Genomic DNA, 70,275 nt, shown 5'->3' on the forward strand with positions numbered 1-70,275 from the left:
TTATCATTATGTAATACAAAATGAAACGATTTTACCAGAATCTACGCCGTGAAACAGGAACACGGCCCTTCAAGTGTGACAGGTTAGTAGCCTCGCTCCTGACATGGACTTGAGTGTAAAAAGCAGACAGCGAAACTTGTCAACGCTGATTGCTTGTGGAGCTGTTAATATGAGTCAGTCGCCCAGGCTCTCACTGAGAGGCTGACAGGACTACCTAAAACTCCAGTCCCAATGCGAAGAGTACTACCCTCCATAAGAGACTACTCCGATCTTCGGCACTTCTCTGCCGTCCTCCTGTGATGAAAGGCAAAGAATGACTGGGGGGATGAGGAAAGTGGGGGAGGTATTTAAGCCTTTGGCTGGGGTGTCTTTGCCTCCTCCTGGTGGCCAGGTTCTTAATTCCCAACAGTAATGAATGAAGCAGTGTACTCTCCTCCCCTTTAGATGGAAAGGTCTTTAGGGAGCGTTTAAAGGAGGAAAGGTTAGGGGAAGGTCTGACAGCTTGAGCAAGTGCGTTCCAGAGGGTTGGTGCCGCACAAGAGAACTCCTGTAGTCTAGCATGTTAGGAGGTGATGGTAGAAGATGCAAGGAGCAGGTCATTGTTGGATCTTAGGGGCGGGCTGGAGTATATTTGTTGATGAGTGAGGGGGCTACGTTAGTAAGGGCTTTGTAGGTCAGGGTGAGAATTTTGAATTTAATTCTGCTTTGAATGAGGAGCCAGTGAAGGGACTCGCAGAGAGGTGCAGCGGATAAAGAGCGTCGGGAGAGGTGAATTAGCCTAGCAGAGGCTTTTAGGATGGATTGAAGAGGGGAGAGGCGGGAGAGAGGGAGGCCAGTTAGTAGATTGTTACAGTAGTCAAGCCGGGAAATTACTAGGGAATGGATTAGCTGTTTAATAGTTTCAGCACTCAGAAACGGACGAATTTTGGAGATATTGCATAGGTGGTTGCGACAGGATGAAGAGAGCAATTGTATGTAGGGTATGAATGACAGATTGGAGTCAAGCGTAACTCCTAGGCAGCGGACTTGGGGTGATGGGGAGATAGTGGTGTCACCAACAGTGATTGAAAATTTAGAAACCGGGGTAGAATTAGAGGGAGATTAGAAGGAGCTCAGTCTTGGACATGTTGATTTTTAGGTGGTGAGAGGCCATCCAAGAAGAAATGCCAGATAAGCAGACACTGATGTGATAAAGGACAGAAGGAGAGAGTGCAGGGGTAGATGGATTATGTTTACTGTCTGTTTTGAAAATGTTATGAGTTGTATTTTTTTTTTACATATTTATAAATGTAATAAACATGCTGTAGCCGACTAATTACCCAAAAATGTGTCCTGTGTATTATTGGTGTGGGGGTGGAATACTTGGTTTAGGGCTGGAAAAATTGATGACTTGAAGGGTAAAGCTCAAACATATCTTATTGAATGTACCGGGAGCTATTAGTACTTTTCTTTCCCTTATACAACAACAAATGTTCACACCATTTTGCATTCTGGAGACTTTTTCTGTAGTCAATGTGCCTCAAATACATTTACTTTGAAATGAGCGCCGCTTGTACTGACAAAAGGCTGCAGACACTGTATTATGTATCAGACCTCACAACTGTCCCTATTTGTGAGGGACAGTCCCTAATTCTGAGCTCTGTCACGTTGTGCCTCTGAGACAGACATATGTCCCAATTTGGTTAATTTCATGCAGCCCCGCCCACATACCAACCAGACATGCCCACCACACTTGACTCCTCCCACAAAACAACCTCCTACGTCCAAGCCACAAATGTTGGGAGGTATGCATTGGTCATTATGTTAGCAAAATGCACGTTGTATCACCTCTGCTAAAGCCTGTTAGGTACTGCTATGTAGCAGGGTTAGTCTGCACAGGTCTCAGAATTGGAAAACGCACAATTTTCAAAATAAAATTTCAGAAAAAGGGGAAAAGAAATAAAAATATAAAGGTTTTTTTTTTACACATTTTTAAATTACATTCTCAATCCATTAAAGAGAAAATGTACTCAGGAAAGCAGCTGATAAGAGGTAATTGCACTCAAAGCTGCTGCAGAAGCACCATTTCAAATGGGCTGGTCTTTCTTTCCCATCCCCCTCAGGGAGGTTGATTTCTGTTGCTGCCTCCTGTTTACATAACTTTTCTATAGGGAATACTGTAGTGTTTTTATTTTCAGTATAGGTGGGGATTTCAACAGGCAAAATCAACTATTTCAAATCTCAAAATGAAGGTAAAAGAGCATTTAGTAAACATGTTATTACATTCCAGCAGGTAAAATGAATCTCCTGTTAAAGAGGAGGGAATTTTACAGTAACGTAACAGGTTTTGGCTCCTTTTGAATAGATTGTATACAATGTTTACTTGGGTTTTGCCATCATCCTATTATTGTTTGTTTCTTTTTATTTTTTTGCTTTTGTGATCTTTATTTCTCTCTGTTTAAAAGCTACAAAACCACAGAGTGACTCAGTTTTATAAAAGCATCAAAGCCCTTTTGGTTTCAGTTACAAAATGTTTTATTTTTTTGTGCACAGCAGGACCAGGCAACACAGTAGATTTGCATAATCAACAAATGCAAGATAACAAGACAATGCAATAGCACTTAGTCTGAACTTCAAATGAGTAGTAGATTTTTTTTCTGACAATTTCAAAAGTGTTGTCTATTTCCACTCCCACTGTACCATGTGACAGCCATCAGCCAATCAAAAATTCATACACGTACCATGTGACAGCCATCAGCCAATCAAAAATGCATGCACGTACCATGTGACAACCATCAGCTAATCACAAATGCATACACGTACCATGTGACAGCCATCAGCCAATCAAAAATGCATACACGCTTATTCTGTGAATTCCTGCACATGCTCAGAAGGAGCTGATAACTCAAAAAGTGTAAATATAAAAAGACTGTGCACTTTTTTTTAATGGAAGTAAATTGGAAAGTTGTTTAAAATTGCTGCTCTATCTGAATAATGAAAGTTTAATTTTGACTTGAGTGTCCCTTTAGGTAGCATTAGGCTCAATGGTCATCATGCATTTGTCTTCTCGTTAGGACATTTTCTGTTTGATTTGTTTGTAAACCACATATTGAAAGTGACACAAAACCTCCAAAAATGTATTCTGTGATTCAGACAGACGATATAATTTAAAAAAAGTTTCCAATTTACTTCTATTATCAAATTTGCTTTGTTCTCATGATATTCTGTGTTGAAGAGATACGTAGGTAGCATCTGGAGCACTATACGGCATTAAATAGCATTGCCATATAGTGCTCTTGCAAATGGATAACATTCTTGTAAAACTGCTGCCATATAATGCTCCGGACACATGCATGCTCCTAAGCTTATTTCCCTGTTTTTCAACAAAAGATATCAAGGAACAAAGACAATGTGATAATAGAATGAAATTAGAAAGTTGTTTAATATTGCACGCTATATCTGAATCATGAAACAAGATTTTGGGTTTCATGTCCCTTTAAAAACGTGTTTAACATATAATTAAACTGCACACTAAAAAAGTCTGTCTGTCTTTGGATTCACTGATCCATCTTTTTGTGTAACTACTGAAATATCCTTACAGTGATATTCCCAGGATAATCTTTGCTTTTGAATACATCATTATGTCTAGATTGTGTTTACTGTTTAATATCCCTTTAACCCCTTGAAGAAAGCGACGTACCCCTTTATGTTGCAAGGTGTGCAGACATAGCGCTCTTTCCTGTGGCAAGACCTGCGTTATTACACCCTAAGATGCCCAACAGGCAGCTGATTTACAAAGTATGTTGGCTGTCGTTAAAGGGTTAATGTTACTCTGTATCCTATGTGTAAAGACCCCCTCTAGTGCTAAGATATGGTATTGCAACTATCCACATAATGCATCGGTGTGAGCTAACTTCCTTACACATGGGGCTTGCTGATCAATATATTCATGATTCAGGTAGAGAATACAACTTTAAACAACTTTCCAATTGACTTCTATGATTAAATGTGCTTCATTCTCTTGGTATCCTTTGTTGAAGGAGCAACAACTGTGAACTAGCTGAACACATCTGGTGAGCTAATTACAAGAGGCCACCAATTAGCAGCTAGCTTCCCATAGCGCACTGCTGCTCCTGAGCCTACCTAGGTATGCTTTTTAACAGAGGATACCAAGAGAACAAAGCAAATGAGATAATATAAGTAAATTGGAAAGTTGTATAATATTGCATATTAATCGGAATCATGAAATATTAATTTTGAGTTGACTGTCCCTTTATGGGCTGCATATATTTTTCAGAGGGCTCATTTGAGTTTGGCCACCAACCAGAAGTCACCAAGGCACAAGTTTTTTTAGTGCTGCTTTTTCCTGGGACCACAAAAACTAGTGCAGAGGGCCGCAAGTTGGCCTTCCCTGCTATGTATGATTTACTGAATCAAGCTAATTATTCATCTTTTTGCAAACAGTTTAACCAAAAAATAAAAAATTCTTCCCAACGATCCATTTTACCTGCTGAAGTGTATTAAGTTGTTTACAAAGTAGGCCATTTATTTTTATTTTGGCATTTGAAATAGCTGATTTAGCGTGTGGTATCCCAACCTATAGTGAAAGCAATTGACAAGCTATGAAATTACACTTCCAGTGGGGTGTAGAAGAGACAACTAATAAAATGTAAATTCTCCAGTGTTCTCGCTAAGTATTGAGCTTTGGTTTACAGGCAAGATAAGGAAGCAAGTGTGTGTACACAAAGTGATAAAATAATCAGATCTGATTTTACCTGCAAGCTCAACGCATTTTAATAGGCTGTGGTTTCAAAGCACAAAACCAGCAATTTCATATACAGAAATAAACCTGAAAATGCAATTTGTCATAATTTTATACTCTGAAATAACAAGTAATCTAAAATACATTAAAAGAAAAACAATTTTACAGTATACTGTCCTTTTAAAGGGACAGTCTACACCTTAAGTCATCTTAAAGTCTTACCTTTTAAAATAAAGCTGCAAATAGCCTCCTGCACTCCTTTCTATATCATGCAGCAGGAAAAAGTTATTTGAAAATGAATATTGTTTCTGGCCACTTTGAAATGGCTGCCAAGCTCCGCCCTCTGATGACATCACAATCTGGGCTGCATTTAGGCATCTGCTGAATAACATTGACAGTCAGTTGAATCCATCTAGTGAGTCTTTTGTGATTGGACACCATATGTAGCCCAGAGTGTGATGTCATCAGTGGGCAGAGCACGGCAGCCATTTCAAAGTGACCAGAAACAATATTCATTTTAAAATAACTTTTTGTTACCATTCCTGCTGCATGATATAGAAATGGTGCAAGAGCCTATTTGCATCTTAAAGTGATGGTAAATCCTAGCGTTTGTGATTTACCATTGGAGCAAATAAAGGGGACTTTCAGTCATGAAGTATAAAATACTTCATGCTGAAAGCGCCTTTATTTGTTTGCAGTGTTTGCCGCTCTGAGCTGCTAAGGCAGGACGCTATTTGGCTGAGAGGTGATGTTTCTACCTCTTAGCTAATAGCCGTGCAGGAAATCCTGCTTGGTGCCGCATATTGCTGGATTTCACGCACGCCATCACTTTAATCTGAAGTAAGACTTTAAGCTGACTGAGGTGTAGACTGTCCCTTTAATGACTAAATGCCCTCACTATATCTCAGGACAAGTATGGGTAGAAAAAAAACCTTTCTTTTCTTTAATTCTAGCCCTCTGAAACTGCTCATGCTTTCGGTAGAGAAATAAAACCAGTTTAAAGTCAATGGGAATATTATGAAGGACAGGAAATTCTCTGTCACTGCATTAAACTGCAGAGGTAAATAGCTTCTGATTGCCTTTAGCAGTATAAACAATTTAACATCAAGCGATCAAACTCACTGTGTTGTGAGACTTAGTAAATTGTTATAATAGCTATACCCACACCCAGTTATTCACAAAAAGGTGACTACAATGTATTCCTACTGTGTTTTCAGTACTCAATACTATTAATCATTGATAATTTTATGATTCAGATAGAGTTCAGAAATAGCAATTCACTACATTTCCCATAATGCTCAGCCTGCTGAAAGGCTTGCAGAGCATCATAGGAAATATATTTCCAAAACCTCTGGAGGTCTACAGTTGATGACCCCTACACTAGAATGATCTATCTGAAAGCATAAGGATGAGCCAATTACAAGAGGCATATATCTGTGCAGCCACCAATCAGCAGCTAGATCCCAGCAGCGGATTGCTGGTCATGAGCATACCTACATATACTCTTAAAAAAGGATAAAAAGATAATGAAGAAGTTGTTTAAAATTGCATGCTCTCTCTGAATCATGAAGATTGAATTTTAACTTTACTGCCCCTTTAAAATTACATGTTCTAACTCAGTGTTCATAAACTCCAATCCTCTTATACCAGATTTTCATATCTTAAAGGGACGTAAAACCCCAAATATTTCATTCTTGATTAGAATTGCCACCTCAGCCATGTTTTCCTGGACACTTATAAGTTACACATGCTGCAGGGTGTGCACGGAGGAACATGTATTGTGTTTCTGGACAGCACTATTCATGTTCCTCCCTGCACACCCTGCAGCATGTGTAACTTATAAGTGTCCAAGAAAACATGGCTGAGGTGGCAACCATATTCATGATGCAAATAGAACATACAATTTTAAGCACATTTCCAATGTATTTCAATTATCATATTGTCTTTGTTTTCTTGTTATCCTTTGTTGAAAAGCAGGGAGGTAAGTTCAGGAGCGTGCTCGTGTCTGCAGTACTATATGGCAGCAGTTTTGCCACAATGTTATACATTAGCAAGAGCACTAGATGGCAGCACTATTTCCTGTCATGTAGTACTAATGTTATCCATTTACAAGAGCACTAGGTGGCAGCACTATTTCCTGTCATGTAGTACTAATGTTATACATTAGCAAGAGCACTAGATGGCAGCACTATTCCCTGTCATGTAGTACTAATGTTATACATTAGCAAGAGCACTAGAGGGCAGCACTATTTCCTGTCATGTAGTAATAATGTTATACATTAGCAGGAGCACTAGATGGCAGCACTATTTCCTGTCATGTAGTACTAATGTTATACATTAACAAGAGCACTAGATGGCAGCACTATTTCCTGTCATGTATTACTAATGTTATACATTAGCAAGAGCACTAGATGGAAGCACTATTTCCTGTCATGTAGTACTAATGTTATACATTAGCAAGAGCACTAGAGGGCAGCACTTATTCCTGTTATGTAGTACTAATGTTGTACATTAGCAAGAGCACTAGATGGCAGCACTATTTCCTGTTATGTAGTACTAATGTTATACATTAGCAAGAGCACTAGATGGCAGCACTATTTACTGTTATGTAGTGCTAATGTTATACATTAGCAAGAGCACTAGATGACAGCACTGTTTCCTGTCATGTAGTACTAATTTTATACATTAACAAGAGCACTAGAGGGCAGCACTATTTCCTGTCATGTAGTACTAATGTTATACATTAGAAAGATCACTAGATGGCAGCACTATTTCCTGTCATGTAGTGCTAATATTATACATTAGCAAGAGCACTAGATGGCAGCACTATTTACTGTTATGTAGTACTAATGTTATCCATTTACAAGAGCACTAGATGGCAGCACTATTTCCTGTCATGTAGTACTAATGTTATACATTAGAAAGATCACTAGATGGCAGCACTATTTCCTGTCATGTAGTGCTAATATTATACATTAGCAAGAGCACTAGATGGCAGCACTATTTACTGTTATGTAGTACTAATGTTATCCATTTACAAGAGCACTAGATGGCAGCACTATTTCCTGTCATGTAGTACTAATGTTATACATTAACAAGATCACTAGATGGCAGCACTATTTCCTGTCATGTAGTGCTAATATTATACATTAGCAAGAGCACTAGATGGCAGCACTATTTCCTGTCATGTAGTACTAATGTTATACATTAGCAAGAGCACTAGATGGCAGCACTATTTCCTATCATGTAGTTCTAATGTTATACATTAGCAAGAGCACTAGATGGCAGCACTATTTCCTGTCATGTAGTACTAATGTTATACATTAGCAAGAGCACTAGATGGCAGCACTATTTCCTGTCATGTAGTACTAATGTTATACATTAGCAAGAGCACTAGAGGGCAGCACTATTTCCTGTCATGTAGTACGAATGTTATACATTAACAAGATCACTAGATGGCAGCACTATTTCCTGTCATGTAGTACTAATGTTATACATTAGCAAGAGCACTAGATGGCAGCACTATTTCCTGTCATGTGGTACTAATGTTATACATTAACAAGAGCACTAGATGGCAGCACTATTTCCTGTCATGTAGTACTAATGTTATACATTAGCAAGAGCACTAGAGGGCAGCACTATTTCCTGTCATGTAGAACTAATGTTATACATTAGCAAGAGCACTAGATGGCAGCACTATTTCCTGTCATGTAGTACTAATGTTATCCATTTACAAGAGCACTAGATGGCAGCACTATTTCCTGTCATGTAGTACTAATGTTATACATTAACAAGATCACTAGATGGCAGCACTATTTCCTGTCATGTAGTACTAATGTTATACATTAGCAAGAGCACTAGATGGCAGCACTATTTCCTGTCATGTAGTGCTAATATTATACATTAGCAAGAGCACTAGATGGCAGCACTATTTCCTGTCATGTAGTACTAATGTTATACATTAGCAAGAGCACTAGATGGCAGCACTATTTCCTGTCATGTAGTACTGTTATACATTAGCAAGAGCACTAGATGGCAGCACTATTTCCTGTCATATAGTGCCCCAGATATGTGCACGGTACCTATCTAGATATCTCTACAACAAAGAATAACAAGAGAACAAAGCACATTTTATTATAGAAATAAATTGGAAACTTTTTTTAAAATTGTATTCTCTGTCTGAATCATAAAAGAAAAAATATTTGGGTTTCATTTCCCTTTAACTAGTGCACAAGTAGAATAATCAGCTGATCAGTAACCATGGTTATTAACCTGCTCTCACTATTCCGCTAATTATTCCACCTGTGCTCTAGTTCAGACATCATGAAAATATGGCCTGAAAGCGGCACCTGAGGAATGGAGTTGAGAAACACTACTCTAGTGATACAAAGCAAGTCATTTTCCCACTATAACGGTCCCTTAATAAACAAAAGTGGACCCAGGACAACACAACCTAACACTTTTCCATTAAAGGAACAGTGTACTGTGATGTTTTCTTCCGTTCATAATAATCAATTTTACCTGCTGGAGTGTTTTACATTGTTTACAAATAGATCCTTTACATTTATTGTGTCATATGAAAATAAAATGTATGCTTACCTGATAAATTTCTTTCTTTCTGGGCATGGAGAGTCCACAACATCATTCCAATTACTAGTGGGATATTCAACTCCTGTCCAGCAGGAGGAGGCAAAGAGCACCCCAAGTGGGTCCATTGGACGCAGGCAGCACTTGACAAGGGGCAACGCATCAGTGGCTGAATCAGTCACTGTCAGACCTAGACCACTCCTGTCCTGTCTCCGTGGAGGAAGTCACAGGCTCCCAGCAGCATAACCTCATCATGCACAAAGACACAGTACTAGTAAGAGGCAACATTCACAGTGGGACAAGTGCATCTCTTACCTAACTTCCTGACCACTTATTGTATAATTATACATTAGCATTGGTTGCATGCAGATAAACAGGCAGGTTTAGTATGGTCAGCAGCCAGGCCAATAAGCTGGTATGCTAATCAGTAGTGTTACTACTGGGGGGGGGGGGGGCTTCATTGCATTCTCTGACCCAGGAAGCACAATATCTTGAGCCGGCCCTGTTTATCAGGTAAGCATACATTTTGTTTTCTTTTCTATGGCATGGAGAGTCCACAAAGTCATTCTAATTACTAGTGCGAACCAATACCCAAGCTAGAGGACACGGAATGAACAGGAAGGGAGAACAAGGCAGGAGGACCTAAACCGAAGGCACCACCACTTGAAGAACCTTTCTCCCAAAAGATGCCTCAGCCGAGGCAAACGTATCAAATTTGTAGAATTTGGAAAAAGTATGCAAAGAGGACCATGTTGCTGCCTTGCAAATCTGTTCCACATAAGCTTTATTTTTTAAACCCCAAGAAGAGGAGACAGCCCTAGTGGAATGAGCCGTAATTCTATTAGGAGGCTGCTGTCCAGCAGTCTCATAAGCAAAATGAATCATACTTCTTAACCAGAGGGAAAGAGTAGTAGTGGCCTACTGATCCTTACGCTTTCCAGAGAAAACAACAAACAGGGCAGAAGAGTGCCGAAAATATTTAGTAGCTTGTAAGTAAAATTTTAGAGCACGCACAACATCCAAGTTATGCAAAAGACGTTCCTTATGAGAAGAAGGATTAGGACAAAAAGAAGGAACAACAATTTCCTGATTAATGTTTCGATCCGACACCACCATAGGGAGAAACCCCAATTTAGTACAAAGGACTGCCTTATCTGCATGGAAAATAAGGTACGGGAAATCACACTGCAGTGCTGAAAGCTCAAAAACTCTGTGAGCAGAAGAAATAGCCAGAAGAAACAAAACCTTCCAAGATAACAATTTTATATCAACCACATGCATCGGCTCAAACGGAGCCTGCTGCAAAACTTTACAAACTAGATTAAGGCTCCAAGGAGGAGCAACAGGTTTAAACACAGGCCTGATTCTGACCAGGGCCTGAACAAAAGCTTGAACATCTGGTAATTCTGCCAGACGTTTGTGCAAAAGGATAGACAGAGAAGAAATCTGAGTACTGACTGACAAACCTTTCTCCAGGCCATCCTGAAGAAAAGATAAAATTTGTGGAATCCTCACCCGACTCCAAAAAAAACATTTAGCTTCACACCAAAAAAGGTATTTACGCAATATCTTATGGTAAATCCTACGAGTAACAGGTTTATGAGCCTGAAGGATAGTATCAATGACTGCCTCCGAAAAAACACGTCTAGACAGGACTCTGCGATAAATCTGAATGGTCTCCATTCCATTGACGGAGCATGCAAAGCTGCAGCGGTTGCAGATGGAACCGAGCAAAAGGAATAATGTCCATGGAAGCCACCATCAGACCAATCACCTCCATGCATTGAGCCACTGATGGATGAAAGGCAGACTGGAGGGAAAGGCAAGAAGCAAGAAGTTTGGATTCTCTGACGTCCGTCAGGAAAATCTTCATGGACAGGGAATCTATGATTGTCCCTAGGAAACACAATCTTGTAGTTGGAACTAGAGAACTCTTTTCCAGATTCACCTTTCACCTGTGGGAACATTTTTTTGCTAGTTGAAAAGATGACGTCTTAACCAAGATGTCGTCTAGATAAGGCGCCACAGCAATTCCCTGGGATCTGATCACTGCCAATAGGGCTCCAGAACCATTGTGAATATTCTGGGAGCTGTGGCAAGACCAAACGGAATGGCAATAAACTGGAAATGCATGTCCAGAAAGGCAAACCTTAGAAACTGGTAACATTCAGGTCTATGGTCGTCATGAACTGACCTTTCTTAACCAATGGAAAAATGGAACAAATAGTTTCCATCTTTAAGGATGGAACCCTGAGGAATTTGTTAAGACAGTTAAGATCTAGGATGGGACAAAAAGTTCCCTCCTTTTTGGGAACCACAAATAGATTTGAATAGAATCCTAGATCTTGTTCCTCTAGAGGGACTGGTACAATCATTCCCAGGTAGGATAGGTCCTTTACGCAATTTTAAAAAGGCCTTCCTCTTTACCTGGTTTGAGGATAGTCTTCACAGGAGAAATCTGCCCCTTGGAGGGCAAGACTTGAATCCTATTTTGTAACCCTGGGATACTATGTCCACAGCCCATGAATCTGGGACATCGCATATCCAAGCCTGTCGAAAAAAAGAAAGCCTGCCCCCCATCTGATCCAAAATCGGATCGGGGGCGGACCCTTCATGCTGATTTAAAGTTAGTGGAAGGCTTTTTGTTTTGTTTTCCCTTGTTCCAAGGCTGGCTAGATTTCCAAATGGACCTGGATTGGTCTGGTTTGGAAGAGGAAGAGGAGGACTTCTGTCCTTTAAAGTTGTGAAAGGAACGAATATTAGAAGTCTGTCGACCCTTAGGTCTATTCTTCTTGTGCTGAGGTAGGAAAGATCCTTTTCCACCCATAATCTCTGAAATGATTTCCGCCAGACCAGGCCCAAACAAAGTTTTACCCTTATAAGGTAAAGCCAACAGCTTGGCCTTTGAAGAAACATCAGCCGACCAAGATTTTAACCACAAAGCTCTACGAGCTAGGACAGTAAAAATAGACAACTTAGCTCCCAGTCTAATTACCTGCATGTTGGCATCGCAGATAAAAGTATTAGTTAATTTAAGAGCCTTGATCCTATCTTGGATCTCCTCTGATTTCAAATCAGACAGGGCATCGCACCAGAAAGATGCTGCTCCCGCAACCGTAGCAATACTTGCCGCAGGTTGCCACTGAAGTCCTTGATGGATGTACATCTTTTTTAAGTAAGCCTCCAGCTTCTAATCCATAGGATCCTTAAAAGAACTACTATCCTCTATATGAATAGTAGTTATTTTAGCTAGAGTAGAAATGGCTCCTTCTAATTTAGGTACAGTGCGCCACGAGTCACGAATGGAGTCAGCAACAGGAAACATCTTTTTAAAAACAGGGGAAGGTGAAAAGGGAACTCCTGGCTTATCCCATTCCTGAGCTATAATATCAGACATTTTGTCTGGAACAGGAAAAGAGGGAGGATAATAAACTCTGTTAAGTTTATAAGACTTTTTAGGGTTGACAGCAACCGAAGGTTCAGAGTCATCCAAAGTAGCTATCACCTCCTTCAGTAGTAAACGGAGATGTTTAAGCTTAAATCTGAAATTAACTTCTTCAGATTCACAAGATTTATCTTGCATAGTATCAGATTCTGAGATTTCACCTTCAAAAGCTACTGGAGTATTCTCCTCATCAGACATCTGAGAAAGGTTGACCAGCGCAGTTTTCGAGTCAGAAACTATGCTAACAGAAAAATGTTTAGATTTCCTCTAACGCTTACCCGAAGATGGGAAAGCTGACAAAGCCGCCAATACTGCAGAAGTAATCTGAGCGGCAAAATCCCCAGGTAAATAAACACCCCAAGGAGGTTAAGAGGACACAGAAGGCACAGTATGAGAAACCATTAAGGCTTGGGACGTTTGAGGAGAAAGATGAGGCATGTCGCGCACAGCAGTATCCTGACACTTGGCTCAGAAGGGAGTAATTTGTCTTTAAATTTTAAAGTTTTAGCTAAGCATGAGGAACAAAATTGCATTGGCAGGAAAATTTGAGCCTCTAAACATAGTAAGCATTTTTCCACAGACATAGACTGATCTAATTCTGAATTCTGAATTTAGCTTTAAAGGGACAGTCTACACCAGAATTTTTATGGTTTAAAAAGATAGATAATCCCTTTATTACCCATTCCCTATTTTTGCACAACCAACACAGTTATATAAATACACTTTTTACCTCTGTGATTACCTTGTATCTAAGCCTCTGCAAACTGCCCCCTTATTTCAGTTCTTTTGGCAGATATCCATTTTACCCAATCAGAGCTGGCTTACCTGAACTCCATGTGCGTAAACACAGTGTTATCTATATGACACACATGAACTAAAACCCTCTAGTGGTACAAAACTGTCAAAATGCCCTGAGAGAAGAGGCGGCCTTCAAGGGCTTAGAAATTAGCATATGAACCTCCTAGGTTTAGCTTTCAACTAAGAATACCAAGAGAACAAAGCAAAATTGGTGATAAAAGTAAATTGGAAAATGGTTTTAAATTACATGCCCTATCTGAATCATGAAAGTTTATTTTGGACTAGACTGTCCCTTTAACCAAATTAGTGCAAAAAATAAAAAGAACCTAAGAAGCAACCTCAGATTGCCTGAGGCTCCTACCGGACAGAATTGACACCCCACTAGTAGTCGAAAGTGAGACTCTCTGGCAGAGATCCTCTCCTCTAGACCAACAATCCGTTTGCCGACCAAAGGATAAGCTGCAAAGCCGACAAAGACCCGCTAGGCAGAACAGCCTCACTAAGCTCCGTTCCGATAAAGCAGAAGTGCAGACGTCATGTGAGTGGGTCAAAAAAATACTGCGCCACCTAAAAGTGCGCAACAAAAAAGTAAACGGCTGATAAAGGGCTAATAGGTAAAACCATTATACTCAATAAGCCCCATCATGTATGTCATAATCTATGTTCTAGATCATAGTTTGTATCAAATAAAGGAAAGTCCCTTAATTTCCTTAGCCAAGTGAACTCTCTTAAGTCTCACACTGTGAATAAAAATCCTCCTTTTATTATTTTTTTAAGAATACATACAGTGTCAAAAATCAATAATTAATAAGGATTACTATGTCCCAAAAAGGATCCATATGAGGATTAAGTGCTACTGTCCTTCAGTACCTAGAAGGAAAAGGCACTTACCTTAGATCCACTGCAGGACAAATAACTGCTACGTAGGCGTAGGTGTGAGAGGTACTCCACTCCCTGTCATGGACCTGTAGGAAAAGAAAGAACTGAGTAACCAACTCTGGCTTTCTACAACTGGGTAGCAAAGTGTTAAAAATAAAGACTACCTTGCACCTTTTAACTGCTAAAAGTCACTACTACTCTTACTAAAGACATTGATGTGGACACAGCTAGACCCTAATCCTTGCTTGCAGGGAAAAGTACCCATAAAAGGATTAAATATCTTCAGACACCATCTTCGCACAACCTCCATTGACACAGGCAAAGAGAATGACTGGGGATTATGGGTAAGGAAAGTTTTGCTGAGGTGCTATTTGCCTCCTCCTGCTGGCCAGGAGTTGAATATCCCACTAGTAATTGGAATGACGTTGTGGACTCTCCATGCCATAGGAAAGAAATAGCTGTGTTTGCCAGTTTTATCCCCACCTATTCTTAAAATTGCATTACTTAAAGGGACATTAAACACTAAATAAATGCTAGATAGAAAAGATTAGTCTGAGAATAACATGTAGATGTATTTTTTGTAAGTTTCATTAGTTGTTTAAATAGTGGTAAAATAAGTGTAAAGTTTTAGTGTCAAACAATGGGAAGTGCCATGTTGTAACTTAGGTTACCTTCTCTACTGTGGCCAATTAGGGACAGCTATAAATAGGTCACTAGAGTGTGCAGCCAATGGCTGTGTGGAATATAACAGTTGTCTGCACTTCCATTTCTAACAAAAACTGAAAAGCTCACAGTTTCAGAATAGAATTACAGGAAAAGGAGACAAAATAAATAATGAAAGTATATTGTAGAGTTTGTTTTTATATAGTTTATCATTTTATATTACCATCTCAGTGTTTAATGTCCCTTTAAGTACTGATTATAAAAAAGTTTTGTAAACAAGAAAGTTTAGAAGAAATTACACTCCCATTGGGGTGGGATAGAGTTGTTGTTCCCTCGAAGAGCCTGAACATTTTTCCCATTCCATGCGGTGAAGTTTTGATCATAACCGCACTGACGCTTGCACTGGCTGCCCTCAAGGAATTCTCTTTCTAAAATAGGCTGTTGCTGTGAGTTGTGAGATGTCTCTAATAGAAAGTAAAGGAGTTCACTGAAAAGGGAAACTTAGCTGGTGAGAGTGAAGTTAGCAAAGGAGCAGGAGCCGCACTTTAAAAATGAAATTGCGCAGCCAGAACAAATACGATTATTCTGCTTTCAGAGTGTATTATCCTACATTTGCCCCTATTCTCGTAGGCATGTGTTTTTCTGAGTGTAAGAAGTGTTTTGCATATTTTGATGCAATCGCAACACATTTTTGTTTGTGAGAAAAAACAGCAAGATCTGCAGGGGAAAATGTTTAGAGAATATGCCAGACCTGAGAGAGAACTTTCAGCTACACCCATGGAAAGTCCCTGTTCAGCCCAGTAGCAGAGACGGGGACATTAATATTACTATAAGGAGAATAATACACTTTTTTATATTATAAATATGAATTTCACAGCGTTTTTTGTATGTGCAGTGTTGTTTTATTAAATAATTTTTCTTCTGCGTAATTTCCATACAAATTTTTATTTTTTCATAAAAACATAATTTATGCTTACCTGATAAATTCCTTTCTTCTGTAGTGTGATCAGTCCACGGGTCATCATTACTTCTGGGATATTAACTGCTCCCCTACAGGAAGTGCAAGAGGATTCACCCAGCAGAGCTGCATATAGCTCCTCCCCTCTACGTCACTCCCAGTCATTCGACCAAGGACCAACGAGAAAGGAAAAGCCAAGGGTGAAGTGGTGACTGGAGTATAAATTAAAAAATATTTACCTGCCTTAAAAACAGGGCGGGCCGTGGACTGATCACACTACAGAAGAAAGGAATTTATCAGGTAAGCATACATTATGTTTTCTTCTGTTAAGTGTGATCAGTCCACGGGTCATCATTACTTCTGGGATACCAATACCAAAGCAAAAGTACACGGATGACGGGAGGGATAGGCAGACTCTTTATACAGAAGGAACCACTGCCTGAAGAACCTTTCTCCCAAAAATAGCCTCCGATGAAGCAAAGGTGTCAAATTTGTAAAATTTGGAAAAAGTATGAAGCGAAGACCAAGTTGCAGCCTTGCAAATCTGTTCAACAGAGGCCTCATTCTTGAAGGCCCAAGTGGAAGCCACAGCTCTAGTAGAATGAGCTGTAATTCTTTCAGGGGGCTGCTGTCCAGCAGTCTCATAAGCTAAACGAATTATGCTACGAAGCCAAAAAGAAAGAGAGGTAGCGGAAGCTTTTTGACCTCTCCTCTGCCCAGAGTAAATAACAAACAGAGAAGACGTTTGTCGGAATTCCTTAGTTGCCTGCAAGTAAAATTTTAGAGCCCGGACTACATCCAGGTTGTGCAGTAGACGTTCCTTCTTTGAAGAAGGATTTGGGCATAAAGAAGGAACAACAATCTCTTGATTGATATTCCTGTTAGTAACTACCTTAGGTAAGAACCCAGGTTTAGTACGCAGGACTACCTTATCCGAATGAAAAATCAAATAAGGAGAATCACAATGTAAGGCTGATAATTCAGAGACTCTTCGAGCCGAGGAAATAGCCATTAAAAATAGAACTTTCCAAGATAACAACTTTATATCAATGGAATGAAGGGGTTCAAACGGAACGCCCTGTAAAACATTAAGAACAAGGTTTAAACTCCATGGTGGAGCAACAGTTTTAAACACAGGCTTAATCCTGGCCAAAGCCTGACAAAAAGCCTGGACGTCAGGAACTTCTGACAGACGTTTGTGTAACAGAATGGACAGAGCTGAGATCTGTCCCTTTAATGAACTAGCAGAAAAACCCTTTTCTAAACCTTCTTGTAGAAAAGACAATATCCTAGGAATCCTAACCTTACTCCAAGAGTAACCTTTGGATTCACACCAATGTAGGTATTTACGCCATATCTTATGGTAAATCTTTCTGGTAACAGGTTTCCTAGTCTGTATTAAGGTACTAATAACTGACTCAGAAAACCCACGTCTTGATAAAATTAAGCGTTCAATTTCCAAGCAGTCAGCTTCAGAGAAGTTAGATTTTGATGTTTGAAGGGACCCTGTATCAGAAGGTCCTGTTTCAGAGGTAGAGACCAAGGCGGACAGGATGACATGTCCACCAGGTCTGCATACCAAGTCCTGCGTGGCCACGCAGGTGCTATTAGAATCACTGATGCTCTCTCTTGTTTGATTCTGGCTATCAATCGAGGAAGCAACGGGAAGGGTGGAAACACGTAAGCCATCCTGAAGTCCCAAGGTGCTGTCAGAGCATCTATCAGGACTGCTCCTGGATCCCTGGATCTGGACCCGTAACGAGGAAGCTTGGCGTTCTGTCGAGACGCCATGAGATCTATCTCTGGTTTGCCCCAACGTCGAAGTATTTGGGCAAAGACCTCCGGATGAAGTTCCCACTCCCCCGGATGAAAAGTCTGACGACTTAAGAAATCCGCCTCCCAGTTCTCCACTCCCGGGATGTGGATTGCTGACAGGTGGCAAGAGTGAGACTCTGCCCAGCGAATTATCTTTGATACTTCCATCATAGCTAGGGAGCTTCTTGTCCCTCCCTGATGGCTGATGTAAGCTACAGTCGTGATGTTGTCCGACTGAAACCTGATGAACCCCCGAGTTGTCAACTGGGGCCAAGCCAGGAGGGCATTGAGAACTGCTCTCAATTCCAGAATGTTTATTGGCAGGAGACTCTCCTCCTGACTCCATAGTCCCTGAGCCTTCAGGGAATTCCAGACGGCACCCCAACCTAGAAGGCTGGCGTCTGTTGTTACAATTGTCCAGTCTGGTCTGCTGAATGGCATCCCCCTGGACAGGTGTGGCCGAGAAAGCCACCATAGAAGAGAATTTCTGGTCTCTTGATCCAGATTCAGAGAAGGGGATAAGTCTGAGTAATCCCCATTCCACTGACCTAGCATGCACAGTTGCAGTGGTCTGAGGTGTAAGCGTGCAAAGGGTACTATGTCCATTGCCGCTACCATTAAGCCGATTACCTCCATACATTGAGCCACTGACGGGTGTTGAATGGAATGAAGAGTGCGGCAAGCACTTTGAAGTCTTGATAGCCTGTCCTCTGTCAGGTAAATCTTCATTTCTACAGAATCTATAAGAGTCCCCAGGAAGGGAACTCTTGTGAGTGGAACGAGTGAACTTTTCTTTTCGTTCACCTTCCATCCATGTGACCTTAGAAATGCCAGCACTAACTCTGTATGAGATTTGGCAGTTTGAAAGCTTGAAGCTTGTATCAGAATGTCGTCTAGGTATGGAGCTACCGAGATTCCCCGCGGTCTTAGTACCGCCAGAAGAGCACCCAGAACCTTTGTGAAGATTCTTGGCGCTGTAGCCAATCCGAATGGAAGAGCCACAAACTGGTAATGCCTGTCTAGGAAGGCAAACCTTAGGTACCGGTAATGATCTTTGTGAATCGGTATGTGCAGGTAAGCATCTTTTAAATCTACAGTGGTCATGTACTGACCCTCTTGGATCATAGGTAAAATTGTCCGAATAGTCTCCATCTTGAACGATGGAACTCTTAGGAATTTGTTTAGGATCTTTAAGTCCAGGATTGGTCTGAAAGTTCCCTCTTTTTTGGGAACCACAAACAGATTTGAGTAAAACCCCTGTCCCTGTTCCGATCGTGGAACTGGATGGATTACTCCCATTAACAAGAGCTCTTGTACGCAGCGTAGAAAAGCCTCTTTCTTTGTCTGGATTGTTGACAATCTTGACAGATGAAATCTCTCTCTTGGAGGAGAGTATTTGAAGTCCAGAAGGTATCCCTGAGATATTATCTCTAGCGCCCAGGGATCCTGAACATCTCTTGCCCAAGCCTGGGCGAAGAGAGAAAGTCTGCCCCCCACTAGATCCGATCCCGGATCGGGGGCCCTCAATTCATGCTGTTTTGGGGGCAGCAGCAGGTTTCCTAGTCTGCTTGCCCTTGTTCCAGGACTGGTTAGGTTTCCAGCCTTGTCTGTAGCGAGCAACAGCTCCTTCCTGTTTTGGTGCAGAGGAAGTTGATGCTGCTCCTGCTTTGAAATTACGAAAGGAACGAAAACTAGACTGTCTAGTCTTGGCTTTGGCTTTGTCCTGAGGCAGGGCATGGCCTTTACCTCCTGTAATGTCAGCGATAATCTCTTTCAACCCGGGCCCGAATAAGGTCTGCCCTTTGAAAGGTATATTAAGCAATTTAGACTTAGAAGTAACATCAGCTGACCAGGATTTTAGCCACAGCGCCCTGCGTGCCTGAATGGCGAATCCTGAATTCTTCGCCGTAAGTTTAGTAAGATGTACTACGGCCTCCGAAATGAATGAATTAGCTAGTTTAAGGACTCTAAGCCTGTCCGTAATGTCGTCCAGAGTAGCTGAACCAATGTTCTCTTCCAGAGACTCAATCCAGAATGCCGCTGCAGCCGTGATCGGCGCAATGCATGCAAGGGGTTGCAATATAAAACCTTGTTGAACAAACATTTTCTTAAGGTAACCCTCTAACTTTTTATCCATTGGATCTGAAAAAGCACAGCTATCCTCCACCGGGATAGTGGTACGCTTAGCTAAAGTAGAAACTGCTCCCTCCACCTTAGGGACCGTTTGCCATAAGTCCCTTGTGGTGGCGTCTATTGGAAACATTTTTCTAAATATCGGAGGGGGTGAGAACGGCACACCGGGTCTATCCCACTCCTTAGTAACAATTTCAGTAAGTCTCTTAGGTATAGGAAAAACCTCAGTACTCGTCGGTACCGCAAAATATTTATCCAACCTACACATTTTCTCTGGTATTGCAACTGTGTTACAATCATTCAGAGCCGCTAACACCTCCCCTAGTAATACACGGAGGTTTTCCAGTTTAAATTTAAAATTTGAAATATCTGAATCCAGTCTGTTTGGATCAGAACCGTCACCCACAGAATGAAGTTCTCCGTCCTCATGTTCTGCCACCTGTGACGCAGTGTCTGACATGGCCCTAATATTATCAGCGCACTCTGTTCTCACCCCAGAGTGATCACGCTTACCTTTTAGTTCTGGTAATTTAGCCAAAACTTCAGTCATAACAGTAGCCATATCCTGTAATGTGATTTGTAATGGCCGCCCAGCTGTACTCGGCGCTACAATATCACGCACCTCCCTCTGAGCGGGAGATGTAGGTACTGACACGTGAGGCGAGTTAGTCGGCATAACTCTCCCCTCGTTGTTTGGTGAAATTTGTTCAATTTGTACAGATTGATTTTTATTTAAAGTAGCATCAATACAGTTAGTACATAAATTTCTATTGGGCTCCACTTTGGCATTGCAACAAATGACACAGGTATCATCTTCTGAATCAGACATGTTTAACACACTAGCAAATAAACTTGCAACTTGGAAATACAATTCAAATAGAATAATATTAAAATGTACTGTGCCTTTAAGAAGCACAGAAGATCTATGACAGTTAAAAATTAATAAATTGAAACAGTTATAGCCTCAATCCTTGTAAACAACACAACTTTAGCAAAGGTTTAATCCCATTAGCAAAGATAACAATTTCTGAAAGCAGGAAACAAATTACAGAATAAAAGTTTTTATTTCAGTCAAACTATAATTCTCACAGCTCTGCTGAGAGAAATTACCTCCCTCAAAATAAGTTTTGAAGACCCCTGAGCTCTGTAGAGATGAACCAGATCATGCAGGGAATACAATGAGTTGCTGACTGAAATATTTGATGCATAGTAAAAAGCGCCCCTCCCCCACACACACAGCAGTGAGGGAGAACAGAAACTGACAGAAAAAACAGATTTAAGCAACTGCCAAGTGGAAAAATGGTGCCCAAACATTTATTCACTCAGTACCTCAGCAAATGAAAACGATTTTACATTCCAGCAAAAACGTTAAACATAATCTCTAGTTATTAAACAGCTTTATGTCTTTCTTACAGTGTAATTCTAGTGAAGTACCATTCCCCAGAATACTGAAGTGTAAAGTATACATACATGACATTATATCGGTATGGCAGGATTTTCTCATCAATTCCATTGTCAGAAAATAAAAACTGCTACATACCTCTATGCAGATTCATCTGCTCGCTGTCCCCTGATCTGAAGTTTACCTCACTCCTCAGATGGCCGAGAACAGCAATATGATCTTAACTACTCCGGCTAAAATCATAGCAAAACTCTGGTAGATTCTTCCTCAAACTCTGCCAGAGAGGTAATAACACACTCCGGTGCTATTTTAAAATAACAAACTTTTGATTGAAGATATAAAACTAAGTATAATCACCATAGTCCTCTCACACGACCTATCTAGTTGCTGGGTGCAAGAGAATGACTGGGAGTGACGTAGAGGGGAGGAGCTATATGCAGCTCTGCTGGGTGAATCCTCTTGCACTTCCTGTAGGGGAGCAGTTAATATCCCAGAAGTAATGATGACCCGTGGACTGATCACACTTAACAGAAGAAATACAATTTTTGCGATTTAACAATATGTTTTTTTTCTGCATATTTTTATTTCAAATGTTATTATGATTTTTTATTGGTGAAACCTTTTGTAATGTTTGCTTTGCTTTCACATACTTAAAGGGACTGTCTAGTTAAAATTAAACTTTTATGATTCAGATAGGGCATGCAATTTTAAACAACTTTCCAATGTAGTTTTATCATCAAATTTGCCTTGTTCTCTTGGTATTCTTTGTTGAAAGCTAAACCTAGGTAGTCTCATATGCTAATTTCTAAGCCATGGAAGGTCGCCTCTTATCTCAGTGCATTTTGACAGTTTTTTACAGATAGACAGTGATAGTTCATGTGTGCCATATAGATCACATTGTGCTCACTCCCGAGGAGTGATTTATTAGTCAGCACTGATTGGCTAAAATGCAAGTCTGTCAAAAGAACTGAGATAAGGAGACAGTCTGCAGAGGCTTAGATACAAGGTAATCACAGAGGTAAAAAGTGTATTAATATAACAGTGTTGGTTATGCAAAACTGGGGAATTGGTAATAAAGGACTTATTGTCTATCTTTTTAAACAATAAAAATTCTGGTGTGGACTGTCCCTTTAAAAGCAGGGAACACCCATTTGCCAGACAGGCTGTTCTTTTATTAAAAACTGCCTTTAAAGAATTACGACAGGAATTTCATTAACCTGGAGAAATTTAGCTCAGCAGGTCCTAAGTATTGGTCTCACTGTGTATGCAGTGAGAGGTAAGGATGACATTATGTATAAAGAGAGATAAGTTAATAAAGATTGCAGGCTCAGCCCATTTGATTGGGTTGTGGTTTGAATTAGAACAGCTATTTCATATACAAAACATAACCTTAAGGAGAAATATCCCATACAGTTTATACTTTGCTGCTGGTATAACAATTTTACATTTCACTGTTCCTTTAAAAACTCTCTGTGTTCTCTGCGTTGGTTTTTAATCCGAGTACAAACATTTTCCTGCAAACCGATCTCTCTCAACTTGTGCAATATTCTCTTTGGAACTGTTTCAAATGCTTTAGCAAAATCTAACTAGATCAAATCCACTGCAACATCCTGATCTATACATTTATAATGTATAGAATGCAAATAGACTAGCTTGACGCAGTCTGTCCGTCATAAAACCGCCTGTCCTTTGTAACATTGTTGTAAATGCTGCTGTCATATAGCGCTAACCACACGCGTGCACTGCTGAGTTCCTATTAGCTTATCTAGGTTTACTCTTCAAAAACAGAATAAATGCAATTTAATAATCTGGGCAATTTGGAAAGTTGTTTTAAAGGGACAGTCAACACCAGAATTTTTGTTGTTTAAAAAGCCTTTATTACCCATTCCCCAGTTTTGCATAACCAACACTGTTATAGAAATACACTTTTTACCTCTGTGATTACCCTCTAAGCATCTGCAGATTGCCCCTTTATTTTAGTTCTTTTGTCAAACTTGCATTTTAGCCTCACATGCATGAGCTCAATGTTATCTATATGACACACATGAACTAATGCCTAGGTTTAGCTTTCAACTAAGAATACCAAAGGAACAAAGCAAAACTGGTGATAAAAATAAATTGGAAAGTTGTTTAAAATTACATGTCCTATTTGAATCATGAAAGTTTAGTTTGGACTTGACTGGCCCTTTAATTGCACGCTTTATCTGAATTACATACGTCTTGTACGGACTATTATGTACCTTTAAAGGGGCATTTTAGTGCAAAACTTTTCTTTTAGTTTGTAGTTAAGGTGTAAACACCTTGAGATTTGTATATAAAATATTTAGGTATACATAATGCAACTCTGCAATATATTTTCATTTATTTTCCCCCTTTTCATGTAATATAACTCTGACAATTATACAATTTCTAATTCTCAGAACATGAAATGCATCTGCTAACTTCTCAAGGCAAACATTGCTACATATATGTCCCTAATTGTCTTTGATAACAACGGCAAAGCGTTAGTTTATACTAACTTTATGACTGTGGCTATCCTTGTTGTCTGTGGACTAAAGCTCTGATTGGCTCCTCCAAATAAGTCAAATGGTGGGAGGAGTTTGGCCATTGATAAACAATTGCAGTAAAAAGGATTTTGATTTGTGTTAAGAATGTTAAGATTTGGCTGATGATTTTCTACAGCTACATGACAGAAATGACTGCCTTTAACCCCTGCACCAATCAATCACTGTGTAGCATGTGGCAGGGTTAAATATAGTGGAAGAGAGGGAAAGAGAGAGAGAGCGACAGAAAGAGCAAGAGAAAGAGCGAGAGAGAGAAAGAGCGAGAGAGAAAGAGAGAGCGAGCGAAAGAGAGCGAGAGAAAGAAAGAGGAGAGAAAGAGAGAGAAAGCGAGAAAGAGCGAGAGAGAAAAGTGAGAGGGAGAGAGAGAGAGCGAAAGAGAGCGAGAGAAAGAAAGAGGAGAGAAAGAGCGAGAGAGAGCGAGAGAGAGAGAAAAGTGAGAGAGGGAGAGAGATAGAGAGAGCAAGAGAGAGAAAAAGCGAGAGAGAGAGAGCGAGAAAGAGAAAAAAAGAGAGCGAGAGAGAGAAAGCGAGAGAGAGAGAGAGCAAGAGAGAGAAAAGCGAGAGAGGGAGAGAGATAGAGAGAAAGAGCAAGAAAGAGAAAAAGCGAGAGAAAGAGCAAGAGAGAAAAGCGAGAGAGAGAGAAAGAGCGAGAGAGAAAGAAAGAAACAAAAATAAAGAGAGAAAGGAGAGAGAGAGGAGAAAGGAAAGAGAGAGGAGAGAGAAAGAAGAGAGAGAGAGGAAGGAGAGAGACGAGACAGAGAATAGGAAAAGAGGGTAAAGTATATTAAAAAGTGATTACAATATGATATAATAGTGCTTTATGGTGTTTTCCTATTGCACATATATGTGTAACTATGCATTTAATGCACCGATAGGGAGTTAAATGGTTAATACATTGAGTTTATAGAGATAGGCTTGGCCAATGAGGAGCAGTATATGTACATAGCTGCCATTCACTGGCTGTGTCTTGTTCAGAACCAGTTTGGCAGCAAATCTACTGTGAGGATTAAACACTTTGTAGGGATTAAACACAGTTCTATTAAAATGTTCCAATACCTCAGGGCATTTTATCACTTCACTAGTTTGTGACTTTTAAAGGGACACAGTACACTCGGATTTTCTTTACATAAATGTTTTGTAGATGATCCATTTATACAGCCCATCTGGTAGTGTTTTTGTAACAATGTAAAGTTTTGCTTATTATTTAATAACATTGTGCTGATTTTCAGACTCCTAACCAAGCCCCACAGTGTCAGATGTAGACTCGGGTCTACAGATTCTTGCTGCTATTATTTGTGTTATGTTTTTTCATATGCAGGGGGGCTGTGATGTCTGCTCTTTCAGCCCCTTTCAGAGGGTGTCCCAGCCTAACCTCATCAACAGTGCTAAACTGGGAGCGTCTAAGTACGTTTTTAAAAGGTTTTATACTGGATATTTAGATCAGTGTCTGTGCATATTCTTCTTTATAGTAGTGTCTATTACATGCAGTTATATGACAATTGATGTATACTGTCCCTTTAACGAAACACTGTGGATTGTGTGCTAAATTAACGTCAGACAAAGCCACGGCACCGGTTATCTGAGAAACTTTGATACTGATGGCAGATAAAAACTAATAGACCCATCAAGTGTGAGTATTTATTTTGTCTTTCATGTATTTAATTATAGCCTTATTGTAGATTATAACAAAGGAGATAAAAGTAAATGAAACATCACCACTCATATAGATTTACTCAGGATAAACCCTGTAATAGGACACTAACAGAGTGTCTTATATGTGTGTTTATAGATATATATATAGATATATATGTATGTGTGTGAATATGTATGTAGGAATATAAATGTGTGTGTATGTTTTTTTTTTAACCTTAATAAAAGTTTAAATTTGGACTTTTTACATTTTGTCCCTTTAAAGTTTAAAGGGACAGTCTACACCAAAATGTATATTGTTTGAAAAGATAGATAATCCCTTTATTACCCATTCCCCAGTTTTGCATAACCAACACAGTCGGTTATATTAATATACTTTCTTCCTCTGTCATTACCTTGTATCTAAGCATCTGCAGACTGAACCTTTATTTCAGTGTTTTTAACAGACTTGCATTTTAGCCAATCATTGCTAACTTATAAATAACTCCACGGGCGTGAGCACAATGTTATCTATATGGCACGCATGAACTAGCAGTGTCTAGCTGTGAAAACCTGTCAAAATACACTGAGATAAGAGGCAGTCTTCAAGGGCTTAGAAATTAGCATATGAGCCTACCTAGGTTTAGTTTTTAACAAAGAATACCAAAGAACAAAGAAACTTTGATGGTAAAAGTAAACTGGAAAGTTGTTTAAAATTGCAAGTAAATTTAATACAGAATTATACTTTTTTACTTCACTTTTACACAATTTCATAACAGGTGCCAATATTAAAGGCACAGTATACACCAATTTTCATTTAACTGCATGCACTAGACACTACTATAGATAATAATATGCATAGATACTGATATAAAAATCCAGTATAAATAAAAACTCACTTAGGAGCTCCCAGTTTAGCTAGAACACCCACTAAATGTGATTCTATAGCAAAAAAGCAGACCCCCTCCCCTTTCTCTTCATATGAAAAGACCCTTTACACAAACAGGAGCAAGCTGGAGTAGGTATACGTCAGTATTCTCCTAAAACTTAGGGGCTTGGTTTGGAGTCTGAAAATCAGCGCAATGTTATTTAAAAAATAAACAAAACTATACATTTAAAAAAAAAATAAAAAAGCTGTATAGGCTATATAAATAATCTACAAAACATTTATGCAAAAAATAATAATCTAGTGTATAATGTCCCTTTAACTGAGTCGGATATATATATCTGTGTGTGTGTGTAAAGTCTGTATAACAGATGCTCACTGTCATTTTTTAGTGACATTTCATAAAGAGAGGCACAGACACGTCACTATTATAATTTAAACAAAGAAGTGTTACATAATAAAAACAATACAATAAAATATGGGCAAAGAATATAAAAAAAAGGACCAATTAATTGAACGTTTTATTTGCAATAATAAAATATATGAATTTACAGCCTAAAATCATAAAATGTGTTTTGCCTTAAAATGTTTTTTTTCTTTCCTCTGTAAATTTATATCAAGGATAAAAAAATTGTAAGCAAAAAAAAGCATTAAAAAAAATGTATATATAGACATCTGTAAAATATAACACAAGTAAAAACACATTTAAAAGACCTGTTAGTAATCCAAATTGGATAGCTCTAGATCTTTGTGAGGTTTAGCGATAAAAGACACTCCTGTTTGTAATTTGCAGCGAAGCGCGTTACGTCGGTGGTTTAGCAGACTGTTCAGGGATCTCCCATAATACAGCAGGTGCTGAAGATCCATGCATTCACTCATTTTTCAGACTGTGGCTTTAAAACCAGATTAATAAACAGATAACGGAAAGATCTGTCTGGCACTGTCTTCAAGAAAATGGGTACCTTCCCAATCTTGCAATCAAAAGGTGTAGTCCATGAATACGTCTTTTATCCCATTCCTGTTAGAATTTATTTTTGGAAAAAGTGGAATTACACGAAATGCGTGGGCAGAGAATAAAATAATCCACTTTCAAAAGAAGGCAGAACATGGTAAAATGCCGGCCACTTGCCTTGAAGTTGTTAAACCTCTTATGGTTGCCTCTCTGTTCCTAAAAATTTCCATTCCCCATCTAGTCTGACATTTCTAACTTAACCAGCTCACTCTTATGCTTTCTATATCAGTCAATTCTTTCTTATACACTCTCTTTTTATCTATTTCCCTACCCCCTTTATATTGTTTTCTTCCTTGCATTTTTTCCATTCTGATTTTACTCATGGGATTCCCTGTCTAATCCCCCCTCATTCTTTTTTCCATAATTCTCCCCTCCCGTTCTCCTCCTCGCGTGAAAAGAGCAGAAACTTCTTCTCCAGCTGAGAACTTAAGTAAGTGTAGTCCTGCACGTCAAGTCGGTGAACCAGGGAGAGGTAAAGTGTAAGAAACGAGGAGAGGAGCAGGCGGTCAGGAGAGAGAGCGGGCACTGCCCACATGATCACCAGGAGCTCCAGATAAATGGGGTGTCTGAGATGAGCGTAGAGACGGGCAACACGAGGAGCTTTATGAGAGAGTGGGTCACCCATCCCAAAGCAGTGATAATAAACCTAAGAGGCAGAAGAAAGGAAAAGGATAAATACAAAATGAGATTATCAATATGAAGTCAATAAAAGGACTACAAGGTACCTCTAGAGAGTGTCATGTAAAACATATAAACTATAACCAAACTCTAATTATGGGTATTCTGCTGAAATGTCCACATCTAGAACTACAGAAGACATTAAAAGAAATTTGTTTTATTAAAGGGACAACGTACTGTAAAGTATAAAATGTATGATATTGTTCCTTTATGTTTATTTTGTTTTTAAAATAGCTGGTTTTGTTATTTTACACCACAACACCAGACAATGGGTTAAGCTTACAGGGAAATCAGAGTATCTCATGTTATCACTTTCTGTACACACACATGCTTCCTTATATTATTTCTGAATGTATACCAAAGTCTATTACTTAGGCCCTGAAATTCAAAACATTGCCACACCCACAAGAAATTGCTTTTTTGGACTTGCCAATCTCACAGTCTGTGGGTCTGGCGATATATATTAAAAAAAAAAGTGGGCTCAACCTTTCTGTGCCGATAAGTGGCAATGTGTCTCACACATAATAAAGGATCACGGCTCCAGTAAAAGCCTGCCCACATCGCCAATTAGCCACCATGTTGGCGGAGGGGGGCTGTCTTCAACGTGTGTTCACACAAAATAGATTGTGCGTTCTCAAAAACAAAAAATGGTTTCCGTGAAGTAACACGTCAAAATATGCATAAGCAAATTCTGTATCTCTGTATATTCAAAAGATTTCTCAATGGAAATTCTCAACATTTAAAAACAGGTGAGACTTGGCTGAAAAAGTGCATTCCCTCACAGCAATGTATATTTGTAATATCTGTGATCGACTTTGTTGATAACAATAATACAAAATAAGACATCTTCCTATTTTTTTTAGAAAGACGTTTTCGTGCCATATTAGTATTTCATTTAGCGCTGTGGAATCTGTTGGCGCTCTACAAATAACTGATAATAATAGAAGACAGTAGCTGTGACTTTTTGTGGTTTTATTTATGTACTAGTCCTAAAGCCCATGTACACGGGCCATTTTTTGTAGTACAGCGGTCCCACCCCTTGGTCTCTCTCTTCCCCCTCTCTTTTGCTCTCTCCCCCCCCTCTCTTTTGCTTTCTCTCCCCCCTCTCTTTTGCTCTCTCTCTCCCCTCTCTTTTGCTCTCTCTCTCCCCTCTCTTTTGCTTTCTCTCCCCCCCCTCTTTTGCTCTCTCTCTCCCCCTCTCTTTTGCCCTCAATCTCTCCCCTCTCTTTTGCACTCTCTTGCTCTCTCTCCCCTCTTTCTCTCTCCCCCTCTCTTTCTCTCTCCCCCTCTCTTTTGCTCTCTTTCCCCCCTCTCTTTTGCTCCCCCTCTTTTGCTCTCTCCCCCTCTCTTTTGCTCTCTCCCCCCTCTCTCTTTTGCTCTCTCCCCCCTCTCTCTTTTGCTCTCTCCCCCCTCTCTCTTTTGCTCTCTCTTTTGCTCCCCCCCCTCTCTTTTGCTCTCTCCCCCCTCTCTCTTTTGCTCTCTCCTCCCTCTCTCTTTTGCTCTCTCCTCCCTCTCTCTTTTGCTCTCTCCTCCCTCTCTTTTGCTCTCTCCTCCCTCTCTTTTGCTCTCTCCTCCCTCTCTTTTGTTCTCTCCTCCCTCTCTTTATCTCTCTCTCACCCCTCTATTTTGCTCTCTCTCTCCCCCTTTTGTGCACTCTCAGGCCGACCACGCCCGCTCCAGGACCGGCCATGCCCCCATCAGGACACCCCCATCGACCATGCCCACGCCTCTTGCAACGGCTGCTTAACCTGCTCTGTTGAGCTGAGTGTCTGATGTTGATCCTAAAGGCCAGGTATGTTTGTCCTTGCGCAGTCTCTATTGCACATGGCTGCATCTGACAAACATAACTGGCCTTTTATTATATAGGATTGCCGATATAAGTTCTCACTATTCTGAATGTGTTCTGTAAAAACACGCCAAAGGCAAAGTACACGATTCTTTCAATCACAAGACTTTACATACATACTTTAACATTATACAATAAAAATGACACATTGCATATAGATGTATAATGTACTCACAATTACCCCCGCTCCTATAGGTGTATTATTGATGTCCATAATTCCACTATTGTATTGTAAGAAAAGGGGTTGTGTTTCTGTGACACATGTAAATTGTATTGTTATACAACACTGTGTAAAGGGGTCAACTTGTTTAGGAAAAGCAAGCAAATAAATAATGAAAGTGCATTCAAAAGTTTTTTTTTTTAATTATGCGGAGCACTATTGCAAGCGCGAGGAGCGTAAACGTGATTGCGATGTTCTTTACGCTCAGATCCATAATACATATTCAAGTTACTAAGTTACTTTACGCTCCCCATATTGAGCGGTAATGTGCACTGGTATTACAAGTTGAAAGTAAATCGCTCAAACTTTTTACGCGACCTTGAAGGCCGTGTAAAGAGTTTGTCCGGAGGAAACAGTTGCACTAAACTACATTATTAACCCCTAAACCACCACATAGCCCTGGAGGAAATGGAACAAAGTGCAATTTTCAGCAAGCAAAATAAACAACTGTATATTATGTTTTATTTTCCTTAGTGAAACCTTTTATAGAGCATTCAATTTGTAGGTTAATGACATAGTAGCAGTTAATAGTTGCAGTACATGGCTGAGCCTTTTCACTTATTTTTCGCTTCCTGACTAATTTAAGCAGCTTTCTAATTTACTCCTGTTATCAATTTTTCTTTGTTCTCATTAAATTTATTTAAAAATCAGGAATGTAAAGCTTAGGAGCTGGTCCATTTTAGGTTCAGCACCCTGGATAGCGATTGCTCATTGGTGGCTACATTTAGCTACCAATTAGCAAGCATAACCCAGGTTCTGAACCAAAAACGGGCCAGCTCCTAAGCTTTACAGTCCTGCTTTTTAAATAAATATATGAACAAAGAAAAATTGATAACAGGAGTAAATTAGAAAGTTGCTAAAAATTGCTGCTCTATCAGAATCATGAAAGAAACAAAATGGGTTTAGTGTCCCTTTAACTACTGCAGCGCTACACCAACATTTGGTGACCTATTAGTCATACAGAAATATCGGTGTTGACATTTCCGTGGTTACATTTTAGAATCGGATATTTGTACAACACGGATAAGATTTTCCACGTCTCGGGTTCTCACCTGCTTGATACCCATAAGCTCTGCGTAGTCGAAGATGAGCAGGACACTAAATATCAGCAGCCAGGATACAGTGTGCAGGAGGGCGCAAATCAGAGGGAGCCACAGGTTCCACTGGTCAGAAGACGCACTCCATAGATAGGGGCCACGGTGGCACTGCTGCCAGTAATACATAAGCGCCTAGAGGGAGCACAGTGTTAGCTCTGAACAAGGAACATCTTCAATTAATCACTAAATAAATGTGATATCCGGCGCTAGATATTAAACTAGCGGACAACTATATCTAATCACTGTTAGGGCTCGATTTATCAAGCTACGGAAGACAGGGGCGTACATCTGGCGGACTGAATTCCATTGGCAGAATTCAGCACTGCAAAAGAACGCTATTTTGCACTCTTGTGCAACGCTGCCCACTGTTCACGTGCGGGCAGGAGCTGTCAATCTCCCCGGTCGGACGAGACAGGGGAGATTAAAATTCTCTACCGAAGAGGTGGAGAAGAGTTAGGGAAGCAGCGTTCTGATGACCGATGCTTAAAAGGGACACCGAACCCACATTTTTTCTTTTGTGATTCAGATAGAGCATGAAATTTTAAGAAACTTTCTAATTTCCTCCTATTATCAATTTTTCTTGGTTCTCTTGCTATCTTTATTGGAAAAAGAAGGCATCTAAGCTTTTTTTGGTTCAGCCCTCTGGACAGCACTTTTTTATTGGTGGATGAATGTATCCACCAATCAGCAAGAACATCCCAGGTTGTTCACCAAAAATGGGCCGGCATCTAAACTTGCATCTCAAATAAAGATACTAAGAGAATGAAGAACATTTGATAATAGGAGTAAATTAGAAATTTGCCTAAAAGCATAATTTATGCTTACCTGATAAATTCCTTTCTTCTGTAGTGTGATCAGTCCACGGGTCATCATTACTTCTGGGATATTACTCCTCCCCAACAGGAAGTGCAAGAGGATTCACCCAGCAGAGCTGCATATAGCTCCTCCCCTCTACGTCACTCCCAGTCATTCGACCAAGGACCAACGAGAAAGGAAAAGCCAAGGGTGAAGTGGTGACTGGAGTATAAATTAAAAAATATTTACCTGCCTTAAAAACAGGGCGGGCCGTGGACTGATCACACTACAGAAGAAAGGAATTTATCAGGTAAGCATAAATTATGTTTTCTTCTGTTAAGTGTGATCAGTCCACGGGTCATCATTACTTCTGGGATACCAATACCAAAGCAAAAGTACACGGATGACGGGAGGGATAGGCAGGCTCTTTATACAGAAGGAACCACTGCCTGAAGAACCTTTCTCCCAAAAATAGCCTCTGATGAAGCAAAAGTGTCAAATTTGTAAAATTTGGAAAAAGTATGAAGCGAAGACCAAGTTGCAGCCTTGCAAATCTGTTCAACAGAGGCCTCATTCTTGAAGGCCCAAGTGGAAGCCACAGCTCTAGTAGAATGAGCTGTAATTCTTTCAGGAGGCTGCTGTCCAGCAGTCTCATAAGCTAAACGAATTATGCTACGAAGCCAAAAAGAAAGAGAGGTAGCGGAAGCTTTTTGACCTCTCCTCTGCCCAGAGTAAATGACAAACAGAGAAGACGTTTGTCGAAATTCCTTAGTTGCCTGTAAGTAAAATTTTAGAGCACGGACTACATCCAGGTTGTGCAGTAGACGTTCCTTCTTTGAAGAAGGATTTGGGCATAAAGAAGGAACAACAATCTCTTGATTGATATTCCTGTTAGTAACTACCTTAGGTAAGAACCCAGGTTTAGTACGCAGGACTACCTTATCCGAATGAAAAATCAAATAAGGAGAATCACAATGTAAGGCTGATAATTCAGAGACTCTTCGAGCCGAGGAAATAGCCATTAAAAATAGAACTTTCCAAGATAACAACTTTATATCAATGGAATGAAGGGGTTCAAACGGAACGCCCTGTAAAACATTAAGAACAAGGTTTAAACTCCATGGTGGAGCAACAGTTTTAAACACAGGCTTAATCCTGGCCAAAGCCTGACAAAAAGCCTGGACGTCAGGAACTTCTGACAGACGTTTGTGTAACAGAATGGACAGAGCTGAGATCTGTCCCTTTAATGAACTAGCAGATAAACCCTTTTCTAAACCTTCTTGTAGAAAAGACAATATCCTAGGAATCCTAACCTTACTCCAAGAGTAACCTTTGGATTCACACCAATATAGGTATTTACGCCATATCTTATGGTAAATCTTTCTGGTAACAGGTTTCCTAGCCTGTATTAAGGTATCAATAACTGACTCAGAAAACCCACGTCTTGATAAAATCAAGCGTTCAATTTCCAAGCAGTCAGCTTCAGAGAAGTTAGATTTTGATGTTTGAAGGGACCCTGTATCAGAAGGTCCTGTTTCAGAGGTAGAGACCAAGGTGGACAGGATGACATGTCCACCAGGTCTGCATACCAAGTCCTGCGTGGCCACGCAGGTGCTATTAGAATCACTGATGCTCTCTCTTGTTTGATTCTGGCAATCAATCGAGGAAGCAACGGGAAGGGTGGAAACACGTAAGCCATCCTGAAGTCCCAAGGTGCTGTCAGAGCATCTATCAGGACTGCTCCTGGATCCCTGGATCTGGACCCGTAACGAGGAAGCTTGGCGTTCTGTCGAGACGCCATGAGATCTATCTCTGGTTTGCCCCAACGTCGAAGTATTTGGGCAAAGACCTCCGGATGAAGTTCCCACTCCCCCGGATGAAAAGTCTGACGACTTAAGAAATCCGCCTCCCAGTTCTCCACTCCCGGGATGTGGATTGCTAACAGGTGGCAAGAGTGAGACTCTGCCCAGCGAATTATCTTTGATACTTCCATCATAGCTAGGGAGCTTCTTGTCCCTCCCTGATGGTTGATGTAAGCTACAGTCGTGATGTTGTCCGACTGAAACCTGATGAACCCCCGAGTTGTCAACTGGGGCCAAGCCAGGAGGGCATTGAGAACTGCTCTCAATTCCAGAATGTTTATTGGCAGGAGACTCTCCTCCTGACTCCATTGTCCCTGAGCCTTCAGAGAATTTCAGACGGCACCCCAACCTAGAAGGCTGGCGTCTGTTGTTACAATTGTCCAGTCTGGTCTGCTGAATGGCATCCCCCTGGACAGATGTGGCCGAGAAAGCCACCATAGAAGAGAATTTCTGGTCTCTTGATCCAGATTCAGAGAAGGGGATAAGTCTGAGTAATCCCCATTCCACTGACTTAGCATGCACAGTTGCAGTGGTCTGAGGTGTAAGCGTGCAAAGGGTACTATGTCCATTGCCGCTACCATTAAGCCGATTACCTCCATGCATTGAGCCACTGACGGGTGTTGAATGGAATGAAGGGTGCGGCAAGCACTTTGAAGTCTTGTTAGCCTGTCCTTTGTCAGGTAAATCTTCATTTCTACAGAATCGATAAGAGTCCCCAGGAAGGGAACTCTTGTGAGTGGAACGAGTGAACTTTTCTTTTCGTTCACCTTCCATCCATGTGACCTTAGAAATGCCAGCACTAACTCTGTATGAGACTTGGCAGTTTGAAAGCTTGAAGCTTGTATCAGAATGTCGTCTAGGTATGGAGCTACCGAGATTCCCCGCGGTCTTAGTACCGCCAGAAGAGCACCCAGAACCTTTGTGAAGATTCTTGGAGCTGTAGCCAATCCGAATGGAAGAGCCACAAACTGGTAATGCCTGTCTAGGAAGGCAAACCTTAGGTACCGATAATGATCTTTGTGAATCGGTATGTGAAGGTAAGCATCTTTTAAATCTACAGTGGTCATGTACTGACCCTCTTGGATCATAGGTAAAATTGTCCGAATAGTCTCCATCTTGAACGATGGAACTCTTAGGAATTTGTTTAGGATCTTTAAGTCCAGGATTGGTCTGAAAGTTCCCTCTTTTTTGGGAACCACAAACAGATTTGAGTAAAACCCCTGTCCCTGTTCCGATCGTGGAACTGGATGGATTACTCCCATTAACAAGAGCTCTTGTACGCAGCATAGAAACGCCTCTTTCTTTGTCTGGATTGTTGACAATCTTGACAGATGAAATCTCTCTCTTGGAGGAGAGTATTTGAAGTCCAGAAGGTATCCCTGAGATATTATCTCTAGCGCCCAGGGATCCTGAACATCTCTTGCCCAAGCCTGGGCGAAGAGAGAAAGTCTGCCCCCCACTAGATCCGATCCCGGATCGGGGGCCCTCAATTCATGCTGTTTTAGGGGCAGCAGCAGGTTTCCTAGTCTGCTTGCCCTTGTTCCAGGACTGGTTAGGTTTCCAGCCTTGTCTGTAGCGAGCAACAGCTCCTTCCTGTTTTGGTGCAGAGGAAGTTGATGCTGCTCCTGCTTTGAAATTACGAAAGGAACGAAAATTAGACTGTCTAGTCTTGGCTTTGTCCTGAGGCAGGGCATGGCCTTTACCTCCTGTAATGTCAGCGATAATCTCTTTCAACCCGGGCCCGAATAAGGTCTGCCCTTTGAAAGGTATATTAAGCAATTTAGACTTAGAAGTAACATCAGCTGACCAGGATTTTAGCCACAGCGCCCTGCGTGCCTGAATGGCGAATCCTGAATTCTTCGCCGTAAGTTTAGTAAGATGTACTACGGCCTCCGAAATGAATGAATTAGCTAGTTTAAGGACTCTAAGCCTGTCCGTAATGTCGTCCAGAGTAGCTGAACCAATGTTCTCTTCCAGAGACTCAATCCAGAATGCCGCTGCAGCCGTGATCGGCGCAATGCATGCAAGGGGTTGGAATATAAAACCTTGTTGAACAAACATTTTCTTAAGGTAACCCTCTAACTTTTTATCCATTGGATCTGAAAAAGCACAGCTATCCTCCACCGGGATAGTGGTACGCTTAGCTAAGGTAGAAACTGCTCCCTCCACCTTAGGGACCGTTTGCCATAAGTCCCTTGTGGTGGCGTCTATTGGAAACATTTTTCTAAATATCGGAGGGGGTGAGAACGGCACACCGGGTCTATCCCACTCCTTAGTAACAATTTCAGTAAGTCTCTTAGGTATAGGAAAAACCTCAATACTCGTCGGTACCGCAAAATATTTATCCAACCTACACATTTTCTCTGGTATTGCAACTGTGTTACAACCATTCAGAGCCGCTAACACCTCCCCTAGTAATACACGGAGGTTTTCCAGTTTAAATTTAAAATTTGAAATATCTGAATCCAGTCTGTTTGGATCAGAACCGTCACCCACAGAATGAAGTTCTCCGTCCTCATGTTCTGCCACCTGTGACGCAGTGTCTGACATGGCCCTAATATTATCAGCGCACTCTGTTCTCACCCCAGAGTGATCACGCTTACCTCTTAGTTCTGGTAATTTAGCCAAAACCTCAGTCATAACAGTAGCCATATCCTGTAATGTGATTTGTAATGGCCGCCCAGATGTACTCGGCGCTACAATATCACGCACCTCCCTCTGAGCGGGAGATGTAGGTACTGACACGTGAGGCGAGTTAGTCGGCATAACTCTCCCCTCGTTGTTTGGTGAAATTTGTTCAATTTGTACAGATTTACTTTTATTTAAAGTAGCATCAATACAGTTAGTACATAAATTTCTATTGGGCTCCACTTTGGCATTGCAACAAATGACACAGGTATCATCCTCTGAATCAGACATGTTTAACACACTAGCAAATAAACTTGCAACTTGGAAATACAATTCAATTAGAATAATATTAAAACGTACTGTGCCTTTAAGAAGCACAGAAGATCTATGACAGTTGAAAATTAATAAATTGAAACAGTTATAGCCTCAATCCTTGTAAACAACACAACTTTAGCAAAGGTTTAATCCCATTAGCAAAGATAACAAATTCTGAAAGCAGGAAACAAATTACAGAATAAACGTTTTTTATCTCAGTCAAACTATAATTCTCACAGCTCTGCTGAGAGAAATTACCTCCCTCAAAATAAGTTTTGAAGACCCCTGAGCTCTGTAGAGATGAACCGGATCATGCAGGGAATACAATGAGTTGCTGACTGAAATATTTGATGCGTAGTAAAAGCGCCAAAAAACGGCCCCTCCCCCTCACACACAGCAGTGAGGGAGAACAGAAACTGTCAGAAAACAGATTAAGCAACTGCCAAGTGGAAAAATAGTGCCCAAACATTTATTCACTCAGTACCTCAGCAAATGAAAACGATTTTACATTCCAGCAAAAACGTTAAACATAATCTCTAGTTATTAAACAGCTTTATGTATTTCTTACAGTGTAATTCTAGTGAAGTACCATTCCCCAGAATACTGAAGTGTAAAGTATACATACATGACATTATATCGGTATGGCAGGATTTTCTCATCAATTCCATTGTCAGAAAATAAAAACTGCTACATACCTCTATGCAGATTCATCTGCCCGTTGTCCCCTGATCTGAAGTTTACCTCTCCTCAGATGGCCGAGAAACAGCAATATGATCTTAACTACTCCGGCTAAAATCATAACAAAAACTCTGGTAGATTCTTCCTCAAACTCTGCCAGAGAGATAATAACACACTCCGGTGCTATTTTAAAATAACAAACTTTTGATTGAAGATATAAAACTAAGTATAATCACCATAGTCCTCTCACACATCCTATCTAGTCGTTGGGTGCAAGAGAATGACTGGGAGTGACGTAGAGGGGAGGAGCTATATGCAGCTCTGCTGGGTGAATCCTCTTGCACTTCCTGTTGGGGAGGAGTAATATCCCAGAAGTAATGATGACCCGTGGACTGATCACACTTAACAGAAGAAATATCATGCTCAATCTAAATCACAAAAGAAAACATTTGGGTTCAGTGTCCCTTTCATAAATACGGACTGCAGGTTCTCTTGTGAGAACCGGCAGTCGAAGGAAGGAGAAGGCAGGCGAAAGCTTTGATAAATCGACCCCTAAATATTTAAGCCGTTGTCAAGATTGAATTCAATTCTTTAACTACTGAAAATCTATGATGTATTCAGACAACAATGAAATATATTCCTACATTTAAAAGGGACAACATTCTCAGATATTTTATCTGTTCCATTTAAAAAAATAAAAAATATGTGCTTAATAAACCAACTTTTAGTGCAAGATTAAAGGTTCAAACAACTTTCTAATTTACTTCTATTATTAAAATTTTCTTTGTTCTCTTGGTATTTTTTGTTGAAAAGCAGGGACGTAAGCTTAGGAGCCTGCCTATTTCTGGAGCACTATATGGCAGCAGTTTTGCAAGAATGTTACACATTTGCAAGAGCACTAGGAGGGCAGCACTATTTCCTGTCATGAAGTACTAATGTTATACATTAGAAAGAGCACTAGATGGCAGCACTATTTCCTGTCATGTAGTACAAATGTTATACATTAGCAAGAGCACTAGAGGGCAGCACTATTTCCTGTCATGTAGTGCTAATGTTATACATTAGTAAGAGCACTAGAGGGCAGCACTATTTCCTGTCATGTAGTACAAATGTTATACATTAGCAAGAGCACTAGATGGCAGCACTATTTCCCATCATGTAGTACTAATGTTATACATTAGAAAGAGCACTAGATGGCAGCACTATTTCCCATCATGTAGTACTAATGTTATACATTAGAAAGAGCACTAGATGGCAGCACTATTTCCCGTCATGTAGTACTAATGTTATACATTAGCAAGAGCACTAGATGGCAGCACTATTTCCTGTCATGTAGTACTAATGTTATACATTAGCAAGAGCACTAGATGGCAGCACTATTTCCTGTCATGTAGTGCTAACGTTATACATTAGCAAGAGCACTAGAGGGCAGCACTATTTCCTGTCATGTAGTACTAATGTTACACATTAGCAAGAGCACTAGATGGCAGCACTATTTCCTGTCATGTATTACTAATGTTATACATTAGCAAGAGCACTAGATGGCAGCACTATTTCCTGTCATGTATTACTATTGTTATACATTAGCAAGAGCACTAGATGGCAGCACTATTTCCTGTCATGTAGTACTAATGTTATACATTAGCAAGAGCACTAGACGGCAGCACTATTTCCTGTCATGTAGTACTAATGTTATACATTAGCATAAGCACTAGATGGCATCACTATTTCCTGTCATGTAGTACTAATGTTATACATTAGCCAGAGCACTAGATGGCAGCACTATTTCCTGTCATGTAGTACTAAGGTTATACATTAGCAAGAGCCCTAGATGGCAGTACTATTTCCTGTTATGTAGTACTAATGTTATACATTAGCAAGAGCACTAGATGGCAGCACTATTTCCTGTCATGTAGTACTAATGTTATACATTAGCAAGAGCAATAGATGGCAGCACTATTTCCTGTCATGTAGTACTAATGTTATACATTAGCAAGAACACTAGATGGCAGCACTATTTCCTGTCATGTAGTGCTAATGTTATACATTAGCAAGAGCACTAGAGGACAGCACTATTTCCTGTCATGTAGTACTAATGTTATACATTAGCAAGAGCACTAGAGGGCAGCACTATTTCCTGTCATGTAGTACTAATGTTATACATTAGCATAAGCACTAGATGGCATCACTATTTCCTGTCATGTAGTACTAATGTTATACATTAGCAAGAGCACTAGATGGCAGCACTATTTCCTGTCATGTAGTACTAATGTTATACATTAGCAAGAGCACTAGATGGCAGCACTATTTCCTGTCATGTAGTACTAATGTTATACATTAGCAAGAGCACTAGATGGCAGCACTATTTCCTGTCATGTAGTACTAATGTTATACATTAGCAAGAGCACTAGATGGCAGCACTATTTCCTGTCATGTAGTACTAATGTTATACATTAGCAAGAACACTAGATGGCAGCACTATTTCCTGTCATGTAGTGCTAATGTTATACATTAGCAAGAGCACTAGAGGGCAGCACTAGTTCCTGTCATGTAGTACTAATGTTATACATTAGCAAGCAGCACTATTTCCTGTCATGTAGTACTGTTATACATTAGCAAGAGCACTAGATGGCAACACTATTTCCTGTCATGTAGTACTGTTATACAATAGCAAGAGCACTAGAGGGCAGCACTATTTCCTGTCATATAGTACTGTTATACATTAGGAAGAGCACTAGAGGGCTGCACTATTTACTGTCATGTAGTGCTAATGTTATACATTAGCAAGAGCACTAGATGTCAGCACTATTTCCTGTCATGTAGTACTAATGTTATACATTAGCAAGAACACTAGATGGCAGCACTATTTCCTGTCATGTAGTACTAATGTTTTACATTATCAGGAGCACTAGATGGCAGCACTATTTCCTGTCATGTAGTGCTAATGTTACACATTAGCAAGAGCACTAGAGGGCAGCACTATTTCCTGTCATGTAGTACTAATGTTATACATTAGCAAGAGCACTAGATGGCAGCACTATTTCCTGTCATGTAGTACTAATGTTATACATTAGCAAGAACACTAGATGGCAGCACTATTTCCTGTCATGTAGTACTAATGTTTTACATTATCAGGAGCACTAGATGGCAGCACTATTTCCTGTCATGTAGTGCTAATGCTACACATTAGCAAGAGCACTAGAGGGCAGCACTATTTCCTGTCATGTAGTACTAACGTTACACATTAGCAAGAGCACTAGATGGCAGCACTATTTCCTGTCATGTAGTACTAATGTTATACATTAGCAAGAGCACTAGAGGGCAGCACTATTTCCTGTCATGTAGTACTAATGTTACACATTAGCAAGAACATTAGATGGCAGCACTATTTCCTGTCATGTAGTACTAATGTTATACATTAGCAAGAGCACTAGAGGGCAGCACTATTTCCTGTCATGTAGTACGAATGTTATACATTAGCAAGAGCACTAGACGGCAGCACTATTTCCTGTCATGTAGTACTAATGTTATACATTAGCAAGAGCACTAGATGGCAGCACTATTTCCTGTCATGTAGTACTAATGTTATACATTAGCAAGAGCACTAGATGGCAGCACTATTTCCTGTCATGTAGTACTATTGTTATACATTAGCAAGAGCACTATATAGCAGCACTATTTCCTGTCATGTAGTACTAATGTTATACATTAGCAAGAGCACTAGATGGCAGCACTATTTCCTGTCATGTAGTACTAATGTTATATATTAACAAGAGCACTAGATGGGAGCACTATTTCCTGTCATGTAGTACTAATGTTATACATTAGCAAGAGCACTAGATGGCAGCACTATTTCCTGTCATGTAGTACTATTGTTATACATTAGCAAGAGCACTATATAGCAGCACTATTTCCTACCATGTAGTGCACCAGAAGCTACCTAGGTATCTCTAACACAGAATATCATGGGAATTAAGCAAATTTGATAATACAAGTAAAGTGGAAACTTAATTGTAAGTTCTGCCTTATTCTCAAAATAAATTTTCATTTCGCTTTATTGTGGGCGGGTGAGTACCAGGATTTAGCTGTACATAGTCACGACTTAAACACATTTTTTCATGGAAAATAATAAAATATTTATGAAAATCAATTATATGTGTATTAAAGGGACATAAAACCAATGTTTGTCTGACTCATGAAAGAAGAAACAGTATGTGATTTTAAACAACTTTCCAATTTACTTCTATTATCTAACTTGTTTTGTTCTCTTGATATTATTTATTGAAAGAGATACCTAGGTAGACTCGGGAGCTGCTGATTGGTGGCTGTATATCTATGTCTCATGTTATTGGCTCTCCCAATGCATCCAGCTAGCTCCCAGTAGTGCAAACAAAGACTACCAAGAGAATGAAGCAAATTAGATAATAGAAGTAAATTGGAAATTTGTTTAAAATTGCATTCGCTCTCTCAATCATGAAAGAAAAAATGTGTGGTTCATGTCCCTTTAAACTGCTGTTTTTTCAGATAAATGATACATTTTTTTAGAATTTAAGCTTCCAAAATTTTAATAAGCCAAGGTGACAGCATCGTCATTATAACACACAAACGTACTTGACGTTAGATTTGTTTTCCCCCAGAAAAAAATAAAGAAAAATAATTTGTGAAGTTTGAAATATGATAATTGTATTCTAATGACAGTCTTTGCTGTCACGTACATGAGAACTAACCACATGTATTGTAATTATGGTTATTAAATAAGACTCTTGTGTTGTCCTGTATCTAATTCTACGTATAGTAACCACAGCATCCTGTACGTGATGTGCAAACCGTCCCTGGTTTAAAACACTTAAAGGACCAGTCAACACAGTAGATTTGCATAATCAAAAAATGCAAGATAACAAGACAATGCAATAGCACTTAGTGTGAACTTCAAATGAGTTGTAGATTTTTTTTCTGACAATTTTAAAAGTTATGCCTTTTTCCACTCCCCCTGTACCATGTGACAGCCATCAGCCAATCACAAATGCATACATGTACCATGTGACTGTCATCCGCCAATCACAAATGCATACACATTTATTCTTGCACATGCTCAGTAGGAGCTGGTGACTCAAACAGATTAAATATAAAAAGACTGTGCACATTTAGTTAATGGAAGTAAATTGGAAAGTTGTTTAAAATTGCTGCTCAATCTGAATAATGAAAGTTTAATTTTGATTGAGTGTCCCTTTAAAAGAGAGAAGCGCTCAACCTGGGAACGAACAATAGCTTGTTCTATGGCTAGTTACCACCCAAGGAGCAGCCTCTTTTTGCTCAACATGTGCCTTTCACAGAGCAGAACTTTCCTGTAGCATATCATTCTGATCCTGACTTCACAGTACAGTCCAGCCCCGAAATACCAGGCAATCCCTCTCTGAACGAGAGAAACAGCAAAACCCCAGACGCACGTTTCGACCTAGTGTGGGCCTCGTTAGTGAGGTACAGCCATATCCCTCTAGGCACACTGAGCAACGGGTCCACATCTGGATTCCCGCATCACACTTAGGGAGACTTCCCTCAGGCTCATAATTTGCATACATAAAAAGAGAAGCGCTATAACCCTCACTATGTAATACAGGACACAGTGCGTACAAAGGCTGTATCTGCTTCATAACGATATTCTTGTCTGTTTCCTTAGACCACTGGTTTCCAAACCTGCCCTCAGACCTCCCCAACAGGTCAGGTTTTCAGGATTACCTTGGATGAGAGCAGGTTAATAACTATGTTTACTTATCAGCTGATTATTTCACCTGTGCTCTAGTTCAGATATCCTCAAAATATGGCCTGTTAGGGAGGACTGAGGGCAGGTTAGTAAACTTAGACTGATAAAGTGTATTTGAGTTGTGAGCCAGTCAGTAAGGTAAAGGGACGAAAAAGCGCAAAAAGGAAATGCTGTAATGTGTTAGCAACAATAAAATGTGCAAATGCGTTAAACACATAGTTAACGTCAGCTTCAGAGCAGCAATGCACTACAGGAAGCTAACTACTGATTAGTGGCTATGTGCATATGCCTCTTGTCATTTGCTCACCAGGTGTGTTCAGCTAGCTCCAAAGTAGTGCATTGCTGCTCCGGAACTGATGCAATAATAAAATGCTCTGACACATAAAATTTTCTCTTTGTACTTGTATGTCCCTTTAAGTATCATTTCCAGCACTTTATTAGTTCACTATAAGTAATTTTTTTCTAAATACATCAGAAATTAAAAACTGAAAATGTATATATATATATATATTATTTTTTTTTGCAGACAAGGGACACACCCTTTGAGAATCCTATTTAGTGCTGTAAATCGTATCTCCTTTGCTGCAGTCAATTAAGGGCAGTTATAAATGAGACTCTTCACATAACTAATCAACATTTTTTGGCCAATTAAGATTAATGTCCTTTTAACTCTATCAACGTGGCTGAAAAGATAAGCCTTATATAAGTATACACACAGTCTACACCAACATTGTTATTGTTTAAAAAGATAGATAATCCCTTTATTACACATTCCCGTTTTACATAACCAACACAGTTATATAAATATACTTTTTTCCTCTGTGATTACCTTGTATCTAAGCCTTTGCAGACTGCCCTCTTATCTCAGTGCTTTTTACAGACTTTAATTTTATCCAATCAGTGCTGATAAATAACTCCACGGGAGTGAGCACAATGTTTTCTATATAGCGCACATGACCTAGCGCTGTCTACCTGTGAAAAACTGTCAAAATGCACTGAGATAAGAGGCGGCATTCAAAGGCTTAGAAATTAGCATATGAGCCTACCTAGGTTTAGCTTTCAACAAAGAACACCAAATGAACCAAGCAAATTTGTTGAAAATAGAAAATTGCAAAGTTGTTTAAAATGACATGCCCTATCTGTATCATGATAGTTGAATTCAAACTAGACTGTTCCTTTAAATAACATATCAATTTGTGATGACTACACTTTGTTATTGGTTTATTATGGATTACATTGTTGTAATTGATGCCAAGTAGGAAAAAATACTTGGACAGATATAAAACAACATTCTAATGTAAAACTATTTAATCATTCCTTTATTATGTGTTTAACTCTTACAAAAGGTAAAAAAACATAGCTAAAACACACCTCTGGGAAATTCCTTTGCCACATGAAATAAAGATATCTCTGGTGAGCGAATCAATACTAACCATATGAAGAAATACTCTCATTGGCCCCATTCTCCTCTGGCGTGAGGGTGCTGCGGGTTTGTGATTTTCTTTTTTATTAAGCGTTAAAGGGACAGTCAAGTCCAAAAAAAACTTTCATGATTTAAATAGGGAATGTAATTTTAAAAAACTTTCCAATTTACTCTTATCATCAATTTTGGTATTCTTAGTTGAAAGCACATTCTAGGAGGTTCATATGCTAATTTCTTAGATCTTGAAGACTGCCTCTAATCCGGATGCATTTTGACCACTAGAGGGCATTAGTTCATGTGTTTCATATAGATAACATTGCGCTCATGCACGTGAAGTTACCCTGGAGTGAGCACTGATTGGCTAAATGCAAGTCTGTCAAAAGAACTGAAATAAGGGGGCAGTCTGCAGAGGCTTAGATACAAGGTAATCACAGAGGTAAAAAGTATATTAATATAACTGAAATAAGGAGCAGTCTGCAGAGGCTTAGATAAAAGGTAATCACAGAGGTAAAAAGTGTATTTCTATAACAGTGTTGGTTATGCAAAACTGGGGAATGGGTAATAAAGGGATTATTTTTCTTTTTAATTAACAAAAATTCTGGTGTTGACTGTCCCTTTAACTTCTGCATTTTATTTTATAGTAGAATATCTCTTTAAAGGGACACTCCTCTCAAAATTAAACTTTTATGATTCAGATAGAGCAGGCATTTTAAACAAGTTTCCAATTTACTTCCATTAACAAAATGTACACAGTCTTTTTATATTTACACTTTTTTTAGTCACCAGCTCCTACTGAACATGTGCAAGAATTCACAGAATATACGCATACGGATTTGTGATTGGCTTATGGCTGTCACATGATGCAGTGGAAGTGGAAATAGACATAACTTTGAAATGTATCAGAAAACAAATCTACTACTCATTTGAAGTTCAGACTAAGGGCTATTGCATTGCCTTTTTATAATGCAATATAGGAAGTAAGGATATTGTGACCAAAGTACCCTTTACTAAAAGGCACCAGTACCTGCAGGGAGATGGCTGTACAGAGGATGTACAGTGAGCGATTGAGAACACCAAACACTTGTGTTACGGCTCCCTTGACTGATGGCCATGCCATGACGCTGTGCTGCAGCACAAACAGTATGAGCAGAGCAGCATCTATACCGAGAGCTCGATAAACCTGCGTGTCACCAACTGCTTCACGCCATGACAGTGGAGGAAGATCACCTGCAAAATAAAAACATGCAAGTTAATATGGTCCAGATGATAGACAGTGAAGTCAACTGGTGTCAGCGGTGGGATATGCTGTGCACTTTTTTATTCCCCTGCTCATTTCCCATTATCCTTGTTATATGGCCCCTGTAGCAATCTATTTGCAGTTTATACCATTACTAAACAAGTGTAACAGCTATTGCTGAAGTGTAACACTCATATTCTTCCTGTACCCATACTGTTTTATCTCCCTTTCCACTACCATTTCCTCTTTAATTTTAATGTGCCTCATAATTTCAGCTTCCACCAAATCTTTAACTTCTCATAACCAATTTATTATAATTTCCTCCCTGAGTCTATCATATCATCCTGTTAATCATTATTTCACTCCTTTCACAGATCCTTATCCTCTTTTCAAAGCTCATTCTCATTAAATGGACAGTAAAGGCTAAAAATGTCTGTCATGCATATGAAAGAGCATTATTTAAAGGGACAATAACGTCTAAAAACGTATATCATACATATGAAAGAGTAGTATTTAAATATGTCAACAACACTGATGTTATAAAGCTGTTTATCTTTATTTTGAAGTGGACAGGATGTACATATCTGTGTATAACTGTGCCATAATAGTTGAAAATGGCATTCTCTAATTTATCAGAGTCATGTGTATTTATCCCTGGCACAGAAGTTAAACACACAGTAGAAGTACTGCTGGTACCAATGATCGTAAACGGACGCTGATCTAATCAGCAACATTAGTTGCACAACTGAGTGCTTTGCAGGTTCAGTGTGGTACAGTGTGTTTAATCCCTTTGTGGGGGTTAAAAACACAGTCTTAAATTTACATGATCTTACAAATTAGAGCATGTTACTTTTCAGCTATTATGGCCCTTAAAAGACTGATAACTTATGGGCTCATGGAAGTAAATTGGAAAGTCATCGAAAACTGCATACCTTGTATGAATAATGAAAGTTTAATTTTTACTTTATGGTCCCTTTAAAGGGATAGAAAGGTACGAATTGAAATGTTCATGTGTGCAAGCATTTGTGCAATATACGTCTATTAGAAAAAAATACTTCAAATAAAAGTTATTAGTTTTTCATCAGCACATGCACATATGCTATGAGGGTCCATGCACCAGTATTCAAACACTATCCATGCTCAGAGATGTGTGGTGTATCATACAAGCTACTGCGGACTCTCTGAGAAGGTGCAGTGTTTGTGTACTGGTGCACGGGCCCTCCAAGGATACGTGCGTATGCCACAGAAAAACTGTAATGACTTTTACCAGAAGAATTTTTGCTGATGAAAGTATATTGCAAACATGCTTCTATTTTATATTGAAATCCACCTATGCACATTTCATTTTTGACTTTTCTATCCCTTATTTAATGTCATTTTAATTTCTCATGTTTGACTTGAATTCTCTCTGTTTATTGTCTCTTTATCTTTGTATATCGCCCTATACAGTTAACAGTCTCCCTATAAAGTTCTCTATCTCTTCCAAAACATTTTTATGATACTTGTTGCATCTATTTTACACGTCTGCTCCTATTACTCTTACAGTCATCTTGTTTTTTCACATGTATCTTTGGCTCCTGTATATTATCTTCATTAATTTGTAGAGACAACAGGCGCCACAGCGCTGCTCTATAGCCTTTATTATCTAGCGCTGTCTTGTTCCTTCTGTATGTTTAGATTTTCTTCATATTCTTTATTCTTTCCCTCCACTTCTCTCTTTTCCTACCCATCTCTATCTCCCTACACTTCTCCCTCTTTCTACCCATCTTTATCTCCCTACACTTCTCTCTCTTCCTACCCATCTTTATCTCCCTACACTTCTCCCTCTTCCTACCCATCATAATCTCTCTACACTTCTCCCTCTTCCTACCCACATTATCTCCCTAGACTTCTCCCTCTTCCTACCCATCTTTATCTCCCTACACTTCTCACTCTTCCTACCCATCTCTATCTCCCTGCACTTCTCCCTCTTCCTACCCATCATTATCTCCCTACACTTCTCCCTCTTCCTACCCATCTTTATCTCCCTACACTTCTCTCTCTTCCTACCCATCTCTATCTCCCTGCACTTCTCCCTCTTCCTACCCATCTTTATCTCCCTACCCCTCTCTCTCTTCCTACCCATCATTATCTCCCTACACTTCTCCCTCTTCCTACCCATCTTTATCTCCCTACACTTCTCTCTCTTCCTACCCATCTTTATCTCCCTACACTTCTCACTCTTCCTACCCATCTTTATCTCCCTACCCCTCTCTCTCTTCCTACCCATCATTATCTCCCTACACTTCTCCCTCTTCCTACCCATCTTTATCTCCCTACACTTCTCTCTCTTCCTACCCATCTTTAGCTCCCTGCACTTCTCACTCTTCCTACCCATCTTTAGCTCCCTGCACTTCTCACTCTTCCTACCCATCTTTAGCTCCCTACACTTCTCTCTCTTCCTACCCATCTCTATCTCGCTACACTTCTCTTCCTACCCATCTCTATCTCCCTACACTTCTCTCTCTTCCTATCCATCTTTATCTCCCTACACTTCTCACTCTTCCTACCCATCTCCATCTCCCTACCCCTCTCTCTCTTCCTACCCATCTTTATCTTCCTACACTTCTCACTCTTCCTACCCATCCCCCTACCCCTCTCTCTTCCTACCCATCTTTATCTCCCTACACTTCTCTCTCTTCCTACCCATCTTTATCTCCCTACCCCTCTCTCTCTTCCTACCAATCTTTATCTCCCTACCCCTCTCTCTCTCTTCCTACCCATCTTTATCTCCCTACCCCTCTCTCTCTTCCTACCAATCTTTATCTCCCTACCCCTCTCTCTCTTCCTACCCATCTTTATCTCCCTACCCCTCTCTCTCTTCCTACCCATCTTTATCTCCCTACCCCTCTCTCTCTTCCTACCCATCTCTATCTCCCTACACTTCTCACTCTTCCTACCCATCTCTATCTTCCTACACTTCTCACTCTTCCTACCCATCTCTATCTTCCTACACTTCTCACTCTTCCTACCCATCTCTATCTTCCTACACTTCTCTCTCTTCCTACCCATCTTTATCTCCCTACCCCTCTCTCTCTTCCTACCCATCTCTATCTCCCTACACTTCTCCCTCTTCCTACCCATCTCTATCTCCCTACACTTCTCACTCTCCCTACCCATCTCTATCTCCCTACACTTCTCCCTCTTCCTACCCATCATTATCTCCCTACACTTCTCACTCTTCCTACCCATCTCTATCTCCCTACACTTCTCTCTCTTCCTACCCATCTCTATCTCCCTACACTTCTCTCTCTTCCTACCCATCTTTATCTCCCTACACTTCTCCCTCTTCCTACCCATCATTATCTCCCTACACTTCTCACTCTTCCTACCCATCTCTATCTCCCTACACTTCTCTCTCTTCCTACCCATCTCTATCTCCCTACACTTCTCTCTCTTCCTACCCATCTTTATCTCCCTACACTTCTCCCTCTTCCTACCCATCTCTATCTTCCTACACTTCTCACTCTTCCTACCCATCTCTATCTTCCTACACTTCTCACTCTTCCTACCCATCTCTATCTTCCTACACTTCTCACTCTTTCTACCCATCTCTATCTTCCTACACTTCTCACTCTTCCTACCCATCTCTATCTCCCTACACTTCTCTCTCTTCCTACCCATCTTTATCTCCCTACCCCTCTCTCTCTTCCTACCCATCTCTATCTCCCTACACTTCTCCCTCTTCCTACCCATCTCTATCTCCCTACACTTCTCACTCTCCCTACCCATCTCTATCTCCCTACACTTCTCCCTCTTCCTACCCATCATTATCTCCCTACACTTCTCACTCTTCCTACCCATCTCTATCTCCCTAGACTTCTCCCTCTTCCTACCCATCTTTATCTCCCTACACTTCTCACTCTTCCTACCCATCTTTATCTCCCTACACTTCTCTCTCTTCCTACCCATCTTTATCTCCCTACACTTCTCACTCTTCCTACCCATCTCTATCTCCCTACACTTCTCACTCTCCCTACCCATCTCTATCTCCCTACACTTCTCCCTCTTCCTACCCATCATTATCTCCCTACACTTCTCACTCTTCCTACCCATCTCTATCTCCCTACACTTCTCCCTCTTCCTACCCATCTTTATCTCCCTACACTTCTCACTCTCCCTACCCATCTCTATCTCCCTACACTTCTCACTCTCCCTACCCATCTCTATCTCCCTACACTTCTCCCTCTTCCTACCCATCATTATCTCCCTACACTTCTCACTCTTCCTACCCATCTCTATCTCCCTACACTTCTCCCTCTTCCTACCCATCTCTATCTCCCTACACTTCTCCCTCTTCCTACCCATCTTTATCTCCCTACACTTCTCTCTCTTCCTACCCATCTCTATCTCCCTACACTTCTCACTCTTCCTACCCATCTCTATCTTCCTACACTTCTCACTCTTCCTACCCATCTCTATCTTCCTACACTTCTCACTCTTCCTACCCATCTCTATCTTCCTACACTTCTCACTCTTTCTACCCATCTCTATCTTCCTACACTTCTCACTCTCCCTACCCATCTCTATCTCCCTACACTTCTCCCTCTTCCTACCCATCATTATCTCCCTACACTTCTCACTCTTCCTACCCATCTCTATCTCCCTACACTTCTCCCTCTTCCTACCCATCTCTATCTCCCTACACTTCTCCCTCTTCCTACCCATCTTTATCTCCCTACACTTCTCTCTCTTCCTACCCATCTCTATCTCCCTACACTTCTCACTCTTCCTACCCATCTCTATCTTCCTACACTTCTCACTCTTCCTACCCATCTCTATCTTCCTACACTTCTCACTCTTCCTACCCATCTCTATCTTCCTACACTTCTCACTCTTTCTACCCATCTCTATCTTCCTACACTTCTCACTCTTCCTACCCATCTCTATCTCCCTACACTTCTCTCTCTTCCTACCCATCTTTATCTCCCTACCCCTCTCTCTCTTCCTACCCATCTCTATCTCCCTACACTTCTCCCTCTTCCTACCCATCTCTATCTCCCTACACTTCTCACTCTCCCTACCCATCTCTATCTCCCTACACTTCTCCCTCTTCCTACCCATCATTATCTCCCTACACTTCTCACTCTTCCTACCCATCTCTATCTCCCTACACTTCTCTCTCTTCCTACCCATCTCTATCTCCCTACACTTCTCTCTCTTCCTACCCATCTTTATCTCCCTACACTTCTCCCTCTTCCTACCCATCATTATCTCCCTACACTTCTCACTCTTCCTACCCATCTCTATCTCCCTACACTTCTCTCTCTTCCTACCCATCTCTATCTCCCTACACTTCTCTCTCTTCCTACCCATCTTTATCTCCCTACACTTCTCCCTCTTCCTACCCATCTCTATCTTCCTACACTTCTCACTCTTCCTACCCATCTCTATCTTCCTACACTTCTCACTCTTCCTACCCATCTCTATCTTCCTACACTTCTCACTCTTTCTACCCATCTCTATCTTCCTACACTTCTCACTCTTCCTACCCATCTCTATCTCCCTACACTTCTCTCTCTTCCTACCCATCTTTATCTCCCTACCCCTCTCTCTCTTCCTACCCATCTCTATCTCCCTACACTTCTCCCTCTTCCTACCCATCTCTATCTCCCTACACATCTCTATCTCGCTACACTTCTCTCTCTTCCTACCCATCTTTATCTCCCTACACTTCTCACTCTTCCTACCCATCTTTATCTCCCTACCCCTCTCTCTCTTCCTACCCATCATTATCTCCCTACACTTCTCCCTCTTCCTACCCATCTTTATCTCCCTACACTTCTCTCTCTTCCTACCCATCTTTAGCTCCCTGCACTTCTCACTCTTCCTACCCATCTTTAGCTCCCTGCACTTCTCACTCTTCCTACCCATCTTTAGCTCCCTACACTTCTCTCTCTTCCTACCCATCTCTATCTCGCTACACTTCTCTTCCTACCCATCTCTATCTCCCTACACTTCTCTCTCTTCCTATCCATCTTTATCTCCCTACACTTCTCACTCTTCCTACCCATCTCCATCTCGCTACCCCTCTCTCTCTTCCTACCCATCTTTATCTTCCTACACTTCTCACTCTTCCTACCCATCCCCCTACCCCTCTCTCTTCCTACCCATCTTTATCTCCCTACACTTCTCTCTCTTCCTACCGATCTTTATCTCCCTACCCCTCTCTCTCTTCCTACCAATCTTTATCTCCCTACCCCTCTCTCTCTCTTCCTACCCATCTTTATCTCCCTACCCCTCTCTCTCTTCCTACCAATCTTTATCTCCCTACCCCTCTCTCTCTTCCTACCCATCTTTATCTCCCTACCCCTCTCTCTCTTCCTACCCATCTTTATCTCCCTACCCCTCTCTCTCTTCCTACCCATCTTTATCTCCCTACCCCTCTCTCTCTTCCTACCCATCTCTATCTCCCTACACTTCTCACTCTTCCTACCCATCTCTATCTTCCTACACTTCTCACTCTTCCTACCCATCTCTATCTTCCTACACTTCTCACTCTTCCTACCCATCTCTATCTCCCTACACTTCTCTCTTCCTACCCATCTTTATCTCCCTACCCCTCTCTCTCTTCCTACCCATCTCTATCTCCCTACACTTCTCCCTCTTCCTACCCATCTCTATCTCCCTACACTTCTCACTCTCCCTACCCATCTCTATCTCCCTACACTTCTCCCTCTTCCTACCCATCTCTATCTCCCTACACTTCTCTCTCTTCCTACCCATCTTTATCTCCCTACACTTCTCCCTCTTCCTACCCATCATTATCTCCCTACACTTCTCACTCTTCCTACCCATCTCTATCTCCCTACACTTCTCTCTCTTCCTACCCATCTCTATCTCCCTACACTTCTCTCTCTTCCTACCCATCTTTATCTCCCTACACTTCTCCCTCTTCCTACCCATCTCTATCTTCCTACACTTCTCACTCTTCCTACCCATCTCTATCTCCCTACACTTCTCTCTCTTCCTACCCATCTTTATCTCCCTACCCCTCTCTCTCTTCCTACCCATCTCTATCTCCCTACACTTCTCCCTCTTCCTACCCATCTCTATCTCCCTACACTTCTCACTCTCCCTACCCATCTCTATCTCCCTACACTTCTCCCTCTTCCTACCCATCATTATCTCCCTACACTTCTCACTCTTCCTACCCATCTCTATCTCCCTAGACTTCTCCCTCTTCCTACCCATCTTTATCTCCCTACACTTCTCACTCTTCCTACCCATCTTTATCTCCCTACACTTCTCTCTCTTCCTACCCATCTTTATCTCCCTACACTTCTCACTCTTCCTACCCATCTCTATCTCCCTACACTTCTCACTCTCCCTACCCATCTCTATCTCCCTACACTTCTCCCTCTTCCTACCCATCATTATCTCCCTACACTTCTCACTCTTCCTACCCATCTCTATCTCCCTACACTTCTCCCTCTTCCTACCCATCTTTATCTCCCTACACTTCTCACTCTCCCTACCCATCTCTATCTCCCTACACTTCTCACTCTCCCTACCCATCTCTATCTCCCTACACTTCTCCCTCTTCCTACCCATCATTATCTCCCTACACTTCTCACTCTTCCTACCCATCTCTATCTCCCTACACTTCTCCCTCTTCCTACCCATCTCTATCTCCCTACACTTCTCCCTCTTCCTACCCATCTTTATCTCCCTACACTTCTCTCTCTTCCTACCCATCTCTATCTCCCTACACTTCTCACTCTTCCTACCCATCTCTATCTTCCTACACTTCTCACTCTTCCTACCCATCTCTATCTTCCTACACTTCTCACTCTTCCTACCCATCTCTATCTTCCTACACTTCTCACTCTTTCTACCCATCTCTATCTTCCTACACTTCTCACTCTCCCTACCCATCTCTATCTCCCTACACTTCTCCCTCTTCCTACCCATCATTATCTCCCTACACTTCTCACTCTTCCTACCCATCTCTATCTCCCTACACTTCTCCCTCTTCCTACCCATCTCTATCTCCCTACACTTCTCCCTCTTCCTACCCATCTTTATCTCCCTACACTTCTCTCTCTTCCTACCCATCTCTATCTCCCTACACTTCTCACTCTTCCTACCCATCTCTATCTTCCTACACTTCTCACTCTTCCTACCCATCTCTATCTTCCTACACTTCTCACTCTTCCTACCCATCTCTATCTTCCTACACTTCTCACTCTTTCTACCCATCTCTATCTTCCTACACTTCTCACTCTTCCTACCCATCTCTATCTCCCTACACTTCTCTCTCTTCCTACCCATCTTTATCTCCCTACCCCTCTCTCTCTTCCTACCCATCTCTATCTCCCTACACTTCTCCCTCTTCCTACCCATCTCTATCTCCCTACACTTCTCACTCTCCCTACCCATCTCTATCTCCCTACACTTCTCCCTCTTCCTACCCATCATTATCTCCCTACACTTCTCACTCTTCCTACCCATCTCTATCTCCCTACACTTCTCTCTCTTCCTACCCATCTCTATCTCCCTACACTTCTCTCTCTTCCTACCCATCTTTATCTCCCTACACTTCTCCCTCTTCCTACCCATCATTATCTCCCTACACTTCTCACTCTTCCTACCCATCTCTATCTCCCTACACTTCTCTCTCTTCCTACCCATCTCTATCTCCCTACACTTCTCTCTCTTCCTACCCATCTTTATCTCCCTACACTTCTCCCTCTTCCTACCCATCTCTATCTTCCTACACTTCTCACTCTTCCTACCCATCTCTATCTTCCTACACTTCTCACTCTTCCTACCCATCTCTATCTTCCTACACTTCTCACTCTTTCTACCCATCTCTATCTTCCTACACTTCTCACTCTTCCTACCCATCTCTATCTCCCTACACTTCTCTCTCTTCCTACCCATCTTTATCTCCCTACCCCTCTCTCTCTTCCTACCCATCTCTATCTCCCTACACTTCTCCCTCTTCCTACCCATCTCTATCTCCCTACACTTCTCACTCTCCCTACCCATCTCTATCTCGCTACACTTCTCTCTCTTCCTACCCATCTTTATCTCCCTACACTTCTCACTCTTCCTACCCATCTTTATCTCCCTACCCCTCTCTCTCTTCCTACCCATCATTATCTCCCTACACTTCTCCCTCTTCCTACCCATCTTTATCTCCCTACACTTCTCTCTCTTCCTACCCATCTTTAGCTCCCTGCACTTCTCACTCTTCCTACCCATCTTTAGCTCCCTGCACTTCTCACTCTTCCTACCCATCTTTAGCTCCCTACACTTCTCTCTCTTCCTACCCATCTCTATCTCGCTACACTTCTCTTCCTACCCATCTCTATCTCCCTACACTTCTCTCTCTTCCTATCCATCTTTATCTCCCTACACTTCTCACTCTTCCTACCCATCTCCATCTCGCTACCCCTCTCTCTCTTCCTACCCATCTTTATCTTCCTACACTTCTCACTCTTCCTACCCATCCCCCTACCCCTCTCTCTTCCTACCCATCTTTATCTCCCTACACTTCTCTCTCTTCCTACCGATCTTTATCTCCCTACCCCTCTCTCTCTTCCTACCAATCTTTATCTCCCTACCCCTCTCTCTCTCTTCCTACCCATCTTTATCTCCCTACCCCTCTCTCTCTTCCTACCAATCTTTATCTCCCTACCCCTCTCTCTCTTCCTACCCATCTTTATCTCCCTACCCCTCTCTCTCTTCCTACCCATCTTTATCTCCCTACCCCTCTCTCTCTTCCTACCCATCTCTATCTCCCTACACTTCTCACTCTTCCTACCCATCTCTATCTTCCTACACTTCTCACTCTTCCTACCCATCTCTATCTTCCTACACTTCTCACTCTTCCTACCCATCTCTATCTCCCTACACTTCTCTCTTCCTACCCATCTTTATCTCCCTACCCCTCTCTCTCTTCCTACCCATCTCTATCTCCCTACACTTCTCCCTCTTCCTACCCATCTCTATCTCCCTACACTTCTCACTCTCCCTACCCATCTCTATCTCCCTACACTTCTCCCTCTTCCTACCCATCTCTATCTCCCTACACTTCTCTCTCTTCCTACCCATCTCTATCTCCCTACACTTCTCTCTCTTCCTACCCATCTTTATCTCCCTACACTTCTCCCTCTTCCTACCCATCATTATCTCCCTACACTTCTCACTCTTCCTACCCATCTCTATCTCCCTACACTTCTCTCTCTTCCTACCCATCTCTATCTCCCTACACTTCTCTCTCTTCCTACCCATCTTTATCTCCCTACACTTCTCCCTCTTCCTACCCATCTCTATCTTCCTACACTTCTCACTCTTCCTACCCATCTCTATCTTCCTACACTTCTCAGTCTTCCTACCCATCTCTATCTTCCTACACTTCTCACTCTTTCTACCCATCTCTATCTTCCTACACTTCTCACTCTTCCTACCCATCTCTATCTCCCTACACTTCTCTCTCTTCCTACCCATCTTTATCTCCCTACCCCTCTCTCTCTTCCTACCCATCTCTATCTCCCTACACTTCTCCCTCTTCCTACCCATCTCTATCTCCCTACACTTCTCACTCTCCCTACCAATCTCTATCTCCCTACACTTCTCCCTCTTCCTACCCATCATTATCTCCCTACACTTCTCACTCTTCCTACCCATCTCTATCTCCCTAGACTTCTCCCTCTTCCTACCCATCTTTATCTCCCTACACTTCTCACTCTTCCTACCCATCTTTATCTCCCTACACTTCTCTCTCTTCCTACCCATCTTTATCTCCCTACACTTCTCACTCTTCCTACCCATCTCTATCTCCCTACACTTCTCACTCTCCCTACCCATCTCTATCTCCCTACACTTCTCCCTCTTCCTACCCATCATTATCTCCCTACACTTCTCACTCTTCCTACCCATCTCTATCTCCCTACACTTCTCCCTCTTCCTACCCATCTTTATCTCCCTACACTTCTCACTCTCCCTACCCATCTCTATCTCCCTACACTTCTCACTCTCCCTACCCATCTCTATCTCCCTACACTTCTCCCTCTTCCTACCCATCATTATCTCCCTACACTTCTCACTCTTCCTACCCATCTCTATCTCCCTACACTTCTCCCTCTTCCTACCCATCTCTATCTCCCTACACTTCTCCCTCTTCCTACCCATCTTTATCTCCCTACACTTCTCTCTCTTCCTACCCATCTCTATCTCCCTACACTTCTCACTCTTCCTACCCATCTCTATCTTCCTACACTTCTCACTCTTCCTACCCATCTCTATCTTCCTACACTTCTCACTCTTCCTACACTTCTCACTCTTCCTACCCATCTCTATCTTCCTACACTTCTCACTCTTTCTACCCATCTCTATCTTCCTACACTTCTCACTCTTCCTACCCATCTCTATCTCCCTACACTTCTCTCTCTTCCTACCCATCTTTATCTCCCTACCCCTCTCTCTCTTCCTACCCATCTCTATCTCCCTACACTTCTCCCTCTTCCTACCCATCTCTATCTCCCTACACTTCTCACTCTCCCTACCCATCTCTATCTCCCTACACTTCTCCCTCTTCCTACCCATCATTATCTCCCTACACTTCTCACTCTTCCTACCCATCTCTATCTCCCTACACTTCTCTCTCTTCCTACCCATCTCTATCTCCCTACACTTCTCTCTCTTCCTACCCATCTTTATCTCCCTACACTTCTCCCTCTTCCTACCCATCATTATCTCCCTACACTTCTCACTCTTCCTACCCATCTCTATCTCCCTACACTTCTCTCTCTTCCTACCCATCTCTATCTCCCTACACTTCTCTCTCTTCCTACCCATCTTTATCTCCCTACACTTCTCCCTCTTCCTACCCATCTCTATCTTCCTACACTTCTCACTCTTCCTACCCATCTCTATCTTCCTACACTTCTCACTCTTTCTACCCATCTCTATCTTCCTACACTTCTCACTCTTCCTACCCATCTCTATCTTCCTACACTTCTCACTCTTTCTACCCATCTCTATCTTCCTACACTTCTCACTCTTCCTACCCATCTCTATCTCCCTACACTTCTCTCTCTTCCTACCCATCTTTATCTCCCTACCCCTCTCTCTCTTCCTACCCATCTCTATCTCCCTACACTTCTCCCTCTTCCTACCCATCTCTATCTCCCTACACTTCTCACTCTCCCTACCCATCTCTATCTCCCTACACTTCTCCCTCTTCCTACCCATCATTATCTCCCTACACTTCTCACTCTTCCTACCCATCTCTATCTCCCTAGACTTCTCCCTCTTCCTACCCATCTTTATCTCCCTACACTTCTCACTCTTCCTACCCATCTTTATCTCCCTACACTTCTCTCTCTTCCTACCCATCTTTATCTCCCTACACTTCTCACTCTTCCTACCCATCTCTATCTCCCTGCACTTCTCCCTCTTCCTACCCATCTTTATCTCCCTACCCCTCTCTCTCTTCCTACCCATCATTATCTCCCTACACTTCTCCCTCTTCCTACCCATCTTTATCTCCCTACACTTCTCTCTCTTCCTACCCATCTTTATCTCCCTACACTTCTCACTCTTCCTACCCATCTTTATCTCCCTACCCCTCTCTCTCTTCCTACCCATCATTATCTCCCTACACTTCTCCCTCTTCCTACCCATCTTTATCTCCCTACACTTCTCTCTCTTCCTACCCATCTTTAGCTCCCTGCACTTCTCACTCTTCCTACCCATCTTTATCTCCCTACACTTCTCTCTCTTCCTACCCATCTCTATCTCCCTACACTTCTCTCTCTTCCTACCCATCTTTATCTCCCTACACTTCTCCCTCTTCCTACCCATCTCTATCTCCCTACACTTCTCACTCTCCCTACCCATCTCTATCTCCCTACACTTCTCACTCTCCCTACCCATCTCTATCTCCCTACACTTCTCCCTCTTCCTACCCATCATTATCTCCCTACACTTCTCACTCTTCCTACCCATCTCTATCTCCCTACACTTCTCCCTCTTCCTACCCATCTCTATCTCCCTACACTTCTCCCTCTTCCTACCCATCTTTATCTCCCTACACTTCTCTCTCTTCCTACCCATCTTTATCTCCCTACACTTCTCCCTCTTCCTACCCATCATTATCTCCCTACACTTCTCACTCTTCCTACCCATCATTATCTCCCTACACTTCTCCCTCTTCCTACCCATCTCTATCTCCCTGCACTTCTCCCTCTTCCTACCCATCTTTATCTCCCTACACTTCTCTCTCTTCCTACCCATCTCTATCTCCCTGCACTTCTCTCTCTTCCTACCCATCTTTATCTCCCTACACTTCTCACTCTTCCTACCCATCATTATCTCCCTACACTTCTCTCTCTTCCTACCCATCTTTATCTCCCTACCCTTCTCTCTCTTCCTACCCATCTTTATCTCCCTACACTTCTCCCTCTTCCTACCCATCATTATCTCCCTACACATATATTTTGCTATCTCTAAATAGTTATTTATTTTCCTATTATCTATAGGTTCCTATTGATCTTGGTCTTTCTAGCTGTACATTTTCTTGTCTGTAGAACTCTATTATCCCTTTGTTTTCTCTTCCTATCTCTCAACTCCCTGGTTCATCTAAAACTTGCTCCTTTTCTCTCCTTACATCCCTTCCTGCCATTGCTTCTCATTACCCTTCTTTTTCTTATCTATTTCTCTTTACAGATCTCTCCCCAGCCCTATGCGTCTCTGTTTTACTAACTCAAATCCTCCCTCTAATTTCACAGCTTCCCCCTTCACGGTTTAAACTTCCCCGGGCCCTTATCATCCCGCCCCCCATTCTCACCCTCCAGCCCTCCGCTGAAATTCTTAAAGATCGTCCCAAACGACAAAAAACGAACAAACTCCGCCCCGGTCCCAAACCCGGCCACGAAACACATAAGGGAAACAGAGGCCAACGCTAGACATGTTGGAAGCGACGGAGCAACGTCTTGGGAACCAGCCGACATCCTCGATATTAATACGGAAGGCTGGAACTAAGTGATACCCGCCCCCTCTGGGGCCAGGGGCCGCCCAGAGAGTCGCCTCTCTTTGTGTGACGTCACGAACATAAAGGACAAGATCCGCATTCTCCGACTGTCACGGCAGACTGCGCCATCCAGTGCCGAAACAGGAGAAGCCTTCTATGGGTTAAACCACTAACAGTAGGGGTGGTCTTGGCAGGATCTCTGTGTTAGGTCATGGAAGAGATTACTAATCTACCCTATATAGTTTATTTCATCTACCAACATTATAATGACATAGCACATAGTCTTGATCCTGTAAATTAAACAAACTTGCAAGCGCCCGGCTAGCTCAGTCGGTAGAGCATGAGACTCTTAATCTCAGGGTCGTGGGTTCGAGCCCCACGTTGGGCGATTGATTTTTGTCTATTTTCAAGCACATTTTATATTCTAAAGAATGTAATATAACTTTTTTAATGATACATAATATATATTTGATATCTAAATTACATATTTGTAATAAATATATATTTATTTTCTAGCAAATTTGTTTATTTGTATATTTATTTTAAGTTATTCCGTCTTTTAATCATTTTTATTATGTTTATGTATCTGTTCTATTAATAAGATTATTTTCTGAATCTTTTAGTTAACTGTGATTAGGGTTTACTTTATATATTTAAACAAATATAGTTATTCAGTTTACTTATAGCATTACATTTATTATGTACAAATGTTGATTTATTTACTTTTGTCATATTCATTTTTATATATTGTTTCTATATTAAAATTAATATTATTTTAATACATTAGTTACTGCATCTATTATTAATACAAATAGTAAAAATAATAATTGACACACTGAACACGTAATTGAAACCCAAATATTCAGATACAACATACAATTTAAAACCACTTTCCAATGAACTTCTATTATTTAATTTGATTTGCTCATTTGGTATCCTTTGTTGAAAAACTAACCTAGACAGGCTCAGCAGCTCAGAACTAGCTGCTGATTGGTGGCTGCACAAATATACCTTTTATGATTGGATTACCAATATGTTCAGCTAGTTCCCAGTAGTGCATTGCTGCTCCTTCAATTAAATATACAAAGAGAATGAAGCAAAATTGCTAATATAAGTAAATGGAAAAGTTGTTATAATTGTATGTTCTATCTGGGTCAGGGAAAAAAAATGGGTTTCATGTCCCTTTAAGGGACATTTAAATAATTTATTGTTTACAAAATCGAAAATAAGGCATTTTTATCCACTTCCAAAATCCATTTATTTATTTTTATTTATTTTTTAAAAGGTTGATCATGTGGGTATTTTTTTTCTTGTTTGGTTTTATATGTCTAGGGTGTGCCATTATCAGCCAATGAGCAATCAGTCCCATGGGTCCCTTGTGCCTAAACTTGCACACAATTTAAATAAAATAGACAACTCTAACATTTGTTTTGAAGAAAGCATTATGACATATTGCTCTTTCACATTCCTAATAAGATATTTTTTTTGGTGTAATATCTATTTAGTTCTATTTTCTCCAATATGGGTCAGTTTAATAGAAGGAGCTGATACCAATGCAGAACTTAGATCTTATGTATGCCAGTCTGAAACCACATTATTATTATTATTCTTTATTTATAAAGCGCCAACAGATTCTGCAGCGCTGCCCATGGGTACAAGGATAGAAGTACAACGGAGAAACAATACAATAAAAGACAACATTTTACAGACAGATACAGGGGGAATTAAAGGCCCTATTCCCGTGGGAACTTACAATCTAGATGGATAGGAGGGTGGGAAATATGTCAAATATATATCCAATTTAGACCCCAGATCAAATGCATGGCTCCAGCAAGGTCAGTGCATATGACCTGAGGTCTTTTTTTTCTCATATAGCTATCATAAGGGTCTGCGGGAACCATGAATATAATCTGAGGTCTAAATCTGGCATATATAGGAATGACCCAGACAGTTCAGGTTTCTGTTTGTGTGTCGGGTGTGAAGCTGAGCCAGGCCCAGAGTTTAGTGGGAAACAGCCACAGCCAGAAAGGTGGCATTGTGCATTTGCAACATGATGCACATGCCTACAGTAATTTCTCTCTTGTGTGAGTGTTTGAGTGTGTCTGTGTTTATAAGCATCTTTGTGTGTGTGTCTACGTGTGTGACTGTGTCTGAGTGTGTGTGCGTGTTTCTATGAGTGTATGTGAGTGTTTCTGTGAGTGTGTGTGAATGTTTCTGTGTGTGCGAGTGTTTCTGTGAGTTTGTGTGAGTGTTTCTGTGAGTGTGTGTTCGTGTTTCTATGAGTGTATGTGTGAATGTTTCTGTGTGTGTGAGTATTTTTGTGAGTGTGTGTGAGTGTTTCTGTGTGTGTGAGTGTTTTTGTGTGTGCGAGTGTTTCTGTGTGTGTGAGTGTTTCTATGAGTGTGTGTGAGTGTTTCTGTTTGTGTGAGTGTTTCTGTGAGTGTGTTTGAGTGTTTCTATGAGTGTGTGTGAGTGTTTCTGTTTGTGTGAGTGTTTCTGTGAGTGTGTTTGAGTGTTTCTATGAGTGTGTGTGAGTGTTTCTGTTTGTGTGAGTGCTTCTGTGAGTGTGTGTGAGTGTTTCTGTGTGTGTGAGTGTTTCTGTGTGTGTGAGTGTTTCTATGAGTGTGTGTGAGTGTTTATGTGTGTGTGTGAGTGTTTCTGTGTGTGTGAGTGTTTCTGTGAGTGTTTCTGTGTGTGCGAGTGTTTCTGTGAGTGTGTGTGTTTCTGTGAGTGTGTGTGAGTGTTTCTGTGTGTGCGAGTGTTTCTGTGAGTGTGTGTGAGTGTTTCTATGAGTGTATGTGAATGTTTCTGTGAGTGTGTGTGAGTGTTTCTGTGTGTGCGAGTGTTTCTGTGAGTGTGTGTGAGTGTTTCTGTGTGTGTGAGTGTTTCTATGAGTGTGTGTGAGTGTTTCTGTGTGTGCGAGTGTTTCTGTGAGTGTGTGTGAGTGTTTGTGTGAGTGTTTCTGTGTGTGTGAGTGTTTCTGTGTGTGTGAGTGTTTCTATGAGTGTGTGTGAGTGTTTCTCTTTGTGTGAGTGTTTCTGTGTGTGTGAGTGTTTCTGTGAGTGTTTCTGTGTGTGTGAGTGTTTCTGTGAGTGTTTCTGTGTTTGTGAGTGTTTCTGTGTGTGTGAGTGTTTCTGTGAGTGTGTGTGAGTATTTCTGTGTGTGCGAGTGTTTCTGTGAGTGTGTGTGAGTGTTTCTATGAGTGTATGTGAGTGTTTCTGTGAGTGTGTGTGAGTGTTTCTGTGTGTGCGAGTGTTTCTGTGAGTGTGAGTGTTTCTGTGTGTGTGAGTGTTTCTGTGTGTGCGAGTGTTTCTGTGCGTGTGAGTGTTTCTATGAGTGTGTGTGAGTGTTTCTGTTTGTGTGAGTGTTTCTGTGAGTGTGTGTGAGTGTTTCTATGAGTGTGTGTGAGTGTTTCTGTTTGTGTGAGTGCTTCTGTGTGTGTGAGTGTTTCTATGAGTGTGTGTGAGTGTTTATGTGTGTGTGTGTGTGAGTGTTTCTGTGTGTGTGAGTGTTTCTGTGAGTGTTTCTGTGTGTGTGAGTGTTTCTGTGTGTGCGAGTGTTTCTGTGAGTGTGTGTGTTTCTGTGAGTGTGTGTGAGTGTTTCTGTGTGTGCGAGTGTTTCCGTGAGTGTGTGTGAGTGTTTCTATGAGTGTATGTGAATGTTTCTGTGAGTGTGTGTGAGTGTTTCTGTGTGTGCGAGTGTTTCTGTGTGTGTGAGTGTTTCTATGAGTGTGTGTGAGTGTTTCTGTGTGTGTGAGTGTGCATTTGCAACATGCTGCACATGCCTACAGTAATTTCTCTCTTGTGTGAGTGTTTGAGTGTGTCTGTGTTTATAAGCATCTTTGTGTGTGTGTCTACGTGTGTGACTGTGTCTGAGTGTGTGTGCGTGTTTCTATGAGTGTATGTGAGTGTTTCTGTGAGTGTGTGTGAATGTTTCTGTGTGTGCGAGTGTTTCTGTGAGTGTGTGTGAGTGTTTCTGTGAGTGTGTGTTCGTGTTTCTATGAGTGTATGTGTGAATGTTTCTGTGTGTGTGAGTGTTTTGTGAGTGTGTGTGAGTGTTTCTGTGTATGTGAGTGTTTTTGTGTGTGCGAGTGTTTCTGTGTGTGTGAGTGTTTCTATGAGTGTGTGTGAGTGTTTCTGTTTGTGTGAGTGTTTCTGTGAGTGTGTTTGAGTGTTTCTATGAGTGTGTGTGAGTGTTTCTGTTTGTGTGAGTGCTTCTGTGAGTGTGTGTGAGTGTTTCTGTGTGTGTGAGTGTTTCTGTGTGTGTGAGTGTTTCTATGAGTGTGTGTGAGTGTTTATGTGTGTGTGTGTGAGTGTTTCTGTGTGTGTGAGTGTTTCTGTGAGTGTTTCTGTGTGTGCGAGTGTTTCTGTGAGTGTGTGTGTTTCTGTGAGTGTGTGTGAGTGTTTCTGTGTGTGCGAGTGTTTCTGTGAGTGTGTGTGAGTGTTTCTATGAGTGTATGTGAATGTTTCTGTGAGTGTGTGTGAGTGTTTCTGTGTGTGTGAGTGTTTCTATGAGTGTGTATGAGTGTTTCTGTGTGTGCGAGTGTTTCTGTGAGTGTGTGTGAGTGTTTGTGTGAGTGTTTCTGTGTGTGTGAGTGTTTCTGTGTGTGTGAGTGTTTCTATGAGTGTGTGTGAGTGTTTCTCTGTGTGTGAGTGTTTCTGTGTGTGTGAGTGTTTCTGTGAGTGTTTCTGTGTGTGTGAGTGTTTCTGTGAGTGTTTCTGTGTTTGTGAGTGTTTCTGTGTGTGTGAGTGTTTCTGTGAGTGTGTGTGAGTGTTTCTGTGTGTGCGAGTGTTTCTGTGAGTGTATGTGAGTGTTTCTGTGAGTGTGTGTGAGTGTTTCTGTGTGTGCGAGTGTTTCTGTGAGTGTGAGTGTTTCTGTGTGTGTGAGTGTTTCTGTGTGTGTGAGTGTTTCTGTGAGTGTGTGTGAGTGTTTCTGTGTGTGCGAGTGTTTCTGTGCGTGTGAGTGTTTCTATGAGTGTGTGTGAGTGTTTCTGATTGTGTGAGTGTTTCTGTGAGTGTGTGTGAGTGTTTCTATGAGTGTGTGTGAGTGTTTCTGTTTGTGTGAGTGCTTCTGTGTGTGTGAGTGTTTCTATGAGTGTGTGTGAGTGTTTATGTGTGTGTGTGTGAGTGTTTCTGTGAGTGTTTCTGTGGGTGTTTCTGTGAGTGTTTCTGTGTGTGTGAGTGTTTCTGTGTGTGCGAGTGTTTCTGTGAGTGTGTGTGTTTCTGTGAGTGTGTGTGAGTGTTTCTGTGTGTGCGAGTGTTTCTGTGAGTGTGTGTGAGTGTTTCTATGAGTGTATGTGAATGTTTCTGTGAGTGTGTGTGAGTGTTTCTGTGTGTGCGAGTGTTTCTGTGTGTGTGAGTGTTTCTATGAGTGTGTGTGAGTGTTTCTGTGTGTGTGAGTGTTTCTGTGAGTGTGTGTGAGTGTTTGTGTGAGTGTTTCTGTGTGTGTGAGTGTTTCTGTGTGTGTGAGTGTTTCTATGAGTGTGTGTGAGTGTTTCTCTGTGTGTGAGTGTTTCTGTGTGTGTGAGTGTTTCTGTGAGTGTTTCTGTGTGTGTGAGTGTTTCTGTGAGTGTTTCTGTGTTTGTGAGTGTTTCTGTGTGTGTGAGTGTTTCTGTGAGTGTGTGTGAGTGTTTCTGTGTGTGCGAGTGTTTCTGTGAGTGTGTGTGAGTGTTTCTATGAGTGTATGTGAGTGTTTCTGTGAGTGTGTGTGAGTGTTTCTGTGTGTGCGAGTGTTTCTGTGAGTGTGAGTGTTTCTGTGTGTGTGAGTGTTTCTGTGTGTGCGAGTGTTTCTGTGAGTGTGTGTGAGTGTTTCTATGAGTGTATGTGAGTGTTTCTATGAGTGTGTGTGAGTGTTTCTGTGTGTGCGAGTGTTTCTGTGAGTGTGTGTGAGTGTTTGTGTGAATGTTTCTGTGTGTGTGAGTGTTTGAGTGTGTGTGAGTGTTTCTCTGTGTGTGAGTGTTTCTGTGAGTGTGTGTGAGTGTTTCTGTGTGTGTGAGTGTTTCTGTGTGTGTGAGTGTTTCTGTGAGTGTTTCTGTGTGTGTGAGTGTTTCTGTGAGTGTTTCTGTGTGTGTGAGTGTTTCTGTGTGTCTGAGTGTTTCTATGAGTGTGTGTAAGTGTCTCAGCCTGTCTTGTTTCTGTGTGTATAGCAACTTTTCACCTGCCTATAAACAATAAAAATAGCTGATTGTGTCAACAGCGAAAACAGTTAATATGCAACACCTTATTTTGTATGTAGATTTTTTGCAGTGCAGTAAATAATTTCTGATATATACTGTGTGTTTATATATATACCCCTGCACATTTTATTTTTGACATTTCTATCCCTTTAAATACTGGTAGAAAGGATTTACTTTTAATTTACCATTACTGATTTATTTAAAAGGACACTAACCTCAAATTTTTTCTTTCACGATTCAGATGGAGCAGCAATTTTAAGCCACTTTCTAATTTACTCCTATTATCAAATTTTCTTCCTTCTCTTGGTATCTTTATTTGAAAAAGCAGGCATGTAAGCTTATGAGCTGGCCCATTTTTGGTTCGGAACCCTGGATAGCGCTTGCTGATTGGTGCATACATTTAGCAACCAATCAGCAAAGTGATAATAGGAGTAAATTAGAAAGTTGTTTAAAATTGCTGCTCTATATGAATCATGAAAGAAAAAAAAATTGTTCAGTATCCCTTTAAATAATAACAAAATGTATAATATTGTATATTATGTATTTTGTAATAAATAGACTAAAGAAAGATAACACTTTTTATGTTCCCTATTTTTATCTTTTTTACTAGCTGTCTTCAGGACACAGTCACACCATTCCTACAAGAGACTGACCCTTCAACCCAATAATACATTTTGTTCTTATTTGTTTACTTTACTCCGGTATGATCCTTTACACAAAAAAGCATTTTAATCTGTAAAATACACCCTTCACAATCCCCCATACGCAAATCTCTTTTTTGAGTTTGAGAAGAGGCAATTCGGGTTATGCAAGATGATTCTCACGCCCCTTTTTGTCAAAAATATTCCTGGGAACTTTTCTAAAAAAAAAAAAAAAGTAATTTAGCCACATTCAAAATAATAGTGAATTAGCAGTTGTGTGGAAGGTAATTTGTTTTGTTATAAAATTGTTCTTTCAAGGTGCAATAAAGAACTTGCGATTTTTTTAAATATAGTCTTTAATTTTGTATATAAAAACATTTAATACATTTCCATTATTACTTTTGCCCCTTTTTCATGTATTTTTGCTCTGAAAAAAATATATTTTTATAACTCTCAGAATTGCACGCTGCAGAGTTCTCCAGACTAACCTTGCTACATATCCTTCCATAATTGACTTCAGCAGATTAAAACTGCAAAACAACCCATTTTGTACTAACATTATTAGCCTTGTTGTTTGTAGACTCAAACCTGGATTTGCTCCCTTAAATAAGGCAAATGGTAGGTGGAGTTTAGCTATTGAAAAACACATGCAGCAAAGATGTTAATTAAAAAAAAAATTGTAATCATAGTCTGACCCTTTAATAGCAAAACCCTAAATCTATTAATAAACTAGCTCATTAAAGGGACATGAAGCACGCTTTTTTCATTCATGATTCATACAATTTTAAACAACTTTCCATATTGCTTTTTTTATATAATTTGCTTCAATCTCTTAGTATCCTTTGTTGAAAAACATACCTAAATAGGCTCAGAAGCAGCTGTTGGGAGCTAGGTGCTGATTGGTGGCTGTATTTAGCTCACCTGATGGGTCCCAGCAGTGCTTTATAGTATCTTCCACAAATGATACCAAGAGAATGAAGGAAATTTGATAAGAGAAATAACGAATAAAGTTGATTCAAATCATCATTTCCCGTCCCTTTAAATTTTCAGTAATTGTTTATAGCAGATTATGGCTTAGCAAGAAATTTACCCTCCAATTCCCCTAAATCTCTTAATGCCTCTTGTATGTGTGTTTTAACCATCTGCTAAGTAACTTACATCTGCACTATTATCCACTCAGTGTTCCTGTGACGGCTTCTCATTCCTTTTACCCTGTGGCATTTGTTTATTAAATTACCTATCACATTGTTTAAAGGGCCACTTATCACAGTACAATAGCATACTCCGTAAATACACAATAAAAAGACAATTCAAAAGCATTTAGTTTGAATTTCAAATGAGTAGTGGATATTTTTCTAACAAATTTTAAAGTTAGTTTTATTTTCTCTCTCACTGCATCATGTGGCAGACATCAGCCAATCACAAAAGGCATATAGGAATATCCTGTGAATCTTGCACATGGTCAGTAGGAGCGGGTTCCTCAGAAAGTGTGCAAATGAAAAGACTGTGCACATTTAGATAATGGGAGTGAATTTGAAAGTTGTTTAAAATTGTGTGCTTTATATGAATAATAAAAGTTTAATGCTGACTTGAGTGTTCCTTTAATAGGACATCTCATATTTTTTTTCTTCAGTAAAGGGCCCTTAAACACCATTAAAGGGACAGTATACACAAATTTTCATATAACTGCATGTAGTAGACACTACTATAAAGAATAATATGCACAGATACTGATCTAAAATTCCAGTATAAAACCGTTTAAAAATTTACTTAGAAGCTCCCAGTTTAGCTCTGTTAAAAAGGTGGCTGGTGGCTGGAACACCCACCGAAAGTGGTAAATAGCAGACACTCCCACTCCCCCTTCCTTTGCATATGAAAAGACTCTTTACACAAACAGGAGCAAGCTGGAATAGGTATACATCAGTATTCTCCTAAAACTTTGGGGCTTGGTTTGGAGTCTGAAAATCAGAGCAATGCTATTTAAAAATAAGCAAAACTGTACATTTAAAAAAAAAAGAAGCTGTATGGGCTATATAAATAGATCATCTACAAAACATTTATGCAAAGAATAATCTAGTGTATAATGTCCCTTTAAATACTGTGTAATTGCATAGCAAGAGAACGAAGAAGAATTGACAATTGGAGTAAATTAAAAAGTTGCTTAAAATTGCTACTCTATCTGAATCATGAAAGTTTAATTTTGACTAAACTATCCCTTTAATATTCGAATTATGCAAAATTGAAATTAGAAAAATTTGAACCAATATATTTGTATCTATTATGTATCCATTTACTAAATTCTCTAGCACATGAACTACTGAACTTCTGAATAGTATCTGTTAAATCAAATGTTACATTCGAAATTTTGAATATGTGGGTATTCAATCTAATTATAAAAATTTGAAAACGAAACTAAAATGTGAAAATCAGAAATATCACTTGTTTAACGAATTTTAAGGGCTTTTCGTCCTTATCGACATTCATTTGTCCAAAACAAATGTCGACAGGACTATTCGTTCGACCAAACGAATTGTCATTTTGACACATTCGCCCCATCCCTAATCACAATCTTAAGTGGATTCGGCAGATAAAATGCCTCAGCAGCGAACACGTTTTTAAATGTAAACCTCACAGAAACGTGTTTGGGGTTATTAAGACCGTATTATGTATAAATATATTTGTAATCTGGAAGAATATGTCAAATACAAAGGACGTTTGGCAGCTCAGTATGTGACAGTTTTATGCTTGATTTAATTTTGTATATTTAAATATGTTAAAGGGACATGAAGCCCAACATTTTTCTTTCATGATTCATATAGAGCATGCACTTTTAAACAATTTTCTAATTGACTTCTATTTTTAAATTTTCTTTGATCTCTTGGTATCCTTTGTTGAAAATCTTGGAGGCAAGCTCAAGAGCGTTCTCTTAGTCATGCCCACAGTCAGCCCAGACCTCAATTGCAATGTTATCAAAATTCTTCTCCCGTATTCTTTTTCTATTTTTTAATTAAAATAATCACAATTTTACTGAGTCCAACACAGTTGATCTTGATAATTCCCACAACTGTTGATATCTTGATGATGTTTTCTTTCTGTTTCTACATTTAGCTGATAGTGATGACGTTTCCAGTATTATTTGTTATTTTGCACGATTTGATCATTGTTATTAGCGAGGGCAACTCCATCTTGTTTTTCAGGACAGAGCTGTAATGCTCGTGGGATATTCCACTATCAGACCGAACTCGGCCAGTAGTCTTCTTATCCCGGCGTCGAGCCGGAATGATAGGGAATATCCCAGAGCAGAGAAAGTTCGCAAGATGAGGTAAGCGGCACTCACCACAGGCAGGATTGTCTTCGGCGGGAACAGGCAGGGAATCAGAGAAAG

General features: G+C 40.7%; 1 protein-coding gene and 1 non-coding gene across 3 annotated transcripts; one reads left to right on the forward strand and one right to left on the reverse strand.

The window, feature by feature from the left end:
- Positions 1-27,001: 27,001 nt before the first annotated feature.
- On the reverse strand, positions 27,002-60,173 carry NRM (nurim). 2 transcript variants are annotated; one of them, XM_053722055.1, is made up of 4 exons: positions 59,892-60,167; positions 45,839-46,041; positions 31,308-31,484; positions 27,002-28,157 (listed from the first exon to the last, which is right to left on the reverse strand). In XM_053722055.1, exons 1-4 carry the CDS (start codon positions 60,052-60,054, stop codon positions 27,858-27,860), a joined length of 843 nt encoding a protein of 280 aa, XP_053578030.1. In that variant the 5' UTR covers positions 60,055-60,167; the 3' UTR covers positions 27,002-27,857. The 2 variants fall into 2 exon arrangements, with proteins under 2 accessions (XP_053578030.1, XP_053578031.1); XM_053722056.1 differs by lacking the exon at positions 31,308-31,484 and having other exon boundaries at positions 59,892-60,173.
- Positions 60,174-60,389: 216 nt separating this feature from the next.
- TRNAK-CUU (transfer RNA lysine (anticodon CUU)) lies at positions 60,390-60,462 on the forward strand. The gene has a single exon. It is a non-coding gene; the product is annotated as a tRNA-Lys (tRNA).
- Positions 60,463-70,275: the final 9,813 nt, after the last annotated feature.

Source organism: Bombina bombina, chromosome 7 (genome assembly GCF_027579735.1).
Source record: "Bombina bombina isolate aBomBom1 chromosome 7, aBomBom1.pri, whole genome shotgun sequence".
Classification (NCBI taxonomy): Eukaryota; Metazoa; Chordata; class Amphibia; order Anura; family Bombinatoridae; genus Bombina; species Bombina bombina.

What these genes read in the sequence shown, in the direction of transcription:
- NRM (XM_053722055.1), bottom strand. Translation starts at nt 60,054, where the DNA reads ATGTCGGCTGGTTCCCAAGACGTTGCTCCGTCGCTTCCAACATGTCTA. An exon ending in GTACAGCCATCTCCCTGCAG is followed by an intron (nt 31,485 to 45,838) that starts GTACTGGTGCCT and finishes TGCTCCCTCTAG; the next exon opens with GCGCTTATGTATTACTGGCA. An exon ending in AGCTTATGGGTATCAAGCAG is followed by an intron (nt 28,158 to 31,307) that starts GTGAGAACCCGA and finishes TCTGCCTCTTAG; the next exon opens with GTTTATTATCACTGCTTTGG.